This window comes from Coregonus lavaretus (genome assembly GCF_964263955.1).
Source record: "Coregonus lavaretus genome assembly, chromosome: 7".
Lineage (NCBI taxonomy): Eukaryota > Metazoa > Chordata > Actinopteri > Salmoniformes > Salmonidae > Coregonus > Coregonus lavaretus.
Genome location: NC_139994.1, coordinates 45,486,518 through 45,558,606, shown reverse-complemented (window position 1 = coordinate 45,558,606; position 72,089 = coordinate 45,486,518). Strand labels below are relative to the sequence as shown.

General features: G+C 41.9%; 2 protein-coding genes across 2 annotated transcripts; one reads left to right on the top strand and one right to left on the bottom strand.

The window, feature by feature from the left end:
* Positions 1–18,659: 18,659 nt before the first annotated feature.
* LOC311132930 (NACHT, LRR and PYD domains-containing protein 1 homolog) lies at positions 18,660–36,272 on the top strand. The gene is made up of 8 exons (XM_084166318.1): positions 18,660–18,989; positions 32,870–32,907; positions 33,053–33,117; positions 33,251–33,471; positions 33,598–33,857; positions 34,255–34,380; positions 34,536–34,668; positions 34,972–36,272. The coding sequence occupies exons 1-8, from the start codon at positions 18,968–18,970 to the stop codon at positions 35,262–35,264; spliced, it is 1,158 nt and encodes a 385-aa protein (XP_084022444.1). The 5' UTR covers positions 18,660–18,967; the 3' UTR covers positions 35,265–36,272.
* A 7,334-nt stretch (positions 36,273–43,606) lies between these two features.
* Positions 43,607–70,754, bottom strand: LOC311132929 (E3 ubiquitin/ISG15 ligase TRIM25-like). Its single transcript, XM_084166317.1, has 9 exons — positions 70,581–70,754; positions 67,629–67,973; positions 58,094–58,294; positions 57,171–57,389; positions 56,315–56,410; positions 55,759–55,992; positions 53,451–53,473; positions 49,383–49,528; positions 43,607–47,715 (listed from the first exon to the last, which is right to left on the bottom strand). Exons 2-9 carry the CDS (start codon positions 67,884–67,886, stop codon positions 47,504–47,506), a joined length of 1,389 nt encoding a protein of 462 aa, XP_084022443.1. The 5' UTR covers positions 67,887–67,973; positions 70,581–70,754; the 3' UTR covers positions 43,607–47,503.
* Between the last annotated feature and the right edge of the window lie 1,335 nt (positions 70,755–72,089).

Below are 72,089 nucleotides of genomic sequence, written 5' to 3'. Positions count from 1 at the left end.
ACATGAAGTTAATTTCTTTGCCACATTTTTTGCAGTATTACTTTAGCGGCTTATTGCAAAAATGATGCATGTTTTGGAATATTTTTATTCCGTACAGGCTTCCTTCTTTTCACTCTGTCATTTAGTTTATTATTGTGGAGTAACTATTGTTGTTGATCCATCCTTAGTTTTCGACCTATCACAGCCATTCAACTCTGTAACTGTTTTAAAGTCACCATTGGCCTCATGGTGAAATCCCTGAGCAGTTTCCTTCTTCTCCAGAAACGGCGTTAGGAAGGACACCTGTATCTTTGTAGTGACTGGGTGTATTGGTACACCATCCAAAGTATACATGGCCGAGGCTCAATCAAGCTTGTCGTCTTGACTACTTTCTTATGTAATTCTCGCTGGCACCAAAAGTTTAAAACGCCGTCCACAGGGTATGGCATGGCGTTGCAAAATGGAGTGATAGCCTTCCTTCTTCAAGATCCCTTTTACCCTGTACAAATCTCCCATTTTACCACCACCAAAGCACCCCCAGACCATCACATTGCCTCCACCATGCTTGACAGATGGCATCAAGCACTCCTCCAGCATCTTTTCATTTGGTCTGCGTCTCACAAATGTTATTTTTTGTGATCCGAACACCTCAAACTTTGATTCGTCTGTCCATAACACTTTTTTCCAATCTTCCTCTGTCCAGTGTCTGTGTTCTTTTGACGTTGAGACTGGTGTTTTGCGGGTACTATTTAATGAAGCTGCCAGTTGAAGACCTGTGAGGCGTCTGTTTCTCAAACTAGACACTAATGTATTTGTCCTCTTGCTCAGTTGTGCACCGGGGCCTCCCACTCCTCTTTCTATTCTGGTTAGAGCTATTTTGCGCTGTTCTGTGAAGGGAGTAGTACACAGTGTTGTACGAGATCTTCAGTTTCTTGGCAATTTCTCGCATGGAATCGCATTTCTCAGAACAAGAATAGACTGACGAGTTTCAGAAGAATGTTATTTGTTTCTGGCCATTTTGAGCCTGTAATCTAACCCACAATTGCTGATGCTCCAGATACTCAACTAGTCTCAAGAAGGCCAGTTTTATTGCTTCTTTAATCAGCACAACAGTTTTCAGCTGTGCTAACATAATTGCAAAAGGGTTTTCTAATGATCAATTAGCCTTTTAAAATGATAAACTTGGATTAGTAAACACAACGTGCCATTGGAACACAGGACTGATGGTTGCTGATAATGGGCCTCTGTACGCCTATGTAGATATTCCATAAAAAATCTGCCGTTTCCAGCTATAATAGCCATTTACAACATTAACAATGTCTACACTGTATTTCTGATCAATTTGATGTTATTTTAATGGACAAAAAAATTGCTTTTCTTTCAAAAACAAGGAGATTTCTAAGTGATCCCAAACTTTTGAACGGTAGTGTAAATCTGACTGGTTCTCTAGAAGATTAGTAACAATGGCTCACCCCGTGTTTCAGAGTGGCCTTTTCCCCTTTATTCAAATTACAACCTCTCACTTTCAATTATTTGAAAATGAAATTCTCTCCAAAATATTGCTATTTTTAAAACAAGCCGTAGGAAGTTGGTTGCAATTTTTTGTTTAATCCACCACAAAAGACAGAACAAATATTACAACAAATGTTATGGTTAAACTCAAATATACCAATTGATAGAAAAATTATAATTGGAATTTTTTTTTAAAAACTTCATAATCTTTGAAAATGATATCATAAATAGGAGTGGTGATTATGTCACACATGCAGTTTGCATTAAAGACCAACATTGGTTAAAGAAAATTGTGATAAATAACAAAGTGTACAAGTTTCATTTAAGGACAAAAAAATGGACAGCTGCCATACAGATTGCAAAATAGTTGGGAATAGATTTTTGATGTACCAATTCCATGGCATATGGTTTATGAATTGATACACAAAGCGACGCCGGATTCAAAACATGAGTTTTTCAATTAAAATTATTATACAAAATTCTTGCAACCAATAGAATGTTATATATATTATATACACTGCTCAAAAAAATAAAGGGAACACTTAAACAACACAATGTAACTCCAAGTCAATCACACTTCTGTGAAATCAAACTGTCCACTTAGGAAGCAACACTGATTGACAATAAATGTCACATGCTGTTGTGCAAATGGAATAGACAACAGGTGGAAATTATAGGCAATTAGCAAGACACCCCCAATAAAGGACTGGTTTTGCAGGTGGTGACCACAGACCACATCTCAATGCTTCCTGGCTGATGTTTTGGTCACTTTTGAATGCTGGCGGTGCTTTCACTCTAGTGGTAGCATGAGACGGAGTCTACAACCCACACAAGTGGCTCAGGTAGTGCAGCTCATCCAGGATGGCACATCAATGCGAGCTGTGGCAAGAAGGTTTGCTGTGTCTGTCAGCGTAGTGTCCAGAGCATGGAGGCGCTACCAGGAGACAGGCCAGTACATCAGGAAACGTGGAGGAGGCCGTAGGAGGGCAATAACCCAGCAGCAGTACTGCTACCTCCGCCTTTGTGCAAGGAGGAGCAGGAGGAGCACTGCCAGAGCCCTGCAAAATGACCTCCAGCAGGCCACAAATATGCATGTGTCTGCTCAAACGGTCAGAAACAGACTCCATGAGGGTGGTATGAGGGCCCGACGTCCACAGGTGAGGGTTGTGCTTACAGCCCAACACCGTGCAGGATGTTTGGCATTTGCCAGAGAACACCAAGATTGGAAAATTCGCCACTGGCGCCCTGTGCTCTTCACAAATGAAAGCAGGTTCACACTGAGCACATGTGACAGACGTGACAGAGTCTGGAGACGCCGTGGAGAACGTTCTGCTGCCTGCAACATCCTCCAGCATGACCGGTTTGGCGGTGGGTCAGTCATGGTGTGGGGTGGCATTTCTTTGGGGGGCCGCACAGCCCTCCATGTGCTCGCCAGAGGTAGCCTGACTGCCATTAGGTACCGAGATGAGATCCTCAGACCCCTTGTGAGACCATATGCTGGTGCGGTTGGCCCTGGGTTCCTCCTAATGCAAGACAATGCTAGACCTCATGTAGCTGGAGTGTGTCAGCAGTTCCTGCAAGAGGAAGGCATTGATGCTATGGACTGGCCTGCCCGTTCCCCAGACCTGAATCCAATTGAGCACATCTGGGACATCATGTCTCGCTCCATCCACCAACGCCACGCTGCACCACAGACTGTCCAGGAGTTGGCGGATGCTTTAGTCCAGGTCTGGGAGGAGATCCCTCAGGAGACCATCCGCCACCTCATCAGGAGCATGCCCAGGCGTTGTAGGGAGGTCATACAGGCACGTGGAGGCCACACACACTACTGAGCCTCATTTTGACTTGTTTTAAGGACATTACATCAAAGTTGGATCAGCCTGTAGTGTGGTTTTCCACTTTAATTTTGAGGGTGACTCCAAATCCAGACCTCCATGGGTTGATACATTTGATTTCCATTGATAATTTTTGTGTGATTTTGTTGTCAGCACATTCAACTATGTAAAGAAAAAAGTATTTAATAAGATTATTTCATTCATTCAGATCTAGGATGCACTTAAACGACACAATGTAACTCCAAGTCAATAACACTTCTGTGAAATCAAACTGTCCACTTAGGAAGCAACACTGATTGACAATACATTTCACATGCTGCAAATGGAAAAGACAACAGGTGGAAATTATAGGCAGCACATTCAACTATGTAAAGAAAAAAGTATTTAATAAGATTATTTCATTCATTCAGATCTAGGATGTGTTGTTTAAGTGTTCCCTTTATTTTTTTGAGCAGTGTATATAGGCAGTACCAGTCAAAAGTTTGGACACCCTTACTCTTTCCAGGGTTTTTCTTTATTTTTACTATTTTCTACATTGTAGAAAAGTAGTGAAGACATCAGAACTATGAAATAACACATATAGAAACATGTAGTAACCGAAAAATTGTTAAACAAATAAAAATATATTTTATATTTGAGATTCTTCAAAGTAGCCACCCTTTGCCTTGATGACAGCTTTGCAAACTCTTGGCATTCTCTCAACCAGCTTCATGAGTACTCACCTGGAATGCATTTCAATTAACAGGTGTGTCTTCTTAAAAGTTAATTTGTGGAATTTATTTATTTCCTTCTTAATGCGTTTGAGCCAATCAGTTATGTTGTGACAAGGTAGGGTTGGTATACAGAAGATAGCCCTATTTGGTAAAAGACCAAGTCCATTTTATGGCAAGAACAGCTCAAATAAGCAAAGAGAAATGACAGTCCATCATTACTTTAAGACGTGAAGGTCAGTTAATCCGGAAACTTTCAAGAACTTTGAAAGTTTCTTCAAGTGCAGTTGCAAAAACCATCAAGCGCTATGATGAAACTGGCTCTAATGAGGACCGCCACAGGAAAGGAAGACCCAGAGTTACCTCTGCTGCTGAGGATAAGTTCATTAGAGTTACTAGCCTCAGAAATTGCAGCCCAAATAAATGTTTCACAGAGTTCAAGTAACAGACACATCTCAACATCAACTATTCAGAGGAGACTGCGTGAATCAGGCCTTCATGGTCGAATTGCTGCAAAGAAAACACTACTAGTGGACACCAATAAGAAGAAGAGACTTGCTTGGGCCAAGAAACACGAGCAATGGCCAGTAGACCAGTGGAAATCTGTCCTTTGGTCTGATGAGTCCAAATTAGAGATTTTTGGTTCCAACCACTGTGTCTTTGTGAGACGCAGAGTAGGTGAACGGATGATCTCCGCATGTGTGGTTCCCACCGTAAAGCATGGAGGTGGTGTGATGGAGTACTGCATCAGATGACCTGGCCTCCACAATCACCCAACCTCAAGCCAATTGAGATGATTTGGGATGAGTTGGACCGCAGAGTGAAAGAAAAGCAGCCAACAAGTGCTCAGCATATGTGGGAACTCCTTCAAGACTGTTGGAAAAGCATTCCAGGTGAAGCTGGTTGACAGAATGCCAAGAGTGTGCAAAGCTGTCATCAAGGCAAAGGGTGGCTACTTTGAAGAATCTCAAATACTAAATACATTTTGATTTGTTTAACACTTATTTGGTTACTACATGATTCCATATGTGTTATTTCATAGTTTTGATGTCTTCACTATTATTATACAATGTAGAAAATATAAAAAATATATAGAAAAACCCTTGAATGAGTAGGTGTGTCCAAACTTTTGACTGGTACTGTATATATATAGTGGATACATCCATCCCAGCCCTGCAGATTTTGCTGCGAAGAGACAGAATCATTAGATCATTTGTTTTGATACAGAGCATTCGGAAAGTATTCAGCCCCCTTGACTTTTTCCATGTTTTGTTATGTTACAGCCTTATTCTAAAATGGATAAAATTGTTTTTTCCCCCTCAACAATCTACACACAATACCTCACAATGACGAAGCAAAAACAGGTTTTCAGTAATGTTGCCAAATTTATAAAATAAAAAAACTGAAATATAACATTTACATAAGTATTCAGACCCTTTCCTCAGTACTTTGTTGAAGCACCTTTGGCAGCGATTACAGCCTCGAGTCTTCTTGGGTATGACGCTAAAAGCTTGGCACACCTGTATTTGGGGAGTTTCTTTCTTCCATTCTTCTCTGCAGATCCTCTCAAGCTCTGTCAGGTTGGATGGGGAACATCGCTGCACAGCTATTTTCAGGTCTCTCCAGATGTGCTCGATCGGGTTCAATTCCGGGCTCTGGCTGGGCCACTCAAGGACATTCAGAGACTTGTCCCGAAGCCACTCCTGCGTTGTCTTGGCTGTGTGCTTAGGGTCGTTGTCCTGTTGTAAGGTGAACCTTCGCCCCAGTCTGAGGTCCTGAGCACTCTGGAGCAGGTTTTCATCAAGGATCTCTCTATACTTTGCTCCGTTCATCTTTCCCTCGATTCTGACTAGTCTCCCAGTACCTGCCGCTGAAAAACATCCCCACAGCATGATGCTGCCACCACCATGCTTCACCGTAGGGATGGTGCCATGTTTCCTCTAGACGTGCACTGGTATTCAGGCCAAAGAGTTCAATCTTGGTTTCATCAGACCAGAGAATCTTGTTTCTCATGGTCTGAGAGTCTTTAGGTACCTTTTGGCAAACTCCAAGCGGGCTGTCATGTGCCTTTTACTGAGGAGTGGCTTACATCTGGCTACTCTACCATAAAGGCCTGATTGGTTTATGTGAGGACAGACGCTGGGAGAAGCAAGTACAGGGAGTGAACATTTAATGGAAAAAACAGACAGGAACAAAACACTGACAGCGTCTGGACAGGGGAAACGAAACAACATCAATGCTGACACGGGGATCAAACAGAGGAACAGACAGATATAGGGGAGGTAATTAACAAAGGGAAGGAGTCCAGGTGAGTCCAATGAGCGCTGATGCGTGTAACGATGGTGACAGGTGTGTGTAATGATGGGCAGCCTGGCGCCCTCGAGCGCCAGGGAGGGGGAGGGGGAGCAGGAGCAGGCGTGACAGGTGGAGTGCTGCAGAGATGGTTGTCCTTCTGGAAGGTTCTCCCATCTCCACAGAGGAACTCTGGAGCTCTATCAGAGTGACCATCGGGTTCTTGGTCACCTCCCTGACCAAGGCCCTTCTCCCCAGATTGCTCAGTTTGGCTGGGCGGCCAGCTCTGGGGAGAGTGTTGGTGGTTCCAAACATCATTCATTTAAGAATGATGGAGGCCACTGTGTTCTTGGGGACCTTCAATGCTGCCGAAATGTTTTGGTACCCTTCCCCAGATCTGTGCCTCGACACAATCCTGTCTCAGAGCTCTAAGGACAATTCATTTGACCTCATGGCTTGGTTTTTGCTCTGACATGCACTGTAAACTGTGGGACCTTATATAGACAAGTGTGTGCCTTTCCAAATCATGTCCAATCAAGTTGTAGAAACATTTCAAGGATTATCAGTGGAAACAGGATGCACCTGAGCTAAATTTCGAGTCTCATGGCAATATTTACGTAAATAAGGTATTTCTGTATTCGCTTTGTCATTATGGGGTATTGTGTGTAGATTGATGAGGAAAAAAAGTAATTTAATCCATTTTAGAATGAGGTTGTAACGTAACAAAATGTGGAAAAAGTCAAGGGGTCTGAATACTTTCCGAATGCACTGTACACCACTAGATCTGTGAGCCTTAAAATAGATATTGCCACAGACTTATTGTCAAGAATGCATTTCTGCACTTTGTGTAACGCTGCCCAGAATTCAGTAAATAATTGTCCAATTATCACTACCAACGTAACATCAACAGTGCTTTAGGACACTTGACATGGAGTATATATTAATTATTTGGGGATTTGAACTTGCAACCTCATGGTTGGGAGTGCGTTGATGTTTCTGCAGTGCCACCAAGTTCATACTATTAACATACTCTCAAAAAATAAGTGAATGGTTAGGGTACACTACAGTGTTGTTACCTGGGGTACACAAAGGTCAAAGGTACACTTCACAGGTACACATATGAACTCACATATTACAATTTGGTACCTTGTAAGTATAATGGGACATTTTTCTACCCAATATTTTGAATATAAGGTACGATCATCACTGCGCTTTGATAGGTGGGAGCAATGTACTGGTGGGGCTCATTAGCATATTTGTGAGCATGGTCAAATATATATATTTTTGTGCCAACCATCAGTGAAAGTGTTGTAGCAGTTTAAGTGTTTGATGGTTATGCCAATGCAAGTAGAGCACCTCCTTTGACACTGTCTGTTCTGCAAACTTGAGAGTGTGTAAGTAATTAGCTGCACTCTGAAGAGTTTATTGTGCATTTTCCAAAAACTTAATGGCATCTTGTTGCTGTGAATTTGTCATTACTTAACTGGAAACTACTGGTCAAAAAGTCAATATGAAAGTCACAATAACTTTCTGGCAAAATGTTGCCAGTAACCTACAGAACACTTGCTGCCACTAGCAATCTTGCCAGTAACCTACTGTGCCTTCACTGACTCTTCTGTTGACAACATACACATCACTTGCGGATTGGCTGTATACTGTAAGAGCGGCAGCATATCAGAAGATTGCAGTTGTGGCTTATTCAAGGCGTGGCTTTCAGCTAGCTCTTTTTGGCCTCCCATAAGAGGGAATGTCATCCCAGTTAATTTGATCTGTTCATAAACATTTAGCTTGAACACTTTCAGTTCTGCAGCCTTGTTAAAGGCTGACAAAAGTGTATATGATGCCAATACACTTTCCTACCAGACCATCAGGTCAGTGAGTGTGATGGATCAGCTACATTAAGTTACTGTGAATTTTACAATAACCCACGTATAACTAGTAGACAGTAAGTTTTTGAAAATTAAACATTAACTTCCTTTGAACCAGCTGCCATTAAGCTACTGGAAAAGACACAGTAACCTAAACAGTGCAGCTCTTGATTGTCACAAGTTCCTACTAGGGCTGACCCCATTTAGTCGACTGGTCGATTGTTTGGTCGATAGACTGTTGGTCGACCAAGATTTATTTAGTGGAGCAGTAGCAAAAAAACGAACAAAAAAATATTGGTGTACAAGACACCTGTCTGATTCGTGCCTGTCTGAGTGGACTGATCCATTGTGGAGGCCGTGGGGATGGCACAGTCAGTGCCATCAGGCTAAGGGTGTTTTCACATATAGTCCACTTTAAAAGAGCAAAAGAACTCAGTTCTCTTTGTATTCACACTGCCCTTGCCTTTGAATGAGGACTCTTTTGCCAGTTCACTTCACCTATTTTGTGGACCGAGTCCTCTTTGCATTCACATTGCTATGTTTAGAAAGGAACCAAGATATTTTTTGCAACACACACTCTGGGTATTTTACAAAGTGCAGGACAAGCCATTCAATCAGAATGTGTTATCAGACAGCTAGATATACACTACCGTTCAAAAGTTTGGGGTCACTTAGAAATGTCCTTGTTTTCGAAAGAAAAGCAATTTTTTTGTCCATTAAAATAACAACAACTTGATCAGAAATACAGTGTAGACATTGTTAATGTTGTAAATGGCTATTGTAGCTGGAAATGGCTGATTTTTTATGGAATATCTACATAGGCGTACACAGGCCCATTATCAGCAACCATCAGTCCTGTGTTCCAATGGCACGTTGTGTTTGCTAATCCAAGTTAATCATTTTAAAAGGCTAATTGATCATTAGACAACACGTGAAGTGTTCCTAAAACACATGGTTTCACATTTGAAAATCCACATCATCACATGTGAAATGTTCCAAAAACACATGGTTTCACATGATTTCAAATATGCAAAACGTGGAAATGTTATATATGTGAAATCATGTGATTTTTCCACGTGAAATCAAGTGGTTTTTCCGTAAGGGTTATGTTGAGCTTAGAATATCATAAACTAAATTAGCCTAGTTCATATTGTTGTTATAGTTATCCTGCATCCAAACTTTACAGTTTATTAGGTACACCCATCTAGTACCCTAATTGCCTCCAGAACAGCCTGAATTCTTCGGTGCTTTCTACAAGGTGTCGGAAACGTTCCACAGGGGTGTTGGTCCATGCTGACGCTATGGCATCACGCAGTTGCTGCAGATTGGATGGCGGTACATTCATACTGTGAACAGCCCTTTCCATCTCATCCCATCATCTCAGATGATCTATTGGGTTGAGGTCTGGGGACTGCACATGCTACTCAAGTAAACTGAACTCGCTGTCATGTTCCAGGTGATATTTTTCCACTTCTCAATTGTCCAATGTTGGTGATCGCGTGCCCAACGGAGCAGCTTCTTCTTGTTTTTAGCTGATAGGAGTGGAACCCAGTGGGGTCGTCTGTTGCAATAGCCCATCCGTGACAAGGATCAACAAGTTGTACATTCCGAGATGCTGTTCTGCACACCACTTTTGTACTGCGCCGTTATTTGTCTGTTTGTAGCCCGCCTGTTAGCTTGCACAATTTTTGCCATTCTCCTTCGACCTCTCTCATCAATGAGTTATTTTCGCCCACAGGACTGCTGCTGACTGGATGTTTTTTGTTTGTCGCACCATTCTCAGTAAACCGTAGCCGTTTCAGAGATATTGGATCTGGCGCCCCTGGCACCGACGATCATACCACGCTCAAAGTCGCTTAGGTCACTCGTTTTGCAGATTCTAACATTCAATCGAACAGTAACGGAATGCATCGATGCCTGTCGCCCTGCTTTATATAGCAAGCCACGGCCACGTGACTCACTGTCTGTAGGAGCTATCCATTTTTCTGAATGGAGTGATGTACCTAATAAACTGTCCGGGGAGTGTATATACAGTTGAAGTCGGAAGTTTACATACACTTAGGTGGTTTTTCAACCACTCCACACATTTCTTGTTAACAAACTATAGTTTTGTCAAGTCGGTTAGGACATTTACTTTGTTCATGACAAAAGTAATTTTTCCAACAATTGTTTACAGACAGATTATTTCACTTATAATTCACTGTATCACAATTCCAGTGGGTCAGAAGATTACATACACTAAGTTGACTGTGCCTTTAAACAGCTTGGAAAATTCCAGAAAATGATGTCATGGCTTTAGAAGGTTCTGATAGGCTAATTGACATCCTTTGAGTCAATTGAAGAAAAAAAAAAATAGGAAAAAATGTATGCACTCACTAAAACTGTAAGTCACTCTGGATAAGAGCGTCTGCTAAATGACTCAAATGTAAAATGTAAATGTAATTGGAGGTGTACCTGTGGATTTATTTCAAGGCCTACCTTCAAACTCAGTGTCTCTTTGCTTGACATTGGGGCAAAGGACCTTGTGAAGATGCTGGAGGAAACAGGTACAAAAGTATCTATATCCACAGTAAGTCCTATATTGACATAACCTGAAAGGCCGCTCAGCAAGGAAGAAGCCACTGCTCCAAAACCGCCATAAAAAAGCCAGACTACGATTTGCAACTGCACATGGGGACAAAGATTGTAATTTTTTGAGAAATGTCCTCCGGTCTGATGAAACAAAAATAGAACTGTTTGGCCATAATGACCATCATTATGTTTGGAGGAAAAAGGGGGTTGCTTGCAAGCCGGAGAACACCATCCCAACCGTGAAGCACGGGGGTGGCAGCATCATGCTGTGGGGGTGCTTTGCTGCAGGAGGGACTGGTGCACTTCACAAAATAGATGGCATCATGAGGAAGGACAATTATGTGGATATATTGAAGCAACATCTCAAGACATTAGTCAGGAAGTTAAAGCTTGGTCGCAAATGGGTCTTCCAAATGGACAATGACCCCAAGCATACTTCCAAAGTTGTGGCAAAATGGCTTAAGGACAACAAAGTCAAGGTATTGGAATGGCCATCACAAAGCCCTGACCTCAATCCTATAGAAAATTTGTGGGCAGAACTGAAAAAGTGTGTGCGAGCAAGGAGGCCTACAAACCTGACTCAGTTACACCAGCTCTGTCAGGAGGAATGGGCCAAAATTCACCCAACTTATTGTGGGAAGCTTGTGGAAGGCTACCCGAAACGTTTGACCCAAGTTAAACAATTTAAAGGCAATGCTACCAAATACTAATTGAGTGTATGTAAACTTCTGACCCACTGGGAATGTGATGAAATAAATAAAAGCTGAAATAAATAATTCTCTCTACTATTATTCTGACATTTCACATTCTTAAAATAAAGTGGTGATTTTTACTAGGATTAAATGTCAGGAATTGTGAAAAAACTGAGTTGAAATGTATGTTTAGTTAATACAATTATTGAATTTGTGACTTCGATTTAATGACATGAAAAAGTACTTAGGCTTGTGCCTTGTCCCATTTTTACCTCAGCCTGGCACTTTGTGGCCCTGATCCAGAGAGTGTGCCAGGTGAAGCCCATCTTGGAGGAACTTCTGGCAAAGAGAGTTGTCATTGACGGGGGCTACAGTGCTGGCCGAAAGCCCCAGACAGGACCAGATGAGGGAGCTCGACATGGGACCTCTGAATGCAAGCGGCACCAGAGGCAAATACATTTTCTTTGAGATCCTGGAGAAACTGGAGCCATTCCAACATTATAATCTCCCCCTTTTCGTCATTTTGATTCTCAAAAGTGAAGACGAGAAAATATTTCTAAATGAATCACTGCATATCTTATCTGTCTGTTTTAAATGTGGTTGGAAAGTGTTTATGATCCTGTTTCAATAGGACATCATGGACTGAGACTGACTTTATTGAGCAAAAATATAATAAGTGTCCAAATTCCAAAATAGTCAGTCAGCCTGTGATACACATCTCCGTGATAACAAACCGTTAGATAAATGCAGGTCAAAGATCAGGTTTCCTCTGATTAGCCAAGGAAAGGTCTCAATCTTACCCACATGACTAAAGATGTCTAAAGATTACTTTTCAACATTGCCTGCTCCTGAGCATTCTTACTACTTAGAAAAACGTAATATTGTAGGACTTCCCTCATGCACCTTTTCATGATGGTGCTAGCAGACACTGTGAGTGAGTGAGTGAGTGCGTGCTAGCTAGCTACCGACCGGAACATTGAGCTAGCCAAGACCAACAAAACCAACAAACTGACTATACAGCTACAAGTAGTGAGTGGAGTTTCAAATAGACTATACTAAACAAGTTAAATGCCTTACCTGTGATTAAATGTTTTCCACACATACTGTAGCTGCGTGTAGCCTACTTGGACACCAGGTCCCAACATTTACCACTCTCAAACGCTGAATAGCCTGAAGCCACAGGGCTCTTCTCGCAGGCTCTATTTCCCTACGTGGGAGCATTGCGAACCGTAGGTCGGGATTTTTGACCTGGATACATGTGCATTGAACAACATTGCAGCTATTTGGCATGTTTTGTTATTTTTGCATAACTGAAAATCAACAACGAAGTTGGCTCTTCTACAATGGGCGTCAATGGGAAATAATGTTTGTTTTCCCCAATTTTGGGGCGTGTTCGAGTGACATTCCTGATAAACAATGCGGATGTCGGTTTAATGGTAAACTACCTTAGATGTTAAGTCCCCCATATGGGGTACTTGAACGGTTCTGGACCGGTTCCGACTGACCTTTTGATGTACAAAGCGCTCTGTGAACACTGTAGGGTCCCGTGCCTTATAATACCAAAAACCCAAGCTGTCTGCTCACTGTTTCCACTTGCTAAGCGGAGCTGACTTGAAGGGTCAGGTTTCAGACTCCACATTTGCATAGGGCGTGACGTGCCACATTTTCTGGCCTATCCAGACAAATAATCGATTATCTCGTCCTCTGAGCGAGTGAGCGCAGCTTGGGAGACGGCAAATGACCTGTGACAGTCTACCGAGTTCAGCCATTGTGGTTTCTTCTCACTGTGATATTCTCCGATGGATTTAGAGCTCTCCACATGAAGAAATATTAAATCATCAGTGTTGGGGAGTGGTGAACTACATGTAGTTCAACTAGTAATTCAACTACATTTTGCCGTAGCTTGGTGGTAGTTGAACTAAATTCAAATCTTGGTAGTGTTCTGTATAGTTAATTACTTTTTTTTGCCATGTAGCGGTGTAGCTAACTACTGGAACTATAAAATAGAACAAGGGTGAAGTAGGCAAGAATTTCCGTTCATTTTCAGCATCAGACCTCCAAAATGTTAACTTAAAACATCTTTTGTGTTAAATAGGTAAATTACACATTATGTTAACATCTGACTCCAGAGTGATCTGTTCTTACAATTTGTAGTCTATGACAATTCAGATTGAAATATGATAATTTATCACAAAGTAGTTTCAAAGTAACTTTAGTTAAATAAACTATAATTTTCTTAAGGGTAGCTTTAGTGTAGCTTAACTTCTGTCAGTGTGAAGTAATTGGTAGCTTGCTAAGCTACATTTTCACAGTAGCTTCCCCAACACTGTAAATCATTTCTTACAATTGAAAGAAGACCACATTCTCTTGGTCACAGACGGACAAAATAACTTTGTGCTTAAAGCTGAAGTTGTATTGAAGTTGCAACGAGTCTGCATACATTTGAATAGTGTCTCTGCGCAGCTCAGTGGACATTTAGGAGAAGATTCTCTGTCGCTAGTCATATGAAATAGTGGCACAGTGGATGTATTGGGGGCATACATACATGCACTGTACCTATGGATTGTGCAGCCATGAAATGTGTAGTGGAGGTATACACCGTATCAAATAATAAGGCTAATGGAACAGATCAGAGTGTTTAGCTTAAAATGTTGAAAAACTATTGTAGGTGCAGCAATGTGAACACGGCGATAGACCTACAGTGCCTTGCAAAAGTATTCATCCCCCTTGGCTTTTTCCTATTTTGTTGCATTACAACCTGTAATTTAAATTGATTTTTATTTGGATTTAATGTAATGGACATACACAAAATAGTCCAAATTGGTGAAGTGAAATTTAAAAAAAATTACTTGTTTCAGAAAACTCAAACAAATTAATAATGGAAAAGTGGTGCGTGCATACAGTGAGGGAAAAAAGTATTTGATCCCCTGCTGATTTTGTGCGTTTGCCCACTGACAAAGTAATGATCAGTCTCTAATTTTAATGGTAGGTTTATTTGAACAGTGAGAGACAGAATAACAACAAAAAAATCCAGAAAAACGCATGTCAAAAATGTTATAAATTGATTTGCATTTTAATGAGGGAAATAAGTATTTGACCCCTCTGCAAAACATGACTTAGTACTTGGTGGCAAAACCCTTGTTGGCAATCACAGAGGTCAGACGTTTCTTGTAGTTGGCCACCAGGTTTGCACACATCTCAGGAAGGATTTTGTCCCACTCCTCTTTGCAGATCTTCTCCAAGTCATTAAGGTTTCGAGGCTGACGTTTGGCAACTCGAACCTTCAGCTCCCTCCACAGATTTTCTATGGGATTAAGGTCTAGAGACTGGCTAGGCCACTCCAGGACCTTAATGTGCTTCTTCTTGAGCCACTCTTTTGTTGACTTGGCCGTGTGTTTTGGGACATTGTCATGCTGGAATACCCATCCACGACCCATTTTCAATGCCCTGGCTGAGGGAAGGAGGTTCTCACCCAAGATTTGATGGTACATGGCCCCATCCATTGTTCCTTTGATGCGGTGAAGTTGTCCTGTCCCCTTAGCAGAAAAACACCCCCAAAGCATAATGTTTCCACCTCCATGTTTGACGGTGGGGATGGTGTTCTTGGGGTCATAGGCAGCATTCCTCCTCCTCCAAACACGGCAAGTTGAGTTGATGCCAAAGAGCTCCATTTTGGTCTCATCTGACCACAACACTTTCACCCAGTTCTCCTCTGAATCATTCAGATGTTCATTGGCAAACTTCAGACGGGCATGTATATGTGCTTTCTTGTGCAGGGGGACATTGCGGGCGCTGCAGGATTTCAGTCCTTCACGGCGTAGTGTGTTACCGATTGTTGTCTTGGGGACTATGGTCCCAGCTGCCTTGAGATCATTGACAAGATCCTCCCGTGTAGTTCTGGGCTGATTCCTCACCGTTCTCATGATCATTGCAACTCCACGAGGTGAGATCTTGCATGGAGCCCCAGGCCGAGGAGATTGACAGGTCTTTTGTGTTTCTTCCATTTGTGAATAATCTCACCAAGCTGCTTGGCGATGGTCTTGTAGCCCATTCCAGCCTTGTGTAGGTCTACAATCTTGTCCCTGACATCCTTGGATGGCTCTTTGGTCTTGGCCATGGTGGAGAGTTTGGAATCTGATTGATTATAATAATTAATAATAATAATAATTGGTCATTTAGCAGACGCTCTTATCCAGAGCGACTTACAGGAGCAAATAGGGTTAAGTGCCTTGCTCAAGGGCACATCGACAGATTTTTCACCTAGTCGGCTCGGGGATTAGAACCAGCGACCTTTCGGTTACTGGCACAACGCTCTTACCCACTAAGCCACCTGCCGCCCATGATTGATTGCTTCTGTGGACAGGTGTCTTTTATACAGGTAACAAACTGAGATTAGGAGCATTCCCTTTAAGAGTGTGCTCCTAATCTCAGCTTGTTACCTGTATAAAAGACACCTGGGAGCCAGAAATCTTTCTGATTGAGAGGGGGTAAAATACTTATTTCCCTCATTAAAATGAAAATCAATTTATAACATTTTTGACATGCGTTTTTCTGGAATTTTTTGTTGTTATTCTGTCTCTCACTGTTCAAATAAACCTACCAAATTATAGACTGATCATTTCTTTGTCAGTGGGCAAACGTACAAAATCAGCAGGGGATCAAATAGTTTTTTCTCTCACTGTATGTATTCACCCCCTTTGCTATGAAGCCCCTAAATAAGATCTGGTGCAACCAATTACCGTCAGAAGTCACATAAGTAGTTAAATAAAGTCCACCTGTGTGCAATCTAAGTGTCACATGTTCTGTCACATGATCTCAGTATATATACACCTGTTCTGGAAGGCCCCAGAGTCTACAACAACACTAAGCAAGGGGCACCACCAAGCAAGCGAAACCATGAAGACCAAGGAGCTCTCCAAACAGGTCAGGGACAAAGTTGTGGAGAAGTACAGATCAGGGTTGGATTTTAAAAAATGATCTGAAACTTTGAACATCCCACGGAGCACCATTAAATCCATTATTAAAAAATTGAAAGAATATGGCACCACAACAAACCAAGAGAGGGCTGCCCACCAAAACTCACAGACCAGGCAAGGAGGGCATTAATCAGAGAGGCAACAAAGAGACCAAAGATAACCCTGAAGAGCTGCAAAGCTCCACAGCGGAGATTGGAGTATCTGTCCATAGGACCACTTTAAGCCATACACTCCACAGAGCTGGGCTTTACGGAAGAGTGGCCAGAAAAAAAACATTTCTTAAAGAAAAAAATAAGCAAACATATTTGGTGTTTGCCAAAAGCCATCTTTTTGGCCATCAAGGAAAACGCTATGTCTGGCGCAAACCCAACACCTCTCATCACCCCAAGAACACCATCCCCACAGTGAAGCATGGTGGTGGCAGCATCATGCTGTGGGGATGTTTTTCATCGGCAGGGACTGGGAAACTGGTCAGAATTGAAGGAATGATGGATGGCGCTAAATACAGGGAAATTCTTGAGAGAAACCTGTTTCAGTCTTCCAGAGATTTGAGACTGGGACAGAGGTTCACCTTCCAGCAGGACAATGACCCTAAGCATACTGCTAAAGCAACACTCGAGTGGTTTAATGGGAAACATTTAAATGTCTTGGAATGGCCTAGTCAAAGCCCAGACCTCAATCCAATTGAGAATATGTGGTATGACTTAAAGATTTCTGTACACCAGCGGAACCTATCCAACTTGAAGGAGCTGGATCAGTTTTGCCTTGAAGAATGAGCAAAAATCCCAGTGGCTAGATGTGCCAAGCTTATAGAGCCATACCCCAAGAGACTTGCAGCTGTAATTGCTGCAAAAGGTGGCTCTACAAAGTATTGACTTTGGGGGGGTGAATAGTTATGCACTCTCAAGTTTTCTGTTTTTTTGTCTTATTTCTTGTTTGTTTCACAAGAAAAAATATTTTGCATCTTCAAAGTGGTAGGCATGTTGTCTAAATCAAATGATACACACCCCCCAAAAATCAATTTTAATTCCAGGTTGTAAGGCAACAAAATAGGAAAAATGCCAAGGGGGGTGAATACTTTAGCAAGCCACTGTATGAGCGAACGTTCCAAAATGCAATTTGCGGGAAACACAGTTCCAAAATGGGCACCGCACATGCGAGCTGTTTCATGGACAGAGATGGAAATATCTGTTAGAAATGTAGAAAAAGGGGAGATCTATAGTTTCAACAACTATCATGGGTTGCTAATATGACTAAGATAATGCCTTTGGATGCTAGATAATGAAATAAAGTTGAAAGAAAACCAGTAGAACAGGAGAATGCATATGAGGAAGTATTTTTTAAATAATTGCCTCCACATTTCTATGGTGGGATTTTGGCTATAGGCTACATTGAAGCAAGGTAAGACATGCCTCAATAATTTGAAGTAAAACGTCCAAACAATTAAGGAACAGGAAAAATATAGCGATTCTAATGATAGGCCTAACCGTCTTCTGGTCGATGGAAAGGCATTTCCAAAAACCTTCTCAATTAAATGTTAACTAGCTACATAGTAGCCTATGCCTACCTGGCAGAATGATATCATGATATCATATTTGCATCAATCCTGTGGCCATTTGTTTTAAAATCTCCATCTCAGGTCCTACAGAAAGACCACTAACCAAACAACAGTGCTAGGTGCCTGCACACTTGAATTAAAGGCGAACTACCCAAAAAATCTCCTGATGTGGTTTAAGAACATCTCATTTTGTTATTTTTCTATTAAAAGTGTGATTCTTAAAAAAAAGTGTGATTTAAACTGAAATAAATCTGAAACCTGTGCATTTCTGACTCAGTTGACAGCTTCATTTATATGTTTCAATAGTAGATCTACTATTAGCCTACTTGAACAGTACAGCTTGGGTTGGCCTGAGACCAATTTGTGATTTATAATTTTGGGTCATTCAGAGTGTATGTCACTGTTTCTCTTCCGTTCACCAGGCGGGCCGTTTGGCAAAATTAGAGTATACCCACTTCTCCAGACACCACTAGTCTTATACAGTACATTTAGTTATTGCTTGCTTTATTGTCTTTTGTTTAATTTATATAACAACATTGTAGCATTATCTAGTCCTAATGACGTGATTCCACTATTTGTACCGGTTTGCATCAGTTTCAATGCGGAACTTTTATCTTGAAGGCCAACCGCTGATTCCACTACTGTCGCTAATCGCTATTGTGGCTCAGTTCACATAGCTAGGTCGTTCCAGCCTTCTCCCTTGGTCGTGAGGCATGTACTTTCTCACATCCCCGAAAGAGTCTTCTATTTATATTTCTCTTCTCTTCTTTTTCTGAGAGAGGGTTATTTGTTGTTGTATATGCATTTAGTGGATGTTAGAGGGAGAAAATAACACAGGTTGAGATAGGTCAAAATAAGGCAGTATTTGGAGAAAGAGGAAGTAAACTAGCACTCGGCGTACTGTTGTGAATTACAGTTGAACCGGACAGAAGCAGGAAACTGATATCATCCATTTAAACCGTAACTGGCTGAAAATGGCCACGTCAAAACACCAAGGTGAGTGTTATACCGATACCCTTCTGTGAGGTAGGCCTACTCTTCCCATTTCATTGCAGGCCGACTATATGTGCTATAAAAAAGTGTTCGCATAAAATAACAGGTCTCTACCAGGCACAGCCAGAAGAGCCTATGTTTCTTCATAGGTTCCTGCCTTCGTAGCCAAGTACTGTAGTTTTAGACTGGGTAGTCTTATCTGTAAAGCACTTTATGCCAACTGCTGATGTAAAACGGCTATTTAAAGTACATTTTATTTATTATTTGTATTAAAGCAAGTAAAGAACTTCCTGAAACAAGTAAAGAACTTCCTGAGACAAGTACAAACATTCATTTCCACAAAGATGAATAACTTCCCAGAAGTAAGTGTATGTAAAGCTATGTGAAGATAAGTCAAATCACATTTTATTGGTCACATATACATGTTTAGCAGATGTTAAATTCGGGTGTACTGAAATGCTTGTGCTCCTAGCTCCAACAGTGCAGTAATACACAACAATACACACAAATCTAAAAAGTAAAATAATTGAATAAAGAAATCGCTATACACATATATACACACACATGTATACAGTACCAGTCATATATATATATATATATATATAGTACCAGTCAAAAGTTTGGACACACCTACTTATTCAAGGGTTTTTCTTTATTTTTACTATTTTCTACATTGTAGAATAATAGTGAAGACATCAAAACTATGAAATAACATATATGGAATCATGTAGTAACCAATAAAGTGTTAATCAAATCAAAAATATATTTTATATTTGAGATTCTTCAAATAGCCACCCTTTGCCTTGATGACAGCTTTGCACACTCTTGGCATTCTCTCAACCAGCTTCATGAGGAATGCTTTTCCAACAGTCTTGAAGGAGTTTCCACATATGCTGAGCACTTGTTGGCTGCTTTTCCTTCACTCTGCGGTCCAACTCATCCCAAACCATCTCAATTGTGTTGAGGTCGGGTGATTGTGGAGGCCAGGTCATCTGATGCAGCACTCCATCACTCTCCTTGGTCAAATAGCCCTTACATAGCCTGGAGGTGTGTTTTGGGTCATTGTCCTGTTGAAAAACAAATTATAGTTCCACTAAGCGCAAACCAGATGGGATGGCGTATCGCTGCAGAATGCTGTGGTAGCCATGCTGGTTAAGTGTGCCTTGAATTCTAAATAAATCACAAACAGTGTTACAGCAAAGCACCCCCACACCATCACACCTCCTCCTCCATGCTTCACAGTGGGAACCACACATGCAGAGATCATCCGTTCACCTACTCTGCGTCTCACAAAGACACGGATGTTGGAACTAAAAATCTCAAATTTGGACTCATCAGACCAAAGGACAGATTTCCACTGGTCTAATGTCCATTGCTCGTGTTTCGTGGCCCAAGCAAGTCTCTTCTTCTTATTGGTGTCCTTTAGGGGTGGTTTCTTTGCAGCAATTCGACCATGAAGGCCTGATTCACGCAGTCTCCTCTGAACAGTTGATGTTGAGATGTGTCTGTTACTTAAACTCTGTGAAGCATTATTTTGGGCTGCAATTTCTGAGGCTGGTAACTCTAATGAACGTGTCCTCTGCAGCAGTGGTAACTCTGGGTCTTCCTTTCCTGTGGTGGTCCTCATAAGAGTCAGTTTCATCATAGTGCATGATGGTTTTTGCGACTGCACTTGAAGAAACTTTCAAAGTTATTGAAATGTTCCGTATTGACTGACCTTCATGTCTTAAAGTAATGATGTACTGTCGTTTCTCTTTGCTTATTTGAACTGTTCTTGCCATAATATGGACTTGGTCTTTTACCAAATAGGGCTATCTTCCGTATACCACCCCTACCTAGTCACAACATAACTGATTGGATACAGATGAGTCGACCTACAGTTTTATTACGCGATTGCAGGAGAAGAGCCAGATCGTATTAGGCATTGCAAGTGAAGGAACGAGACGGCGATTGCTACGAGAACTGGGTTTTTGGCTTACCAGAGGCTGTGGAAATATGCAGTGTAGCTGAGGTTACTGAGAAACGCATGAGGACGATAGATGGAATACAAGTGGATACAGTGAATGCAGCAGAGAGACAGCAGAGGTACAAACCACAGGAGAGCACACCCATGAGAGGTCGGGTGACATTACATAACAAAAACTGTACATACTGTGGTAACAATCACAAGCTGGGTGGAGAGCAATGCCCAGCTTATGGCAAAACATGCAGGTCCTGTGGTGTTGCAAATCATTTTGCCAAGGTGTGTCAGGCAGGGGACAGATCAGGCAGAGTAAAGAAAGTGCATGTTGTGGAGGATAATATATATATACAGAGAGAGGGAGGCTCTGACAATGAGGAACTGGTCTACACCACGGAATTGATCAGCACAGCTCACTCTCAGGGACAGAAATGGTTGGTGCAGCTAAGATTGAATAATAAAAGACAAGAATGCCAGCTCAACACCGGGGCAACATGCAAGAGAGTGAAAGAGAGAATATCACCAAATACCCCACTACAGGCAAGCAACACACTACTGAAGCTATACTCGGGAGAGTTAATGAGATCAATGGGGCGATATCACACAGACTGTGTCATTAAGGGAGTTAAGCACAAGCTAGTGTTTGAAGTTGTGGAGATGGACCAAAATCCATTACTCTCTGGTTCTACGTGTGAGCGCTTAGGACTCATGACTGTCAAAATACCAGCGGAGCTAAACAAAGTGGAGCAGTGCCTCAAAGGACCTTTAACCAAAGAACAGCTGCTGAGTGCAGTTATGACGTTTTCAACGATCCAGTGGAGTCTGTGCCAGGAGATGTCCACTTCGTACTGGACCCAAGTTGCACCACTGTACAATGTGCACCACAGAATGTGCCTGTAGCCTTGAAGGCACAAGTGAAAGCCCAACTGGAGAAATATGAACGTGATGGACATATTACCCCAGTGACTGAGCCGACACCCTGGATAAGCTACATAGTTGTAGTTGCCAAGCCAGAAAACATCAGATCATGTATGGACCCCAAACCCTTTAATCTAGCACTGAAAAGGTCTCACTACCTTATGCCAACATTAGAGGATGTGTTGTACAAACTGCCTAAGGCACGCGTATTTGCGCTGGTGGATGTTCGAGATGCCTTTCTCCAGTGTAAACTTGATGAGGACAGCAGCAGGATAATGATGTTCTGGACGCCATGGGGGAGGATGAGATGGCTGAAACTTCCCTTTGGGGTGTCCGTGGTCCCTGAGATTTATCAACGTAAGCAACATGAACAGCTGGGGGACCTCAGAGCCATCGATGCCGTGACTCCAATGAAGAGGCGGAGCGTGACCACAACAACAATCTGCACGCACTGATGGAGCGGTGCAGGGAGGTGAGACTCCGGCTCAGTGTGCAAAAGCTGTAGTTCAAGCTGAAAGCAGTTCAGTTTCATGGACACATACTATCCTCCGAGGGACTGAGAATAGACCCAGAGAAGACCAGGGCTAAACTGGACATGCGGACACCCACTGATGCCAAGTTTAATTGGATTTGTGACATACCTGGCCAAGTTCCTGCCCAAGCTGTCTGAGGTGTGTGATCCACTTCGCCGGCTCCTGGACAAAAACAGTGTGTGGCACTGGCTGCCTAAACATGAACAAGCTGTACAGGAAATAAAGCTCCTGGTGTCTGTCACGCCTGTTCTGAGGTACTACGACGTCTTGAAACCGGTCACTGTGCAAAGTGACGCAAGCAAGAATGGATTAGGGTGCTGCCTAATGCAACACGGACAGCCCGTGGCGTTTGCTTCGCGATCATGGACGCCAACAGAGCAAAACTACGCTCAAATAGAAAAGGAATGTTTGAGTATTGTATTTGCTTGCCAGAGATTTCATCAATATCTGTATGGCAGAGTTAATTACAGCTGAGACGGATCATAAGCCAATCGCAATCTTCAAGAAGCAGCTCCTCTGTGCCCCTAAGCGTCTCCAAGGTATGTTAATGCAGCTGCAAAACTACAACTTGGGTGTCCTCTACAAGCTTGGGCCGGAAATGTACATCAGCGACGCTCTGAGCAGAGCAACAACACAAGGCAGGGGGACAGATGCACCACACACACAGCACACTGTGTGCAACGTAAAAAGTTAGCAGGCTGCATTCACACACATTGACCAGGCACAGCATCTCAATGTTACAAACCACAGGTTCCGTCAGATTTTACAGTACACTGAGGTCAAGTCAGTTGTTCTCTCAGGATGGCCAGCTGTGAAAGAGGACACCTCTGAGTGTAAGAGATTATTGGTCCTTTCGTGATGAAATCAACGTGCAAAACGGGGCACTGAGGGCGGAAATGCTAGCCGCATACATGCTAGCCACATTGGCGGGAAGGCACGCTATAGACAAGCAAGGGGCACACATTTCTGGCCGAACATGAGAGGGAAAATCAAGGACTATATATCAAATCAAATTTTATTTGTCACATGCGCCGAAAACAACAGGTGTAGACCTTACAGTGAAATGCTTACTTACAAGCCCTTAACCAACAATGCAGTTTTAAGAAAGAATACCCAAAAAATAAAAATACAATATAAAATAATACAAAATAAAAGTAACAAATAATTAAAGAGCAGCAGTAAAAATAACAATAGCGAGGCTATATACAGGGGGTACAGGTACCGAGTCAATGTGCGGGGGCACCGGTTAGTCGAGGTAATTGGGGTAATATGTACATGTAGGTAGAGTTATTAAAGTGACTATGCATAGATAATAAACAGAGAGTAGCAGCAGCGTAAAAGAGGGGTGGAGGGAAATACAAATAGTCTGGGTAGCCATTTGATTATATGTTCAGGAGTCTTATGGCTTGGGGGTAGAAGCTGTTTAGAAGCCTCTTGGACCTAGACTTGGCGCTCCGGTACCGCTTGCCGTGCGGTAGCAGAGAGAACAGTCTATGACTAGGGTGGCTGGAGTCTTTGACAATTTTTAGGGCCTTCCTCTATACCAGGCGGTGTCAGAGGAAGGCCCTAAAAATTGTCAAAGACTCCAGCCACCCTAGTCATAGACTGTTCTCTCTGCTACCGCACGGCAAGCGGTACCGGATGGCAGGAAGCTTGGCCCCAGTGATGTACTGGGCCGTACGCACTACCCTCTGTAGTGCCTTGTGGTCGGAGGCCGAGCAGTTGCCATACCAGGCAGTGATGCAACCAGTCAGGATGCTCTCGATGGTGCAGCTGTAGAACCTTTTGAGGATCTGAGGACCCATGCCAAATCTTTTCAGTCTCCTTAGGGGGAATAGGTTTTGTCGTACCCTCTTCACGACTGTCTTGGTTTGCTTGGACCATGTTAGTTTGTTGGTGATGTGGACACCAAGGAACTTGAAGCTCTCAACCTGCTCCACTACAGCCCCGTAGATGAGAATGGGGGCGTGCTCGGTACTCTTCTTTTTCCTGTAGTCCACAATCATCTCCTTTGTCTTGATCACGTTGAGGGAGAGGTTGTTGTCCTGGCACCACACGGCCAGGTCTCTGACCACCTCCCTATAGGCTGTCTCGTCGTCGTTGGTGATCAGGCCTACCACTGTTTTGCCATTGGCAAACTTAATGATGATGTTGGAGTCGTGCCTGGCCATGCAGTCATGAGTGAACAGGGAGTACAGGAGGGGACTGAGCATGCACCCCTGAGGGGCCCCCGTGTTGAGGATCAGCGTGGCGGATGTGTTGTTACCTACCCTTACCACATGGGGGCGGCCCGTCAGGAAGTCCAGGATACAGTTGCAGAGGGAGGTGTTTAGTCCCAAGGTCCTTAGCTTAGTGATGAGCTTTGAGGGCACTTTGGTGTTGAACGCTGAGCAGTAGTCAATGAATAGCATTCTCACATAGGTGTTCCTATTGTCCAGGTGTGAAAGGGCAGTGTGTAGGGCAATAGAGATTGCATCATCTGTGGATCTGTTGGGGCTATATGCAAATTGGAGTGGGTCTAGGGTTTCTGGGATAATGGTGTTGATGTGAGCCATGACCAGCCTTTCAAAGCACTTCATGGCTACAGACGTGAGTGCTATGGGTCAGTAGTCATTTAGGCAGGTTACCTTAGTGTTCTTGGGCACAGGGACTATGGTTGTCTGCTTTAAACATGTTGGTATTACAGACTCAGACAGGGAGAGGTTGAAAATGTCAGTGAAGACACTTGCCAGTTGGTCAGCGCATGCTCAGAGTCCTTGTAATCCGTCTGGTCTTACTCACATCGGCAATGGAGAGCGTGATCACACAGTCATCCAGAACAGCTGGTACTCTCATGCATGTTTCAGTGTTACTTGCCTCGAAGCGAGCATAGAAGTAATTTAGCTGGTCTCGTAGGCTCGTGTCACTGGGCAGCTCACGGCTGTGCTTCCCTTTGTAGTCTGTAATAGTTTGCAAGCCCTGCCACATCCGACGAGCGTCGGAGCCGGTGTAGTACGATTCGATCTTAGTCCTGTATTGACGCTTTGCCTGTTTGATGGTTCGTCGGAGGGCATAGCGAGATTTCTTATAAGCTTCCGGGTTAGAGTCCCGCTCCTTGAAAGCGGCAGCTCTACCCTTTAGCTCAGTGCAGATGTTGCCTGTAATCCATGACTTCTGGTTGGGGTATGTACGTACAGTCACTGTGGGGACAACGTCATTGATGCACTTATTGATGAAGCCAGTGACTGATGTGGTGTACTCCTCAATGCCATCGGAAGAATCCCGGAACATATTCCAGTCTGTACTAGCAAAACAGTCCTGTAGCTTAGCATCTGCTTCATCTGACCACTTTTTTATTGACCGAGTCACTGGTGCTTCCTGCTTTAGTTTTTGCCTGTAAGCAGGAATCATGAGGATATAATTATGGTCAGATTTTCCAAATGGAGGGCGAGGGAGAGCTTTGTATGCGTCTCTGTGTGTGGAGTAAAGGTGGTCTATAGTTTTTTCCCTCTGGTTGCACATTTAACATGCTGGTAGAAATTAGGTAAAACGGATTTAAGTTTCCCTGCATTAAAGTCCCCGGCCACTAGGAGCGCCGCCTCTGGATGAGCTTTTTCCTGTTTGCTTATGGCCGTATACAGTTCATTGAGTGTGGTCTTAGTGCCAGCAACGGTTTGTGGTGGTAAATAGACAGTTACGAAAAATATAGATAAACTCTCTTGGTAGATAGTGTGGACTACAGTTTATCATGAGATATTCTACCTCAGGCGAGCAAAACTTTGAGACTTCCTTACATATCGTGCACCAGCTGTTGTTTACAAATATACATAGACCGCCACCTCTTATCTTACCAGAGGCTGCCGTTCTTTCCTGCCGATACAGTGTATAACCCGCCAGCTGTATGTTATTCATGTCATCGTTCGGCCACGACTCGGTGAAACATAAGATATTACAGTTTTTTATGTCCCGTTGGTAGGATGTTCGTGCCTGTAGTTTGTCCATTTTATTATCAAGCGATTGTAAATTGGCCAATAGTATCGATGGCAAAGGCAGATTAGCCACTCATCGCCGGCTCCTTACCAAGCACCCCGATCTCCTTCCGCTATATCTTATTTTCTTTCTACTGCGAATGACGGGGATGAGGGCTCTGTCGGGTGTCTGGAGCAAATCCCTCTCGTCCGACTCATAAAATAAAAATTATTCCTCCAATTCAAGGTGAGTAATCGCTGTTCTGATGTCCAGAAGCTCTTTTCGGTCATAAGAGATGGTAGCAGCAACATTATGTACAAAATAAGTTTAAAACAATGCGAAAAAACACACAAAATAGCACGGTTGGTTAAGAGTCCATAAAACGGCAGCCATCCCCTCCGGCGCCATTCCAACTGCTCAGCCTGTAATGAATATGCACGAGCAAAGCAAAATGAATCAATGATGTCACATGACATCCCAGAGCGCCCATGGCAAACAGTGAGCATGGACCTTTTTGCCTATGCAGGGAAGGACTTCCTGATCATGGTTGATCATTACTCAGATTACTGGGAGGTGGAGCCACTACCAGACGTATCAGCTGACACGGTCATCACACGCTGCAAAGTCCAGTGGGAAACCAGACTGTGTAATCACAGACAATGGGGGGTGCTATGATTCAGCCAGATTCATACAATTTGCAGAGGAGTGGGGATGCACTCATATCACCTTGTCCCCTCACCATCCACAAGCCAATGGAAAGGCACAGTCAGCTGTCAAGATGGTGAAAGGCTTATGCAAAAGGGCCAAGCTAGACGGTACGGACTTGGTCAGCTAAACTGCAGTGGCACAACACGCCCACTGAGGGGATGGACAGTAGCCCCGCACAGCGTCTCGTGTCACGCAGACTCAAGTCATCGCTGCCGGCGGCACCAAGCCTGCTGCAGCCCTCTGTGGTTGTGGGTGTCACTGAGAAACTCAGAAAATGAGGATTGCCTAATCACACTATGAGGTGGCCACCAGAGACCTCCCTGACTTGAACGTTGGAGATCAGAATGCGACCATTACCAGGTGACCGGACAGGACGGTGGCGGCTCGGTTCCTGTCTGAAGAGGGTCGCTCCCCGGTCGTTTCTTGTGGACGTCGATGGCACACTCTACAGACTCAACAGAGTGGACCCTCGAGTGGCAGAACAGGCCGCACAAGGATGAAACTCATTCAACGCCACAGCATGAGAAATTGGAGCGTGGTCAGCCAGACCCAGACAGGGCAGTGGTAACTGGAAAGTCTGGAAATGAGGCTGAGAAGTTGAAGGACTGTGGGGAGGGGCATATGGGTGAGTCACATAACACACAGGCATATGTGCCAAAAGCACACCTGCACCACAAATAGACACTGAAATACCCGCTGTGCATCTGCGTAGTGGCCGTCTGTCATGACCACCCAAATACTAAATCTATAAGTGACAGGTTTCACTGACCTAAAGCCGATGGGTTATGGACGAGAGACTTTGGGGCGGACACACAGTTTTACTATTGTAGAAGTATCAAGTTGTATTGCATTGTGTAAAAAAAAAAAAAAAAAAAGGCAAGAACAATTATATTTTCAGTTCATCATTGTAGGCAACGATGTTGGGTCTATTTGTTAACTGTTGTGGTTCAAAACGTAAACATTGAAAGGAAAATAGATGTTATATGTAAGGCTTGGATGCCACCTGCTGGTATGGTGCTAAACTGTTAGGTTATAGACCGGATGCAAATTGTTCTACGCACAGGATATGGAAGTTCTTAGACGCTGGCTAAGGCACTGTTGGCTTCTTCAATAAAACTACATGAAACGAGCAACAATAGCTCAGCCGCGAAGTGGTAGGCCACACAAGCTCACAGAATGGGACCGCCGAGTGCTGAAGTGCTCAGCAGCGCCCAGAAGAGTGGAGGCTGTTATAGCGGCAAAGGGGGGACCAACTCCATATTAATGCCCATGATTTTGGAATGAGATGTTTGACAAGCAGGTGTCCACATACTTTTGGTCATGTAGTGTATCCTGCTCATCGAACATCTCATTCCAAAATCATGGCCATTAATATGGAGTTGGTCACCCTTTGCTGCTGTAACAGCCTCCACTGTTTTGGGAAGGCTTTCCACTAGATGTTAGAACATTGCTGCGGGGACTTGCTTCCATTCAGCCACGAGCATTAGTGAGGTCGGGCACTAATGGTGGGCGATTAGGCCTGGCTCGCAGTCTGCGTTCCAATTCATCCCAAAGTTGTTAGATTGGGTTGAGGTCAGGGCTTTGTGCAGGACAGTCAAGTTCTTCCACACCGATCTCGACAAACCATTTCTGTATGGACCTTGCTTTATGCACAGGGGCTTTGTCATGCTGAAACAGGAAAGGGCCTTCAACAAACTGTTGCCACAAAGTTGGAAGCACAGAATGTCATTGAACGCTGTAGCGTTAAGATTTCACTTCACTGGAACTAAGGGTCCTAGCCCGAACCATGAAAAACAACCCTCAGACCATTATTCCTCCTTCACCAAACTTTACAGTTGGCACTATGAATTCGGCCAGGTAGCGTTCTCCTGGCATCCGCCAAACCCAGATTCGTCCGTCAGACTGCCAGATGGTCAAGCGTGATTCTTCACTCCAGAGAACACGCGTTCACTGCTCCAGAGTGCAAACCTGTCATCAAGGCAAAGGGTGGCTACTTTGAAGAATCTAAAATCTAAAATGTATTTTTATTTGTTTAACACTTTTTTTTATTTATTTTATATATATATATATATATATATATATATATATATATATATATATATACAGTGCCAGTCAAAGGTTTGGACACACCTACTCATTCCAGGGTTTTTCTTTATTTTTTACTATTTTCTACATTGTAGAATAATAGTGAAGACATCAAAACTATGAAATAACACATATGGAATCATGTAGTAACCAAAAAAGTGTTAAACAAATAAAAATATATTTCATATTTTAGATTCTTCAAAGTAGCCACGTGTTATTTCATAGTTTTGATGTCTTCACTATTATTCTACAATGTAGAAAATAGTAAAAATAAAGAAAAACCCTGGAATGAGTAGGTGTGTCCAAACTTTTGACTGGTACTGTGTGTGTGTATATATATATATATATATATATATATATCAAAATATATTTTATATTTGAGATTCTTCAAATAGCCACCCTTTGCCTTGATGACAGCTTTGCACACTCTTGGCATTCTCTCAAACAGCTTCACCTGGAATGCTTTTCCAACAGTCTTGAAGGAGTTCCCACATATGCTGAGCACTTGTTGGCTGCTTTTCCTTCACTCTGCCGTCCGACTCATCCCAAACCATCTCAATTGGGTTGAGGTCGGGTGATTGTGGAGGCCAGGTCATCTAATGCAGCACTCCATCACTCTCTTTCTTGGTAAAATAGCCCTTACACAGCCTGGAGGTGTGTTGGGTCATTGTCCTGTTGAAAAACAAATGATAGTCCCACTAAGCCCAAACCAGATGGGATGGCGTATCGCTGCAGAATGCTGTGGTAGCCATGCTGGTTAAGTGTGCCTTGAATTCTAAATAAATCACAGACAGTATCACCAGCAAAAATCTCCAATTTGGACTCCAGACCAAAGGACACATTTCCACCGGTCTAATGTCAATTTCTCGTGTTTCTTGGCCCAAGCAGGTCTCTTCTTCTTATTGGTGTCCTTTAGTAGTGGTTTATTTGCAGCAATTCGACCATGAAGGCCTGATTCACACAGTCTCCTCTGAACAGTTGATGTTGAGATGTGTCTGTGACTTGAACTCTGAAGCATTTATTTGGGCTGCAATTTCTGAGGCTGGTAACTCTAATGAACTTATTCTCTGCAGCAGAGGTAAATCTGGGTCTTCCATTCCTGTGGCGGGCCTCATGAGAGCCCGTTTCATCATAGTGCTTGATGGTTTTTGCGACTGCACATGAAAAAACTTTAAAAGTTCTTGAAAGTTTCCGTATTGACTGACCTTCATGTCTTAAAGTAATGATGGACTGTCGTTTCTCTTTGCTTATTTGAGCTGTTCTTGCCATAATATGGACTTGGTCTTTTACCAAATAGGGCTATCTTCTGTATACCCCCCTTACCTTGTCACAACACAACTGATTGGCTCCAATGCATTAAGAAGGAAAGAAATTCCACAAATTAACTTTTAACAAGGCACAACTGTTAATTGAAATGCATTCCAGGTGACGACCTCATGAATCTGGTTGAGAGAATGCCAAGAGTGTGCAAAGCTGTCATCAAGGCAAAGGGTGGCTATTTGAAGAATCTCAAATATAAAATATATTTTGATTTGTTTAACACTTTTTTTGGTTACTACATGATTCCATAGTTTTGATGTCTTCTATTATTCTACAATGTAAAAATAAAGAAAAACTCTCAAATGAGTTTGTGTATCCATACTTTTGACTGATAGTGTATGTATATGTAATACGTAGGATATAATAGTATATGTACAGCAATAGTTAAATAGGATAGGCCTTGACTAGAATACATTATATACATGTAAAGTGGGTAAAACAGTATGTAAACATTATTAAAGTGAACAGTGCATTCGGAAAGTATTCAGACTCCTTGACTTTTTCCACATTTTGTTACGTTACAGCCTTATTCTAAAATTGATTTTTTTTAAATTATCCCCTCATCAATCTACACATAAAAAATTGAAATATTACATTTACATAAGTATTCAGACCCTTTACTCAGTACTTTGTTGAAGCACCTTTGGCAGCGATTACAGCCTCGAGTCTTCTTGGGTATGATGCTACAAGCTTGGCACACCTGTATTTGGGGAGTTTCTCCCATTCTTCTCCTCAGATCCTCTCAAGCTCTGTCAGGTTGGATGGCGTGCGTCGCTGCACAGCTATTTTCAGGTCTCTCCAGAGATGTTCGATCGAGTTCAAGTCCGGGCTCTGGCTGGGCCACTCAAGGATATTCAGAGACTTGTCCCGAAGCCACTCCTGGCTGTGTGCTTAGGGTCGTTGTCCTGTTGGAAGGTGAACCTTCACCCCAGTCTAAGGTCCTGAGCGCTCTGGAGCAGGTTTTCATCAAGGATCTCTCTATACTTTGCTCTGTTCATCTTTCCTTCAAACTTTACTAGTCTCCCAGTCCCTGACGCTGAAAAACATCCCCACAGCATGATGCTGCCACCATCATGCTTCACCGTAGGGATGGTGCCAGATTTCTTCCAAACGTGAAGCTTGGCATTCAGGCCAAAGAGTTCAATCTTGGTTTCATCAGACCAGAGAATCTTGTTTCTCATGGTCTGAGAGTCCTTTAGGTGCCTTTTGGCAGACTCCAAGCGGGCTGTCATGTGCCTTTTACTGAGGAGTGTGTTCTGTCTGGCCACTCTACCATAAAGGCCTGATTTGGTGGAGTGCTGCAGAGAAGGTGTCCTTCTGGAAGGTTCTCCCATCTCCACAGAGGAACTCTCGAGCTCTGTCAGAGTGACCATCGGGTTCTTGGTCACCTCCCTTACCAAGGCCCTTCTCCCCCGATTGCTCAGTTTTGCCAGGCAGCCAGCTCTAGGAAGTCTTGGTGGTTCCAAACTTCTTCCATTTAAGAATGATGGAGGCCACTGTGTTCTTGGGGACTTTCAATGCTGCAGAAATGTTTTTGTACCCTTCCCCAGATCTGGGCCTTGACACAATCCTGTCTCGAAGCTCTACGGACAATTCCTTCAACCTCATGGCTTGGTTTTTGCTCTGACACGCACTGTCAATGTGGGACTTTATATAGACAGGTGTATGCCTTTCCAAATCATGTCCAGTCAATTGAATTTACCACAGGTGGACTCCCAAGTTTTAGAAACATCTCAACAATGATCAGTGGAAACAGGATGCACCTGAGCTCAATTTCGAGTCTCATAGCAAAGGGTCTGAATACTTATGTAAATAAGGTATTTGTTTTTTATTTGTTATACATTTCCTAAATTTTCTAAAAACCTGTTTTTGCTTTGTCATTATGGGGTATTGTGTGTAGATTGATGAGAATAAGGCTGTAACGTAACAAAGTGGAAAAGGTAAAGGGGTCTGAATACTTACGAATGCACTGTATATAGGGCAGCAGCCTCTAAGGTGCAGGGTTGAGTAACCGGGTGGTAGCTGGCTAGTGACAGTGACTAAAGTTCAGGGCAGGGTACTGTACTGGGTGGAGGCTGGCTTGTGGTGACTATTTGACAGTCTGATGGCTTTGAGATAGAAGCTGTTTTAGCAGCTTAAGATGGCAGTCCCACGGTTTCAGCTTTGATGCACCTGTACTGACCACCCGCTACCATCCAGAAGGCGAGTACAGGCCATGGCTCGGGTGGCTGAGGTCCTTGAGGAAAATAAATAAAGCTAATCAAATGATAATGTACTTAAATATCTGGATGGTTGATTTTTTTTGTTTATTCATTATTCATGGATGGGTTCATTCCTAGAATCACTTGCTTACTGGATAGATACATTGCCTGGTGAATTCAATCCTTATTTATTATGTGACTTGACTTCAGATACTCTGACGGAATGCTTGAGTTGCAGCCATCTTAAGGTGAGAGGACAAAATGTTGATATTATTATGACAAATCTACTTATTCTACACTCACGGCTCATAACTGTTGTTGCAATAATTGCCAAATATTTTAGAAAGATTAATCTGAAGGTTTTACCATATTTGGTTGCTCAATCTTGAACAGACCGCAGAAATTTGGATTGAGCGTGAGCCCTTAGTGTCTACAGAAAATGAGATTTCAATCTACAGGTAAACACCTTGGACTTACTTTCCCCTACCTCAATCATTAGCACCTGTCACGAACAAATCCTGATAAACTGAATTACTGAATCCTCTGTTCATTTAATGTTTTGGTTACCTAATTTGCATTCCCTTCTTCCAGACTTGAATCTATTGCAGGGCGTTATGAGTGCAGAGTATCAGGGCTGCGCTGGGTATGTGAGAGCAAAGTCACACTTCAGTACCACTTCAGCTCTTGGGACCCTCACAGGGCAGTGCTACAAAGCATGGGGTACAGGCAAGGAGGCCCCCTACTGGACATCAAAATCATTGAAGGAAAACTGGAAGAAGTGCATCTGCCACATTTTGCCTGTTTTGGTGAATGTATGGATGTCAGCTATACTGAACAAGACATTGTTTTATTGACCTGGGAATTCTCAATACATTTTAAAATAAATGTTTTAATCAAACTGATATTAATGCAAATGTTCTGGTTTGTGTCCATTTTAGGGGTTGGAGATCGTTATGATCCCTCCATAAAGCAGAAAGTGAGAGTTCTTCATGTAGCAGACCGAGGCGTGTCCATAGAACAAGTGGATAAGGTCACCCGCTTCCACGTCAAGATTCTCCATCCATCTTTCTCTCTGAGGGGTGTTATCCTGCAGGCATTAGGGTGTTCCGTGCACTGTGACTTGCAGATTTATCGGGCCAGGACAGCACACCTCACGCTACGTGCTTATCTGATGCCATGTGATCCTGCATTAACACAGGTTATTAAGGCTAACTCTGTTCCTCTTCCTCATTGTTACTTCCATATAAAGTATTTATTCAACCAGGATGGTCCTCTCAGCAACAATTGCCAGTGATTCAAAAAAACATCAAAACACTCCAAATCAGATCAGACAAACATAAAACAATCAGACACCCTGATCAAGGCATTAGCCAAGACGTGTTGGTGTATTTGAATGACTTAGCCCACACATTTAAAGGCTTTTTAACGTTCAAACCCACACGTGCCTGGACTTTGATTTTTTATGACACTTGGCACCCATTTGTAGTGATAGTTTTTCCTTTTTCTTGTCTAACCTAAAACAATGTTGAGAACAAATGGTCATTGGAAGTATACAGTACAATACACAGTGATGGATGTGTTTGCTTGTTCTACAGGCAGTGGAGAAACAGGAGAAGTGTCATGGATCCACAAGGATCCTAAAACCAAGACCAGAGAAGTCACAATGGTTGACTAGTGATTTTTACCTCACGACATCGTGTCCTTCTGATGTTAACCCTCGTGTACGGTTTGAACTTGTATAGAACATTAATTAAATCCAAAACATTGCACATGCCCAGAACCCCCCACCCCCCCAAATAATCACTAATTTCAGCGAACTTCAAGAAACTGTATGTTCCATGTTTGTTAGACTAACACTATCTATCTATTGTCTCAGAGATTGGAGCTCGCACATGTTGACCCACCATACTTCTTTGAGGTGTTTATAAGAGACGCAGATTTTGACTTCAGTCTGAACCTAAGCTGTAAAAGTCGTAAACAAACCATATGGAACCATGAAATACGAGAAGGTCAGAAAAGATCCATTGACTTAGTAATCATAAATGTCAAATATAGTTTAAGGCCGGGATTCCTCAGGCGAGTTGCACGCTGCACTACAGACAATGCACCTTTTAAAGGCATATTCCTTTACATTCATGGAGATCGCATTCATGGTAAACACTGCCGATATCAGCTCAATCGTAAACTACCTTTAAAAGTAAAGTGTAATGCACTTGTCAATACTGCGCCTTTGATTGAATCCCGTCCTAGAAATGTGTTTAATGTCATGTCATAAGAAAAGGCAAAGTAATTGTATCAGTTTCCTTTTATAGCTGAATACACGGGTCCCATCTTGACCTCAGACCAGCACTTTGTGGACCTCCACCAGACAGCCCTTATTGACAGAGTGAGTCAGGTCGATCCCATCTTGGACAGACTCCTGAAGAGTGGAGTCATCACTGCTGATGGCTACAGTGACGTGATAGCTGAAAATAACAACCAGAAGAAGATGAGGGAGCTCTTTGATGGGCCCTTAAAAGGATGTGGCCCCGAAGGTAAAGATCGGTTCTTAGAGATCCTGACAGAGATGGAGCCAAACCTAATCAATCACCTGAAGCGGGAATGAGGAGCTGGGTTGGTGAATGGGGGGCATTTGAAGTTTATTTTAGGGGAAAGGGCATGAATGATGGCAGTTACGCTTTGTATTTATTTGTGTTTACTAGAAAAAACAAACATAAAAGGAGCATAGGCTCATTCCTTTTATTTCCACATGTAATTATACAGGGGCACAACTTTAGTTTTAGAAGTGTGTGTGTGGGGGGGGGGGGTTGGCTATCTAAAGCTAATTTGCTGCATTTCTACACAATCTAATATGACCCTTTTGGGGTTATTTTGGGGTCACTTATTGTAAAGATGAATATAATGTTTCTAAACACTTCTATGTTAATGTGGATGCTTCCATATTTACAGATAATCCTGAATTAATCGTGAATAATGATAAGTGAGAAAGTTACAAACGCACAAATATCATACCCCTCCCAAAAATGCTAACCTCCCCTGTTATTGTAATGGTGAAAGGTTAGCATGTCTTGGGTATGATATTTGTGCGTTGTAAATTTCTGAACTATATTTTAAGACAATGAAATACTCTGCCAACAAAAAAGCTGTTAGAATTATAAATGTGTGTATTAAGGTCCTTGTGTAATGTGATATTGTACCCCCTAGCCCAAATGTCCTTTGTATATTCTTTATATATACACACTTGTGTTCCCCATGTACTTTTTGAATTGATTTGTTGTTAATAGAAAAAATGAGAAAAGAAAAATGGATAGTTAGTATGGCAAAAGTTCCCTGATGTCGTACTACATTTTTTATTTTTTTATTTAACACTAACATGTAAAAAACAGAACAGCCAGAGGGATTACACAAAGAAATAAGGAAGAGAGAAAATTATAATACAAATCCACATTATATCAAATCAAATAGACATGTAACAAATACATTTGGTTTTGTATACGTTTTAATGATGCTAAATAGTTTTCCAAGTCTCATTTTTAAAAAGGGGGGCTTTTTCTTCATAAATGTAGATTTGTGTATGAAACATTTTCCTAATAAAATAGAGATTTATGACATACTGAAGTTCAATTGTGGAATTAGTGTAGTCAAACTTAGATATTTCAATGGTTGTATGCATTTTGTTGCCAAGATATAGTTGTACATCAGTCCAGAACACCTCACTATGTAAACAATTACAAAATATGTGTTCAATAGATTGTTTCTAGTTCACAAAATCTGCATTCACTAGTAACATCAGGTATATATTTAAAAATCAGGCTATTACATGGGTAGAATCTATGGATAATCTTAAAGGAGCTCTCCTTTACTTTATTGGTCACCATAAATGTGTGTGGAGTGAGCCAAGCACTGCGCCAGTTTATATCAAACAATGAAGCCCAATAAAATAGTAGAAGGAATAGAATTCCTGTAGAAAACATCCCTTAAACGATTATTGAATTACTTATCTAGTAAACCTATGCCATTCACTTGGATATCGCTTACAATAGATGTTCCAAAATATGCATTATTCTGGAGTAAAGATTTTATCCCACTAGGTATAGCTTTTATAACGGTGTCATATTCCTTGCTTGAAACCTCAAAGTTGTATCTTTCCATAAATTCTCTCAGTGTAAATAGATTCCCACTAATACTAACTAATTGGCTGACAAGGACAATGTTTTTCAAGAACCAGTTACAGTAAAATAACATCTTGTTTCTATGTAATATCGACCCATTATTCCATATAAAACATTTATGAGGTGAAAAGTTGTTTATACAGCAACGCCCAGCACATTAAAGCCTGCTTGTGAAAAGCTGCCAATTTCACAGGAAGTTTACCAACAATATAGGGACATTGTAGTAAAAAATTAAGCCCTCAAGCTTCTGAAATACAAAATGAGGTATAATATTCCAGAAACCATGAGGATTTTTAAAGTACCTTTTAACCCAGTTGACTTTTGATATCTGATTAAAGAGAGTGAAGTCTAAGACATTTAGACCGCCATCACAAACCCTGTTGGTGATAACATCTAATTTTATCTTCAGTTACTGGATTCGAATTAAGATCATTCACAGCCTTAAGATTTTTGGTGATCTTTACACCGAGGTATGTTACAATCTGCTGGATTGACAGCTCCTTTCAGAACAAACATCTCACATTTGGAAAGATTTACATTTAGTCATTTAGCAGACGCTCTTATCCAGAGCGACTTACAGGAGCAATTAGGTTTAAGTGCCTTGCTCAAGGGCACATCGACAGATGTTTCATCTAGTCAGCTCGGGGATTAGAACCAGCGACATTTCGGTTACTGGCACAATGCTCTTAACCACTAAGCTACCTGCTGTCCCTGCTTCACAATATCCAATGCTAATCTAGTTTGTGACATTTTTCAAAAAAAGTGAAGTGTCATCCGCATGTCGTACTACTACATTCGCCAAAATACGAAGTATACAAGCAGTGGACATTATTTCCGTGCTTTTAGGGCCCATAATGCAATTCTTCAGAAAATGAGCGCGGCTTCACAACGTTTTCAGATTAGAAGAAAATGGCAGAAGATATGCAGCCGAAGACCAGCGAGAGCGGATACAAAGTAATTGCTTTAACTAATTATGACAAATGTTCAGCAATGTAATGATTTTTCAAATAAGTTACCTTACACGTTATGTTGGCTGACAATTTGTTAGCTAAACTATCCTTACGAACCGCATATCATTACAGAAGTATGTACCGGTATGTTAGCTAGCAACCTAACGTTACTACATCAAACTTGCCAGTATATTAACTATATGCTATCTAACTAACTACCCAACGTTTATTGACTTGATTATTCCCGTCATTCTTAGTTTAGCTAAGTGGTATAGTCGTTGTGCGTTCTCAATGGACATTCGGGTGCTTTCGTAAATTCGCTCTGCCTATCTACTCCAATTTCAGAGCACTCTCGTCAGTGTACCAGAGCGCTGCGCTCAACCGTTTAAAATGGCCGGTGTCAGTAAACGTCGGCAAAAAAGTGTTATTAAATTGTTGCCAGCAGCACAGTTAGTCACCAACGCTCTAGATAACATGAAAACGGCCTAACCAGCTCTGCTAAGGAGAGTAAAATGGTCAGTGTGGTGTTCTCTCATGTGTGTCCGGAAGTAGATAACAAGCTAGCCAACGTTAGCCTAGCCAGTTAGCTTGACTGCCGTTGTGAGGCCAGAACGCTCGGGTCAACCCTACTCCTCGGCCAGAGCGTCCAGTGTGCGCTCTGAACGCTCCGAGAGCGAAACGCTCTGGCACTCCAGATTGAATTTAAGAACACACCGGAAGTTGTAAAATGTCTATCTATTTGTTATGCTAACAATCTAGCAAGAGGTTGCATAGCAACAGCGTCAACTTCCGGTAGACAGGCGAAGCTCTAATATGCTCAACTGAAAGGATACCGTTCGTTTACAGTGTACTAAAAATGAACTAATAGACAAGTTTACGCGCTGTATCCCGGGTGGCGCCATAACTCTACACAAATGCATTTCATTTCCGCCGGAAGTTGTTTGCACAACGTCTGCGGGTGTAAACACAGCGATGTCGACGCTAGCTTGGGAACACGGTTCTACTACTTTGACAGCGAGCACAGCTAGAAAGGTGCCCATTCGCTCAACCACGGCGCCTGACAAGTTTTTGTCAGAACAATTACACCCATCCTTCCGTGGCAATGCCGCAACCCGTCAAGGAGCGGAGGGGGAGGAACTTGCAAGGGACTATTTGGAAACTCTGGGCAACAGCATTGAAACCAAAGGCTTAGTGGTGTGCGAAAAGGAACCGTGGCTTGCAGCATCTCCCGATGGAGTGATAAACAACGACATTCTGTTGGAGATCAAATCACCTGTGATGGGAAACAAGTCACTTGCAGAATTTTTGGCAACAAAGAACTGCGAAATCACAACTGTGGCAAACGGAGATAGGGTAGATTACCATATTGCCTGCTATGGTCCAAAAGGCTACTACATGCAGGTACAAATTGGGATGCACTGCACAGGGCTTCAGCACTCCCAAGTTGGTGATCTGGAACAAAACTGAGCACCTAGAAATCGAAGTACCCTACGACCAAGGCTTTGTCCAGGGGCATATCATAAGGCTGCGCACATTCTACTTTGCCCACATGCTCCCGAAAATTGTTGATGATTTTGTTGAGGGAAGGTTACAGTTCTGCAGTAAATATCTCAGCATTTTAAAACCAAAATAAACTGCCTTATTTAGGTCATGCCCACAGGAGCCAACAGATGTCCATTGTTTACATGATCTCTTTATGCTGTGCAATATATCAGTGTGCCTACTGTTTGAGTGAAAATAAAGTTTGATGTAATTTCAATCCTTAGAGTGCTACAATTTATTTTAACACAGTTCATAATTCATAGTAAGCTCATACTGTACATAAATAACACTGGATTAATTAATTGTTTTGAGGAAACTAAACAAATGGCTTCAACAAGAAAGATTGCGTGTTTAATCTTAACAGGTATTAAAAAGTAAAATACAAAAGCAGCCCACACAATTACATCACTATGAAAATATTCATATATAATATTAAAAAATATAATGCACGCAGTATTTGTTGTGTTTATCTGTATTTAATGAACAACATGGCTGGGTGTTGGTAGACAGGGACACAGGGCAAGATTCTAAACCTCACTGATCAGTGGACTCGTCAGGTTAACTAGGCCAGCACAGATGGTTAAGATGTTGTCCAGTTTCGGTGCCATGCTGATGGGAACATTCTGGGATAAAATCTTAAACACCTTCAGTCTCTGGATTGCTCTTTCCACATGTATGCGGACATTGGCTACTCGCCTGGTGCGTGTCGTCTCCTCATTGGTCAACTGATTGCGCCTGTAGGTGAAAGCAGGGATGTTCAAACTGACCCTTCTCTCATCAAGCAAGTCTCGAATGGTGAACCCACGGTCCGCCATGACCTCATCACCAGCCCTCAGATAGTCTAGGAACCCACTGTCCATGGTGATAAACTTATCGCTGCTTCTGCCAGCATAGGCATCAGATATAAACATGATTAGCCCATTAGGGGCCACAGCGACGAGATATTTCAGTGTTGCGTGATTTATACTGGCTGAAAGTGTCACTCCTTGAGTCGTGGTTTGTGGCTCTCTGCATGGCACTTTCGGCACAGTCAATGATGCAGGTGGTTCGAGGGTAGTTCCTCTGAAACGACAAGGGCATGGTGGCACGAATGGTCTCTCTTGGAAGCCAGGGGATCAGGACTTTGAACTGTTCACCCATCACGTCAATCCAGTGACTAATCACAATGCTTGCCATGGATGTAGACACATTGAAGCGGTGAGCAATATCTCCTAATATTAGGTTTAGTTTCATCAACGTCATAAGTATTTGGTCAACAACAGGAAGGTTAATTGATGGCTTACTGAAAGGCAACAACACCGTCACCAGGGTGAAGAATTGAACCATAAGCACTCCTGTATACAGCCGGGACCTAGCATCATCAATGACCGTGGTGCTGGTCACAGTAGGACCCATTTCTGCCTCGCACTGTGTGGCCTTGTCTACTTTAACAGACTGTGTTGTTGAACAGTAAATGTGATCAATATGTGACGGATCCTCCCATTGGGTCTGGGCATCTCGAAATTTTGGTGTAGCAGGCTCGGCCTCACAGACAGGCTGACAGGTTTCTGGAGCATCTAAAAAGGGGAAGAGAAAACATGGATGGAGCAGAATTAATGCAGGCATAGAGTCCTCTCACTACAAACATCACAATGGAAAAATGTGTACTACAACATTGCACTCACACAATCATCATCACAACAGCCTGCCACCTTGCATTGTATTTATGATGTAGACTAAGGCACACGCAGGCAGGCACACACACACACACACACACACACAATTAATGATGTAGCTATCGTGGGCATTGTTTGTCCCATCTCCAAAACAATCAACTGCCTTAGCAAAATACCGGTAGCAATGTTAATGTATGACAACTTCTTCATAATTAACAGTATTGTCAGCTTCATAGCTAAAGTTGCTGAACTTACCCTCAGATTCAAGTCTGCGTTTCTTTATCTGGGGGGAGGCAGTGGTCCGCTGGGTGAGTTGACGCCTCTTTGGCTGGGGAGGGCGATTGTATCCCAACCACAACTCTGGGAAAGGATTATCCTTGGTAGGTTTTTGGTCAACAAAGTGATAGGAACAAACAAAAACGTTGAGGGGTGGTTTCTTTAGATTCAATGCCTTCAGCCAGGTCCTTGATTCCGAGTCGGTATCAGGCTTGCGAAAAAATGTAAACAATGGAGCGCAATCTCTTCGTAGCTGGTTTGTGGTCGTAGCACTCTCTATCTAACCACTTGTTCAGGTGCTTTCTCGAGTTTTTGCAACCAACTACCGCACACGTCGTTCCCGAACCACTTTTCTTCATGTTGTAATTGTAATTTTTATATCCTCTTTGTCACTGCGATATCAGTGCTTTGTCGGCACAACGGAGCTAGCTAGCAAAACAAACCCAGCCCGGCAGAACGGAAGTGGATTGCATCGACGGGAGGAGTTCAGGAAGTAGAGCGGAAACGGCACAAAAACTTGTCTATAGTATGGGTATTCGAACACAGCTATGATTACAATATTCAAACATCAATAGGTCTTCAACCACGTGACTTAGCAACCTCATAATTCAATAGCGCTTTGATCACATGACCTAGTCACCTCAAACCAACTTTGTATTGTTGAAAGGGGAGGGACACACATTGCACAACCTTTAGTTGTTCCAAAAAGCACTTTCAAATATTTATATAAAATCGTGCAAGTATAGAATTTCAATAGCTCTTCAACCAAAATGATTGTTTATCTATATATATATATTTTAATCACTTACAAATTAGTAGCTCCTTGACCATGTGACCTAGACACATAAAAAAACGTTGGAATGGTCACAGGTTAGGTTAATACACAACATGGCCAAAGGTATGTGGACACTGCTTGTCAAACATCTCATTCCAAAATCATGGCCATTAATATGGAGTTGGTCCCCCATTTGCTGCTATAACAGCCTCCAATCTTCTGGGAAGGCTTTCCACTAGATGTTGGAACATTGCTGCGTGGAAACGGGATGTTTCCCTGCGTTTCCACTGCAATGCCAAGCGTCGGCTTGAGTGGTGTAACGCTCGCCACCATTGGACTCTGGAGCAGTGGAAACGCGTTCTCTGGAGTGATGAATCATGCTTCACCATCTGGCAGTCCGACGGATGAATCTGGGTTTGGCGGATGCCAGGAGAACGCTACCTGCCCCAATACATAGTGCCAACGGTAAAGTTTGGTGGAGGAGGAATAATGGTCTGGGTCTGTTTTTCATGGTTCGGGCTAGGCCCCTTAGTTCCAGTGAAGGGAAATCTTAATACTACAGCATTAAAATGACATTCTAGACGATTCTGTGCTTCCAACTTTGGGGAAGGCCCTTTCCTGTTTCAGCATGACAATGCCCCCGTGCACAAAGCAAGGTCCATACAGAAATGGTTTGTCAAGATCGGTGTGGAATAACTTGACTGACTCAACCCCATCGAGCACCTTTGGGATGAATTGTAACGCCGACTGTGAGCCAGGCATAATCACCCAACATCAGTGCCCGACCTCACTAATGCTCATGGCTGAATGGAAGCAAGTCCCCGCAGCAATATTCCAACATCATTCACCAACTCCAATGTAATGCCCATGATTTTGGACTGAGATGTTTGACAAGCAGGTGTCCACATACTTTTGGTCATGCAGTGTATATCTATCTATAAGTTACTGTAACTGCTACATGATCAGACATTTCATGTAGCAAGTAGCCTAGCTGCATATGTCTTAGTCATGAATGCATTATAAAATGTTTTACCTAAAGTCATATTCTATACTGAACAAAAATATAAACACAACATGTAAAGTGTTGGTCCCATGTTTCATGAGCTGAATAAAATATCCCAGACATTTTTCCATATGCACAAAAAGCTTATTTCTCTCAAATTGTGCGCACAAATTTGTTTACATCCCTGTTAGTGAGCATGTATCCTTTGCCAAGATAACCCATCCACCTGACAGGTGTGGCATACCTAGAAGCTGATTAAAAAGCATGATCATTACACAGGTGCACCTTGTACTGGGGACAATAAAAGGTCACTAAAATGTGCAGTTTTGTCACACAGTGTGCAATTGGCATGCTGACTGCAGGAATGTCCACCAGAGCTGTTGCCAGAGAATCAAATGTTAATTTCTCTACCATAAGCCATCTCCAATGTCATTTTAGAGAATTTGGAATGCCAATGTCCAAATGGCCTCAACCACGTGTAACTTCGCCAGCCCAGGACCTCCACATCCGGCTTTTTCACCTGCGGGATCGTCACCATTGGTGGTCTGAAAGAAGCCAATGAAATGTTGTAATAACAGCACATTTAATTTATTTATCTTTATAACATTCATGCGGAGTTGATTGGCTGGATAGAATGACAATTAATTTGCTCAAAATCAACCATATGAAAATCCCTGAAAAATATACTAATTTTGTCAAATGATATTTACAAAAATCCAAGGTCAACTTTCGTAACAATGTGAAGAAAAAACAGATCCCTTGCAAGACACAAAAGCCATGTTATACCACCATGTTATTTGCAGAACTGTGCAAATAGATAGCCATACAAAGCATGTCTAAAATAGCACAAGTTATCTATTGCTACAGTCAGTAGAAGTAGACCTGCAAATGTTTCTCCGAACTGCAAGTCATTAAACATGGGTCGTATTCATTAGTACGCACCAATTCAAAATGTTTTGTAACGGGAAAGGAGAACGAGGGCTTCTTATTGGACAGGTTCTGGTACATCCTTCCCAGTTTTCTTCTGTTTGGTGCCTAATGAATAGGACCGTGGGTGTGCAAATGATTACAAACATACGCGTTATACTGTGCATTATCAAACAGATTGATAAACATTATCTCAACTTATTTGACAAATTGCGAACAACTTTGAACACACCCACGCTTCACACACTCATCCACCCGTCTCTCAAGTCTCCTTTGGTTTCTTTCTATAATCCGTCTTTGGAATAAATTCACATCAATCAGAATTCAGTCCAGACATGCACTCACATGTGTCTGGTTACACATACAACACCTAAATGCTAGCCTGGTCCCAGATCTGTTGTTGTCATCTTGCCAACCCCTATGGTTATAAATATTGGAGTTGGCATAACAGCACAAAAATATATTGGAAGAGGCTACCTAAATGCACTAAATTAGTTGTGAACCATTGTGTTTTGAAATTAATCATAAAGATTGAACAATTTCTACCTGGAAATATCTGCAGGTCAGTGCAATACCTTTCAATTATTAATATTATGTAATATAAATTATCCAGTGCATTCAAATAATAAACACAGTATAACAATGCACCATGCCTTCAACCAGAGAATAAAAAAATAAAATGTCGCTTCCCTGAATATTCGGAAAGTATTCAGACCCCTTGACTTTTTCCACTTTGTTACATTACAGCGTTATTTTTTGTCCATCAATCTGCACTACCCCATAATGACAGTGAAAACAGGTTTTTCATTTTTTTTGCAAATGTATTACAAATAAAAAAACAGATGCCTTATTTACATAAGTATTCAGACCCTTTGCTATGAGACTCGAAATTGAGCTCAGGTGCATCCTGTTTCCATTGATCATCATTGAGATGTTTCTAAAACTTGGAGTCCACCTGTGGTAAATTCAATTGATTGGACATGATTTGGAAAGGTGCCACAGTTGATGCATGTCAGAGCAAAAACCAAGCCATGAGGTCTAAGGAATTGGAACTCAGTTGCCTCCATCATTCTTAAATGGAAGAAGTTTGGAACCACCAAGACTCTTCCTCGAACTGGCCGCCCGGCCAAACTAAGCAATCGGGGGAGAAGGGCCTTGGTCAGGGAGGTGACCAAGAACCCGATGGTCACTGACAGAGCTCCAGAGTTCCTCTGTGGAGATGGGAGAACCTTCCAGAAGGACAACCATCTTTGCAGCACTCCACCAATCAGGCCTTTATGGTAGAATGGCCAGACGGAAGCCACTCCTCAGTAAAAGGCACATGACAGCCCACTTGGAGTTTGCCAAAAGGCACATAAAGGACTCTCAGACCATGAGAAACAAGATTCTCTGGTCTGATGAAACCAAGATTGAACTATTTGGCCTGAATGCCAAGCCTGGAGGAAACCTGACACCATCCCTACGGTGAAGCATGGTGGTGGCAGCATCATCATGCTGTGGGGATGTTTTTCAGCAGCAGGGATTGGGAGACTAGTCAGGATCGAGGGAAAGATGACCGAAACAAAGTACAGAGAGATGCTTGATGAAAACCTGCTCCAGAGCGCTCAGGACCTTAGACTGGGGCGAATGTTCACCTTCCAACAGGACAACGACCCTAAGCACACAGCCAAGACAACGCAGGAGTGGCTTCGGGACAAGTCTCTGAATGTCTTTGAATGGCCCAGCCAGAGCCTGGACTTGAACCCGAACAAACATCTCTGGAGAGACCTGAAAATAGCTGTGCAGCGACGCACCCCATCCAACCTGACAGAGCTTGAGAGGATCTGCAGAGAAGAATGGGAGAAACTTACAAAGCAAAAGGTGCTTCAACAAAATACTGAGTAAATGGTTTGAATACTTATGTAAATGTGATATTTCAGTTATCATTATTTATTTTTGCAAAAATGTCTAGAAACCTGTTTTTGCTTTGTAATTATGGGGTATTGTGTGTAGATTGATGAGGGGAAAATATTTAATCAATTTTAGAATAAGGCTGTAACGTAACAAAATGTGGAAAAAGTCAAGGGGTCTGAACACTTTCCGAATGCATTGTATACTAGACCAGGGCCTGTATTCATAAAGCATCTCAGAGTAGGAGTTCTGATCTAAGAACAGGTTCCCCCTGTCCATATAATCTTATTATGATCTAAAATGCAAAACTCATACACCGAGATGTTTTATGACTATGGCCCCAGATCTGGGTCTAAAGACCATTTGAAATAATTTCAAATACTGTACTTGATTGAGTTTGCCTAGCTTAATGGAACCAATAGAGTAGATCTAAAACTGCAAACCCCACCCATCTGGCACAACAGTCAGGTTAGGAACAAGTGCTTTGGTCAAAAAAACAAAACAGTTTGAGGTTAGAACTAGAAACCCAGTGTTTAGTTATACAGTATAATCTTGAACTACAAAAATGAACTTAATCCCAAATGGCACCCTATTGCCTAAATCAGGGCTATTCAACCGGCCCGTTTATTCATTTAGACTGGCCCTATGATAAATTGTGAAAAAAATCTGACATTCAGTGCCAAAACGACAAGCACTATGGTTTCTAGCACCTAAATTATGTGGCATGTTGATTCTTCTTTCTTTATATGAATTTGGCTCAAGCGTTTGAACGGTTTAAGCTACAAAATATTTTGACCCCATTTCTGAAATCTACGAACAAGTAGGTGCCTTCTGTTTCCCTCTCTAATGCCCACAAGGACTCGTTAGAAGGGATTGTGACAAAACGCACCAAATGACTGAGGGAAATAAATTCAAAGCATTCTTCCTTCAGACTGGAATTTGGCATTACCTGACTTGACATATCTTTGTGTTATTTATTGAGATACTTCGTTATCAGATTTTAAAATGACCTTATTACTTTTAAGAATGTCCTCTGTAGCTCAATTGGTAGAGCATGGCGCTTGTAACGCCAGGGTAGTGGGTTCGATCCCCGGGACCACCCATACGTAAGAATGGATGCGCACATGACTAAGTCGCTTTGGATAAAAGCGTCTGCTAAATGGCATATTATTATTATAATATTATAAGAAGCTTTTAAATGGTGAGCGAACATTGCGCCTTTTCCTTTTCAATGATGATCAAATTTTTGGGTTGCACCTCTACTCACACAATTAATTTTAGCAACATTTAAGAAAGCTACTTTATTGGTGTGTATGCTTTGTTTTTTTTATACAGTTCTTTCGAAGAATAAGCATGTGGAAAATGTCCGCCCCCCTGCAATTAACCTTTTTTACATCTGGCCCTCATAAGAATATAGTTGAATAGCCCAGGCCTAAATAGGAAATAGGGTGCTACTTGGGACGCACACATAAACATCTCCCCTTCTAAACATTGATGTATAGATGTAGAATGTATGATATTTGAAAGGTTTCCCAAAATGGTTTGGCAAATCCTAAATTCAAAGTTAAACTTTTACATCAATGCTTGACTATTTGAGAGAAAGTTTGACTTAAATGGAAGAATGGATTTGAGGATTCACCCCATAGTCATTTCCTCAGTTGGAATGAATCTCCTCTTCACCTTCCGAACTGTGGAGTTCGTCTGCTGACTCGTTCTGGTCGTGTATACCCTCCTCTTCCTCGCTCCTCATCCCCTCCTCAGCTTCCTCTTGTTCATCTCCATCACTGCCATCCTCGTCATCATCATCCTCCTCTTCCTCCTCCTCCTCCTCTCCTCCGGTGTCCTCCTCCTCCCTGACTGAAGGACCTGGTAGAAGACAAAACCATTCAAACTAGAATCTGCATTTGGTGAAGCAGAGCCACTGTTCGCCCCCAGTGCTTTTGTTTTTATTTTGTTGATGAAACGGAAGAGCGGCGTCCGGCAGCGTTGTTAATGAAATTTCGCAGTACATATTCTGCTGTTCTATCGCATGTGCAATGATATCCCCCCAAAGTTACTTCTTGTTTCAAGTAACTTTGTTGTAATATCCCAAACGGATTTGGCAGTTTCACCAAATACATATTCTAGCTTTAAGAGAAGAACAATACTTTGTCACTGGGAAACAAATGTGTGTGTGCGCGCGTGCTAGTGTTGCACGGTATACCAGTACCACGTAATATCACAGTAACAAAATGTCATGATACCAACATTTTTAAAAACCGATGTACCGTTTCATATGATAATACCAACTTTTTCAGCCCTACCAATCTAAAGAACCCGCTGGCGCCGGTTATAAAATGTTTATAAAGTCAGCTGTTTAGTTGAATGTTTGACGGGCAGGGATGGAGACCCTGATCAGTCTTCTGTTACATTTGTACATTTGATACATTGGAGCAGCGCGCAAAGCGAGCGAAGTTAATACATTGTATATCATTTAATCCTGCACAGGCCAGTCAGAGTATAGGCTTTGCAAGTTCGCTGTCACGCAGCAGTGCCAGAGAGGAAACAGCTTCGCGACAGGCATGCTTTCAGCTTTACAGCAAAGAAAACGGCGGAAAAAATATGACTCATAACCTGGAGCTACCTTTTTTTTCTTCCTGCACAATTTTGCACGCATATGATATAATTTCACAAACCATGTCGCGGGCCATTTTAAACTAATCCCGGCCTGCTAATTATTGGTTTCATAACAAACAATGTTGTTCAGTCATGTTACCTAGCTAGCTAAAAACCAGTTAACTTGACAGTAGTTCTAAGCACAGGAAGGAAAAGGGTCTTCTACTTATGAGATGTGCTTCAAAAAAGGTAGGATTCATATAGGCCAAACTATATAAAACATCTATCACTTTCTGGTGCTCCTTACATTCTGTTTGGTGCCTAACGTTTTAAAAGTTGAGAGCAGTGTGTGTATGTTTGTGGGCGAGAGAGTGGTGTGTGTGTGTTTATGAGAGAGGGAGACAGAGTGTGTGAGGGAGGGGGAGTGTGTCTGTGTCCATTCCTCCAGCCAAATCACAGGTAGGCCTTTGCAAATATCAGCAAATTAGCCATTCAATGCAGTATTCTATTATATACAGTGAACAGTGTGAAGTTACATTCAATATGTGTTGCGTTGAGTAGAAGTGTGAATATCAGTGACAGGTGTTTTGTGTAGCACATGCGCAGAACGTTTAGAAAACAGGAACAAGTGTCCGGGGGACGGGGCGAACAGGACGCTAGGCCACTGAATTGCTCCCCCGTGGTATCGCGATACTACTCGGTATCGTGATACTTGGCCTGGTATCATATAGTTAGTAAAATGTTGGTATTGTGACAACACTAGTGCATGACCACAAATTCAAAATGTATTCAAATTATTCCAAACTTCCAACACCCTGGTTCCTTTATCTCGCACACACACACAGCTCTTTCTTTCCTCTCACACACACACACACACACGCACAAAGTTCCCTCTCCTTTGTCTCTCTCACTCACACACACACACGTCTTTTACTCACAGATATCGTCGATGAGTTGAGAGACGCAGGAGCGTATATTAGTGAGGAAGTCCTCCTGCTTAACCTCCAGGGCCTCGGCCAGGCCTTCAGTGTCCACACCAACATACTCTGGGTAGAAGAGGGGCTTCTTCAACTGCCTGCAGAAACTGGGACACACGCATTACAAATTGGATGTCACCCATAGACAGGTGGAGAGAGGATGAGTCAGACACGCACTGCAAATGGCATTTCACCCATAGACAGGAGACACACAAACACAAGATGTTACACCCCACACAGACAGACATTTCAGGTATACAGTGCCTTCAGAAATTATTTATACCCCTCCACTTATTCCATATTTAGTTGTGTTACAGCCTGAATTTAAAGTTCATTAAATTAATTTCTTACCCATCTACACACAATACCCAATAATTACTAAGTGAAAAACAGTTTTTATACATTTGTACACATTTATTGAAAATGAAATACAGAAATATCATTTACATAAGTATTCACACCCCTGAGTCAATACTTTGTAGAAGCACCTTTGGCAGAGATTACATCTGTGAGTCTAAGAGCTTTCCACACCTGGATTGTGTAACATTTGCCCATTATTCTTTTCAAAATTCTTCAAGCTCTGTCAAATTGGTTGTTGATCATTGCTAGACAACCATTTTCAGGTCTTGCCATATATTTTCAATTAGATTTAAGTAAAAACTGTAACTTGGCCTTTCGGGAACATTCAGTGTCTTCTTGGTAAGCAACTCCAGTGTAGATTTGGCTTTGTGTTTTAAGTTATTGTCCTGCTGAAAGGTGAATTAATCTCCCAATGTCTGGTGGAAAGCAGACTGAAACAGGTTTTCCTCTAGGATTTTGCCTGTGCTTAGCTCCATTCCGTTTCTTTTTAATCCTGAAAAACTCCCCAGTCCTTAACGATTACAACCATTCCCATAACATGATGCAGCCACCACTATGCTTGAAAATATGGAGAGTGGTACTCAGTAATGTGTTGTATTGGATTTGCCCCAAACATAACGCTTTGTATTCAGGACAAAAAGTGAATTGCTTTGCCACATTTTTTGCAGTATTACTTTAGTGCCTTGTTGCAAACAGGATGCATGTTTTGGAATATTTTTATTCTGTACAGGCTTCCTTCTTTTCCCTCTGTCAATTAGGTTAGTATTGTGGAGTAAGTACATGGTTCTTGATCCATCCTCAGTTTTCTCCTATCACAGCCATGAAACTGTTTTAAAGTCACCATTGGCCTCATGGTGAAATCCCTGAGCGGTTTCCTTTTTATTTATTTAATTTAATTTAACTTAACCTTTATTTAACTTGGCAAGTCAGTTAAGAACAAATTCTTATTTACAATGACGGCCTACCCCGGCCAACGCTGGGCCAATTGTGCGCCCCCCTATGGGACTCCCAATCATGGCCGGATTGTGATACAGCCTGGAATCGAACCAGGGTCTGTAGTGACACCTCTAGCACTGAGATGCAGTGCCTTAAACCACTGCGCCACTCCTTTCTCTCCGGCAACTGAGTTAGGAAGGACGTCTATCTTTGTAGTGAATAGGTGTATTCATACCCTATACACCATCCAAAGTCTAATTAAACTCTACGGGATTGGTGTCCCATATATGGGACGGTTGAGCTAACGTGCGCTAATGTGATTAGCATGACTGTAAGTAACAGCAAACTTTCTAGGACATAGACATGTCGTATATGGGCAGAAATCTTAAATTCTTGTTAATCTAACTGCACAGTACAATTTACAGTAGCTATTACAGTGAAAAAATACCATGCTATTGTTTGAGGAGAGTGCACAACAACAAAAAACTTATCACGGCAACTGGTTTGATACATTCACCTCTGAAGGTAAATAATGTACTTACATTCAGTAATCTTGCTCTGATTTGTCATCCTAAGTGTCTCAGAAATAACATTTAGCATAGTTTTGTTTGATAAAATCCATTGTTATATTCAAATGTAGGAACTGGGTTCTACAGTTTGAACCCCTGCTGTCTCTGGCTCCACACCCACCCTGCCCGGCCATCTAAATGTGTGAAAGTTAGTGTATAAGCTAATGATCCATCATGTATGACATTCCTGGGAGTGTGTAAACTTACATTTTGTATTACCATATCATGTTGTATGTTCTCTATAGTTATGTACTTGAAAATGTATCAATTGACCAATTCGGCACATTTGGGCAGACTTGATACAAAATAGTCTAGTATTGCAATGGTTCACTGGATCAATTTGAAACTTTTCACACACACTGCTGCTTTCTAGTGGGCAAAATCTAAATTGCACCTAAACTGCAATATTATATTGTGGCCTTTCTCTTGCATTTCAAAGATGAAGGAACAAAAAAGAAAATAGAAAACTGATGTTTTTTTGTTTGTATTATCTTTTACCAGATCTAATGTGTTATATTCTCCTACATCCATTTCACATTTCCACAAACTTCAAAGTGTTTCCTTTCAAATGGTATCAATAATATGCATATCCTTGCTGGTCCTGAGCTACAGGCAGTTAGATTTGGGTATGTCATTTTAGGCCAAAATTGAAAAAAAGGGTCCGATCCTTAAGAGGTTAATAACTTCACCATGATCAAAGGGATATTCAATGTCTGTTTGTTTTTTTACCCATCTACCAATAGGTGCCCTTCTTTGTGAGGCATTGGAAAACCTCCCTGGTCTTTGTGGTTGAATCTGTGTTTGAAATTCACTGATCAACTGAGGGACCTTACAGATACAGTGCCCTCCGTAATTATTGGGACAGTGACAACATTTGTTGTTTTGGCTCTGTACTCCAGCACATGTATTTTCATCCATATCGGGTGAATTGTTAAGAAATTACAGCACTTTTTGTACATAGTCCCCCCCCATTTTTGGGGACAAAAGTATTGGGACAAATTCATTTATGTGTATTAAAGTAGTCAAAAGTTTAGTATTTGGTCCCATATTTCTAGCACCCAATGATAACATCAAGCTTGTGACTCTACACATTTGTTGGATGCATTTGCTGTGTCACACCCTGACGTACGGGACTCTAGTATGTTGAGTCAGGGTGTGGAGTTCTACGTTGTATTTTCTATGTTCTCTTTCTAGGTTGTGTATTTCTATGTTTTGCCGGGTGTGATTCCCAATCAGAGGCAGCTGTCGCTCGTTGTCTCTGATTGGGGATCATAGCCTGTTGTCACTCATTAGTTGTGGGTTCTTGTTCCGTGTAGAGGCTTGTATTGTGTTTAGCCTGAGGACTTCACGTTACGTTGTTTTGTTCGTGTGTTTATTTTGTTAAATAAACATGTATGCATTTCACGCTGCGCCTTGGTCTGACCCGTCCTTCAATGATCGTGACATGCTGCTTGTTTGGTTGTGTTTCAGATTATTTTGTGCCTAATAGAAATTAATTATAAATAATAGTGTCATTTTAGAGTCACTTTAATTGTAAATAAGAATATAATGTTTCTAAACACTTCAACATTAATGTGGATGCTACCATGATTATGGATAGTCCTGAATGAATCGTAGATAATGAGTTCGAAAATTTAAGATGCACAAATATTATACCCCCAAGACATGCTAACCTTTCACCATTACATTAACAGGGAAGGTTAGCATTTTTATGGGGTATGATATTTGTGCATCTATAACTTTTTCACATTCAGGACTGTTCATTACTATCTGTAATTTCTAAATGTTGTAAATGTAATATTTCCGTTTTTTATTTTTAATACATTTGCTCAAATGTCTAAACCTGTTTTCGCTTTGTCATTATGGGGTATAGTGTGAAGATTAATGAGGAATTTCTATTTATTTAATCCATTTTAGAATAAGGCTGTAATGTTAGGCTTGCCATAAAGAGGCTGAATACTTATTGACACAAGACATTTCAGATTGTCATTAATTTGTAAAAATGTCTAAAAACATAATTCCACATTATGGGGCATTGTGTGTAGGCCAGTGACACACAATCTCAAGTTAATCTATTTTAAATTCAGGCTGTAACAACAAAATGTGGATAAAGTCATGGGGTGTAAATACTTTGAAGGCACTGTAACCTACAACAATAACTTACTTTTTGCTTGATGACTTGTACGCCTAAACAGCAAATCAGAGAAAAATAATAACATTTATTAGTTACAGAAAACAGAACGAAAAATAAACAACTATTTTGGGACAGCAGGAGATTTTCCTGACCATGTGACTTTTTGTTGTGGTCAGCGAACAGCATCAACCACTTATTATGTATTATCCTTGATGATTTTAAATGCATATCCACTTGTCCATGTACAGTTGCGGCCAAATATATTGGTACCTTTGCACTTGTCCTAAATAACTTCCCATTTCTTCTCAAATAAGTTGAAGAATAAAATTGATCTCCACACCCTTGTCATTGGACTATTTTTATTTAGAAAATAAAGACAAATGGCACGGACAAAATTATTGGCACCCCTGAACTAGTACTTGGTTGCACAGACTTTGGCCAAGATAACTGCCAACAAATGCTTCATGTAGCCATATATGAGCTTGCTGCACCTTTCTACTGGTAATTTGGCCAACTCTTCAGCAGCAAACTGCTCTAATTCTTCAATGTTTGAGGGGTGCCCTCCACCAACTGCTGTTTTCAGATCTCGCCTTAGGTTTTGGATGTGATTCAGAACTAGACTCATTGCTGACCACTCCAGAACTGCTTCTTGAACCATTCCAGGGTGCTTTTGATATGTGTTTGTGGTTGTTGTCCTACTGGAAGATCCACAACCTGTAACAGACACGCAGTTTTTGGACTCTGGGTTGAACATTGCACTCCAAAGCCCCTTGATAATCTGTTGATTTCATGATGTCTTGCACACATTCAAGGCCTCCAGCGCCAGAAGAAGCAAAGCAACCCCACAGCATTATCGAACCTCCACCATGTTTGATTGTGGGGAGGGAGTTATTTTCTTTGAATAGATGCGGTAAAGAGGTCAATGGAACGCAGACCATGGGAGATAGAAGGATGCCAGATTGGCGCACATTCAACAAATCGGATGTAACAAAGTGGATATTCGTCGAATCCGTCATGATTGGCCAACAATGTGTTTTCGCTGCATAACATTTAGAAGATCTCCCTTTTCAGGTTTAGAAGAAGTGACTGCTAAATGCTAACTCACATTCATATAAGCTGGTAGCATAGAAAAATCGGTGGTGGTAGTCAGTCGTTTTTAACTGTAATGCAGTTGATTAGTGATGACATGAACATGTATTGGGGTCAACATCCATACAAGCATTAAACTCTGATTCTTACCTTAACAGTGTGAAATACACAAACAATAGCCTAAATGGAGGCAAATCTTCCTGGGGGACAATGAGGAGATTCGGGATCTTTCCCCCACGCGTTTCCATGGCATTTCCATTGTTTTGGTCGAGTTCCATTGACCTCTTTACCGCATCTATGCTTCATCTGGTCATTGGTAAACATAGGAAAAACCCACTGCTGAAGGAGACAAAAAGCCTGATTGAACTTGTCATAAGCCTAAAATCATGGGAAAATGTTCTGTGGACCAATGAAACAAAATTAAGAGCTCATTGGCAATATAAATCAGCACTGTGTTTACTGACGACCAAATGACGCATTCGATGAAAAGAACACTCGCCCTACAATCAAAAACGAGGAGGTTTGATAATGCTGTGGAGGTTGCTTTGCTGCCTCTGGTACTGGGGGCCTTAAACATGCGCAAAGCATCATGAAATCAGCAGATTATCAGGCGTTTTGGAGTCCAATGTTCAACCCAGTGTCCAAAAATTGGGTCTCCATTGAAGGTTGTGGGTCTTCCAGGAGGACAACGACCCCAAACACACATCAAAAAGCACCCAGGAATGGTTCAAGAGATGCTGGCCAGCGAAGAGTCCAGATCTGAATCACATCCAAAACCTATGGCGAGATCTGAAAACAGCAGTTGGTGGAGGGTACCCCTCAAACATTGAAGAATTAGAGCAGTTTGCTGCTAAAAAGTGGGCCAAATTGCCAGTAGGATGGTGCAGCATACTCATTGATGGCTACAAGAAGCATTTATCTGCAGTTATCTTGGCCAAAGTACTAGCTCCGGGGTGACAATAACTGTGTCCATGTCATGTCTTTATTTTCTAAATTAAAATTGTAAACTTAAGTCTACAAAAATAAAATTGGTTCTGCAACGTTGAAAATCCAACAACAACGTGTGGTGACCTAAAGTGTTTGAAATGTCAACTTATTTGAGAAGAAATAGGGAATTATTTAAGAAAAGTGCAAAGATGCCAATATATTTGGCCGCAACTGTATATCCATTGTATGGCTGAATATATATAATTTTTTATTTCATTTTTGTCAAATGAAAACAAATCAAATGGAAAAACCACACACTGACCTCTAGGAAGCGGAAGGGGTCGTTCTCCTGGGCGAGGTTCTGGATCCTGCTGTGGACATCCTGCAGACGAGCGTGGTCCTGGGCCACCTTGACTATGTTCCGCTGGATGTTGGGGCCACACTCGCCCCCTTGAGAGCGGGTAGAGTCCCTTAAGGCAGTGAGGAAGCCCTGCAGGTGGACCTGTAACACCTCCCCCACTGCAGTGATCCGCTGGTCCGATTCCTCCAGGAACTTCTGCACAGAGAGAGGGAGAGGGTTGAGAGATGGGGGCAGAAGTGTGCGTTTAACCAGAGAAAACCAACTAACCAGTGTCCAAAGTTTCTCCTCATCTGACACTAAAGTAAAACGCATTAAAATGGAGTAAACACGCAATGAAAATATACAGCTCTGTGAACAAACAAATACATGACATCTTACATTATGATAAGAGTCCGGGTTTGTACTCAGAAAGTGTCACAGAATATGAGCACTGATCTAGGATCAGGTCCCCCACTGTCCATATAATCATATTAATTCAGTCTACAAGAAAAAACATATCCTGGATCAGCACTCTCACCTTGTTAATTCGTTCCTCCACTTTCTGCTCCTGGAGAGTTTTTTCTGCTTTGCTCAACTTCCTGTCCACCTTCTGTAGCTGGGTCTCCAGAATGCCCTGAGGGACCAGAGGGGGAGTTTAGGGGGAGAAGAGAGAGTGGGTTAGGGGGAAGCGAGAGAGAGAGGGTTAGGGGGAAGAGCGAGAGAGAGAGACGGGGGGAGAACCAGTGTTAACTACATTCACTATGACAACAAGACTACAGTAAGGGTAAATGGTGAACTGAACTGGAAATGTCTCCCTTTCTCTCATTGGTTCAGACAAGTAACTTCTGGAAATGGGTTGAACAATTCATTCAAACAGTGAGATCACATGTTTTGTTTGAGTCCTAAATGACACCCTACTCCCTTTATAGTTTACTACTTTTGACCAGAGCCCTATGGGATAGCTTTCTTCCCACTATAGGGAATAGGATGCCATTTGGGACTTGCCCATTGTCTCATTCGCTCACCCACGTCAGACTAGTGACAACAATACAATGACATTCACCTGCGTTCTAGACTCAATGACCATTCTGTGGCGGCCTAGTCTAGAGCACAGAGGTGTGGTCTTTGTATGTGTGTGTGTGGTTCACTAAGGAGTGTGTGTGTTTACCTTCTGTTTGATTGAAAGTGATAGGGGGTACATACTTCTTGCTTGTGAGTGTGTTCTAACAGAGCTTTAACCTTCAGATCTTTCCTGGTGTTCTTTGGTTTTTGGAGTGCTACATTTAGGCATGTACATCACCCTCCTGACTAGTAGACCAACCAACAGAGACTTCTTAACGCTACCCCTCTTCCTACAATCATTGTATTATAGGTTACAACTCTAGAGCCTTTACCTTCAGACCCTTCATGGTGTTCTTCAGGGTCTTGATGGTGTGTCCAGCGTGGCCCCCCTCTATGGTACAGGCGTTGCAGACACACACCCTGTCGTCCATGCAGTAGTAGCGGTACATCTCATCATGTTCAGGACACTTCCTCTTCCTCAGGTCTCCCAGGGGCTCGGTCAGGGGGTGCTCCCTAAACGCAGGCAGCTCCAGGTGGGGCTTCACATGCTCCTGACACATGGACAAAATTAAGAAAAAATAAGTCATGCTCATCTTGAAAATAAAAAACCAAGTTTACAATTTCTTAGAAAAATAAGGTGATATGCACATCCAACACTTGAGAATGGGCGTTTTCAAGTCGTTCACCATTGTTGGTCACCTCCTTTCAAAGTGTGTTGCATTATGGGCATAACATTTTTTTTACATATCATGTGATCAAAGGCCATGCAGTTTTTTTATGAAGTTGCCTTCAAGTCACTGTAGTTTGCTTCTCACCAACCACACCGTGCAGCCATCACCTGCATTGTGGAAGGCACTATTTGTCAATCAGTCATTAGGGGAGTTTTATATGACCAATGTGAACATGGCCAAAGACATGACTGAAACAGGAACCAACTTTTCCATGATTCTAAAGCTACAGGGGATACAAATGAAAGTCATACTTGAGACCTCTCTAACCAATTAATTGTACACAGGCTATGTTTTCAGTTTGTGAGTGTGTGATATGGGGGTATAGAAAAGTTTTAGACATTTATAAAGAAAAACGTTCATAAACAATCGCAGCTATGTTGACAGTGCCATGTTGATCTGAGCCTTGCTGTTAGGAAACCACTAGTGTCCCACTTTAGACTGTCGCAGATGCACCTCCCCCGACTTCACTTGAATTATGGGTGCTGAATAGCAATATTCCATGTATAGGCCTCCTATATCTTTACCTGACACATGGACACCTCGCATTTCAGACACGTCTTCACCGCTAACACCACCGCTCCTCCAGCCCCAGCCCCGGGAGCTCCAGGTTCCCCTTTCCCCGCCTCGCTAGTGTCCCCTGGAGGGCAGTAGTCACAGGGCACAGACACAGGGGTCTTGGCTGTTGCCGGGCGGCCAGCGTCTGGTTGTTGTCTTGACGACGCTGCCTGGACATCAAAGTGACAGCACAGAGAAAGGACAAGGAATAGAGTAAGCTGTGTTTTCTGGTAGACCTATAGGCTATGAATCAGTAGAGTAGGCTATTGTAGAGATGAATACTCCTAAGACTAAAAGGTCATCTTTACAGTGACAGGCCTATAAAATAGCAATAATTAATCAAATGAATGGCATTAGGTAATCACGATTAATCAACATTTTAGAATTTGCTCAAATTTGGACCTAAATCAATAATTTTTGATTTAAAAAGCAGTGCATTGAAGCAGTAGCACAGTCATTCCTGTGCCATCCAAATTTGTGCATAGCCTAGTCAGTGGTCAAGTTATCCGGTTGGCTAGCTATCAAACCAAATAAATTGTGGCTTGCGAGTTGTTTAAAACGGCCCGCAACTTCTACATGATTTTGGCTAGAGGGGCACAGTCTTCCGCGATGTAGTTGAAGGCGCAAGCATTGACTGTAGCAGTGTTGTGTTGTGTTCTGCGCTTAACCCACTACAGTCGATGCGGTGAAAGGTGACAGAGCTAGAGCGGTGTTTGTCATCCCGAAAATCGGTCTTCTCACAACATTGTCTGTAGCGTTCGAACAGTTTGGGCTACACACTATTATGACCCCTCGGTGGAAAGGTGATACTCTCACGAACACGTATATATCAGTTCTGTTTTGCTCTAGGACACCCACAGGCCTCACAAGACTAGTCTGAAGGTCCCCCGGTACCAGTTGAAAAAATAAATTGACTTATACAGTACCAGTCAAAGGTTTGGACACACCTACTCATTCAAGGGTTTTTCTTTATTTTTACTATTTTCTACATTGTAGAATAATAGTGACGACATCAAAACTATGAAATAACACATATGGAATCATGTAATAACCAAAAAACAAATCAAAATATCTTTATTTTAGATTCTTCAAAGTAGCCACCATTTGCCTTTGACAGCTTTGCACACTCTTGGCATTCTCAACCAGCTTCATGAGGTAGTCACCTGGAATGCATTTCAATTAACAGGTGCATCGGTATGCTTTAGGACCATGCGGACATCTCAGAGCGGTCAGTTAGGCTGTTTCAGCCGACTGGATTTAGGATCCACAGGGACACCACAGAACGTGCGAACAGAGGCAGCTGTTGCCTGTGTGTGTTGTGCTTTTTCTCCGAGTTGTAAAAGCAAGCAGAGCAGAAACTGGCTACTCTTTATTTGACTGATATCGCTGGCAAGGAAATGCTGTTTGACTTAACAGAAAAATAAGTATTTATTCCCAGTGCTGAGTTAGTGTAACTGACATGTAACGTTAGCTAATGCATTACCTGTTTCATCCCCTCTCGACTGAAGTAAATGAACTAGCTAGTAGCTACCACAGCCAGTTCAGCTCTAGCCTCTAGCTATCTGTCAGGTAGCAGTATCTAACAGCTTGTGTGTATGGAAATGTTTTGTAGCCTTTGTTCTGTCCCGTTTCAACAGAAGTAAATTAACTTGGCTAGTTTTCACTAACTTTAGTTATTATTTTTTGCTTCAATCACACTACACCTGAATCAAATGATGAAACCAGCAGCCAAACAATTGAAGAACGATATTCTGACATTTTTTGAGAGCACAATGTGAGTTTTTATTAGTCAGTATAGCAATGTAACGTTATTGATCTGTCAGTTTCCCTAGCTTATTCCCTACTTTTTACACTAACATGGTATTAACAGCTCTACATGCTTCACTGTCATGGTGCACAGTCAGTACACAACACTATGCTCATCATGTCTTAGCAGGATCAGATGGTGACAGGTGTCCCAGAGAAGGTCTCCGGCGCTCAGGTGAATTTTGCAGTATATTATAACAGTCAGTGAATGGATACAAAGTTCCAATCTTGAGTTGATGGGTAGGCTACAGTCTACGATCTGGGAATAATGGTCATTTCAATTATTGAACCATTATATTATCCAAGAATCAATGTATAAATGTACACCAAGGTCATTCTTTGTCATGCCTCATCTGAGCAGGATCAGATGTTGACAGGAGTCTCTCAGCAGGGTCAGGCAACCAGGGAAGACCAGTCTGTGACAGCGCTGAGGTAGTCTTTTGCCGATGCAACACTTCTGTCTGTGCATCAAAAACTGGACAAGCCAGAAGCTTCAAATTCAAAATAGTTTCAAACACAGTCTGACAAACCTCTAAAGTTGATTTCCAAACTTTCCAAAGTTGATTTTACGATGACACAGAACATGTAAAACAAAAATGTGAGTAAGACCTGGGAGACACTATTGATGATGAATGGATACAGATATGTTTGAATGCCCAGTCACGTTCATATGTGACCGACCGGCTAGATTCGGTCTTATGTAGCAAAATTTGAAATTGTGTTTTTTTACATTGGATAAAAGTAGAGACTCAGAGCTAGAAAATTGTATATCATACACTACAGTTGATGAACAATGGGAGAGTAATTCTGCTTTGAAAGTTGATAAACTTGTAACCTCACTTTTGAGAAAATGGCCATTGAATGTTTTGGTACACCTACTGGAGAGCTCTTCTTTGTCTACACCCATTCAGCATCATTCACACCCTCTTAAGCTTTAGCCCCACCCAGCTCTTTAAGGATTCACATGTGAGGCCATGTACTAAACAACCAAAGATTTCAAGACTAAAGGCTGGTTTATATTACGGGTGTGTTCGTTAATTCAATCTGGAGTGCAAGAGTGTGCTCAAGAGTGCACTCTGGGCGCGCGTAAATTCAGAGCGTTGTCAGATTGTCCGTTCGTAAATTCAGAGTGTTTCGCTCTGAGAGTTCAGAGCACACACTGGACGCTCTGGCCAAAGAGTAGGGTTGATTTGAGCGTTCTGACCTAACAGCAGCAGTCAAGCACCCAAGCTAACTGGCTAACATTTGCTAGCTACTTCCAGACACAAATAAGGGAACAGCTCACTCTGACCATTTTACTAACCCGAGCAGAGCTGGTTAGGCTGTTCTTATATTATCCAGAGCATTGGTGACTGCAACTGTGCTGCTGGCAACAATTTAATTACGCTTTTTTGCCAACGTTTACTGACACCGGCCATATTCAACGGGTGTTGAGCGTTCGTAAATTAATCAGTTATTCTGCGCTCTGAAATCGGAGTAGATAGCCAGAGCGAATTTACCAGCTACGTCTATCGACAGCTGTCACAGTGACATCATGAACATTCTATTGAAATGGTTACTTGCATAGTGGAGTCTTGTTTAGACACGTAGCTAGCTAGCTATCTAAATAATGAACCATAATCCCAACTCATAACGTTACTACCCTGCATGAATCTGCAGGTACAGTGGCTTGCGAAAGTATTCACCCCCCTTGGCAACTTTCCTATTTTGTTGCCTTACAACCTGGAATTAAAACGTAATTGTAATGTTTTACACAACATGCCTACCACTTTGAAGATGAATAATATTTTTTATTGTGAAATTAACAAGAAATAAGACAAAAAAACAGGAAAACTGCAAAACTGCTCCAGCTCCTTCAAGTTGGATGGGTTCCGCTGGTGTACAGCAATCTTTAAGTCATACCACAGATTCTCAATTGGATTGAGGTCTGGGCTTTGACTAGGCCATTCCAAGACATTTAAATGTTTCCCTTTAAACCACTCGAGTGCTGCTTTAGCAGTATGCTTAGGGTCAATGTCCTGCTGGAAGGTGAACCTCCGCCCCAGTCTCAAATCTCTGGAAGACTGAAACAGGACTCCCTCAAGAATTTCCCTGTATTTAGCGCCAGCCATCATTCCTTCAATTCTGACCAATGACCCAGTCCCTGCCGATGAAAAACATCCCCACAGCATGATGAAAAACATCCCCACAGCATGGTGTTCTTGGGGTGATGAGAGGTGTTGGGTTTGCCCCAGACATGGCATTTTCCTTGATGGCCAAAAAGCTCAATTTTAGTCTCATCTGACCAGAGTACCTTCTTCCATATGTTTGGGGAGTCTCCCACATGCCTTTCGGCGAACACCAAACGTGTTTGCTTATTTTTTTTCTTTAAGCAATGGCTTTTTTTCTGGCCACTCTTCCGTAAAGCCCAGCTCTGTGGAGTGTCCTGTGGATAGATACTCCAATCTCCGCTGTGGAGCTTTGCAGCTCCTTCAGGGTTATCTTTGGTCTCTTTGTTGCCTATCTGATTAATGCCCTCCTTGCCTGGTCCATGAGTTTTGGTGGGCGGCCCTCTCTTGGCAGGTTTATTGTGGTGCCATATTCTTTCAATTTTTTTATAATGGATTTAATGGTGCTCCGTGGGATGTTCAAAGTTTCAGATATTTTTTTATAACCCAACCCTGATCTGTACTTCTCCACAACTTTGTCCCTGACCTGTTTGGAGAGCTCCTTGGTCTTCATGGTGCCACTTGCTTGGTGGTGCCCCTTGCTTAGTGATGTTGCAGACTCTGGGGCCTTTCAGAACAGGTGCATATATACTGAGATCATGTGACAGATCATGTGACACTGATTGTACACAGGTGGACTTTAACTAATTATGTGACCTCTGAAGGTAATTGGTTGCACCAGATCTTATTTAGGGGCTTCATAGCAAAGGGGGTGAATACATATGCACGCACCACTTTTCCGTTATTTATTTTTTAGAATATTTTGAAACAAGTTATTTTTTTAATTTCACTTCATCAATTTGACTATTTTGTGTATGTCCATTACATGAAATCCAAATAAAAATCTATTAAAATTACAGGCTGTAATGCAACAAAATAGGAAAAACACAAAGGCTGTAGCTAACCAACCAGGTTCAATGTTAGCTAGCTAACATTAGGCTATAACTAGCAAAGCAAATGGCTCTGAGATACGAATAATATTACTATACAGATCATACATGTAACGTTAGCTAGCGAGCCAGCCAGCTAACATTAGCTAGCTAGCTAACAGTACACTTTAACATGAAATGAAAAAATTCTGACAAAAGTAGAAACGTGTAATATCTGAAAATGTAGCTAGCTAGACTATCTTACCCGTATACATGGATGGACGCTTCGCCCTCTTTGTCACGGATGCCATGGTTACCATAAGTTTGAAGATGTAATCCGGAGACAGGTGTTTTATACAACAGCCTTCTGTGTGTTCTCTTTTCGACTGTCTGCATATTTGCAATCAAACGCCAGAATTTTCTCCATCTCCTTAGCTATCATACTCTAATTCCACCGTGCATTCCACTGATTTCAAAACTCGGTCCTCCAGAAGGTGGAGAGCAACACCTTTGCAGTTCTACTACGTGATATCTTTCAAAAAAGCACATACTGACCAGCTCATGTTATAGACAGAAGCGTGCTACATGGCAGACCAATCCGAACTCATCTCTCGGTATGTCCAGCCCACTCATTGTCTCAGCCAATCATGGCCAGGGGGAAGGTTCCTGTCTTTTTCTGTGGCTAAACCCACTAGGCTCGTAATTTAACAATTGTATTCATATTTACAGATGACATACAAGTTTGTTATTAAGGCACATGAAAGTTCACATTCCAGAAGGCATTTCTGCCAAAAAAAACGCATTTTGTGTGTGAAGTAGTGACGCACGACATACGCCTAGTTTCCTGAAATGAGTCACATTTAATCTCAGACATAAATTACTGCAGTTTAAGACCATTCATAGAACATACTATATGCCAGTGAACTTGAATATATTACACTCAGAAATGTAATTCCTCTGCTAGAGGTGTAAAACACAAGGGGACATATTTGCTTATGTTATGCTCTTGTGAAGGCTGGCTGAATTTTGGCAAAGAGTATGTTCTTTTATCTCAGCATGTCTACAGATTCTCCCTTCTCCCTGTTTTTGTTTGTTTGTAAATGTTGATACTGAAGACTTATCAGAAGAAACTGTGTAGCCAAGCATTTATTGCGGCTAAGAATTGCATTGCCATTAATTGGAAGGTTGGTTGTCCTCGCACAATGTCACAATGGATGGCAGAAATGTCATTATCACTAGACTTGATTTATTACAAGATTAAGGGTATACTGTGCAACTTTCATAAATGCAGGATACCTTATATAATTAGAATACTGTATGACAAATGGAGTCTGCATTGAAAACATGCCCACGTCAGTGAAGATACCTATTTAGACAATCCCTAGCTGCTGGGCGGCTCAGTCCTGGCACTGGGGGTCTGCCATACTGTTGGTTGTCACTCTGGCCTTGGACTAACACACCTGAAACCAATCATTAATGTTTCACTAAGATCCTAAAGCTGAGTGGGGTGTGTTGGGTTGGGGCGCTGCAGGGCAGTGGACCCCTAGGGGCAGGACGGGGCGATCCAGCTATATTGTGTACAAGTAAAAAGAGCTCTACAATACTGTCATGACTTGCCCTCATGGGCTGAGGATCAAAGATCCCGGCTAGGCAAAGGTTTGAACACCCCGTCTCCTGGGGGCCAGTTTTATGACCGGTCATAAATTCCTTGCAGAAACGTTATTTTCCGTGCCATGCAGTATTGGGAGAGGGAATTTGATTTTAGCATTCTAGATGAGATGATTGAGAACAAATCAATATGGAAAACAGTCAGTGGCCGCGCCCAGATGAGCCCAAACATGATGGAATGCCCCTTTTACCGAGGGCATAAAAAGCCTTGAAAAACAAATTAACATTAGACCAAGCAGATTACGCTGTAAACCGGATGATGCAAATGGTTGAATTTCTACCAGACCAGGAAGCGTGAAGCTGAAGCTACACGGCTTAAAATGGTTAGACCAGAAAGCCCCACGGCTTAAAATGGTTGACACGCTACAGACCAGCATACGTGAAGCGTGAGCTAAACGTTACAAAATGGTTAAACTCTACAGACCAGCTGACATGCAGCACGAGCTGAATATGGCAAAATTGTGAAACTCTACACGAGGTGAAGAAAAAGACAGCGCACTAGACCTTAGCATTACCAGTCTGCAGCTGGCATGTATAGTCGTCTAGAGAACTTTCACTAAAGACACGAGTTGGGAAGGACAATCCCTCTCAGACAACCATTGGTCCATCTGCAGTAACTATTCTAACAGATCAACTCTACGAACTACAGGGTATGCATTCTAACCACCACTACGACTTGAAACTCTACCAAGGACATTGGGATCTCTGGTGGGAAAACCATAGTCCTACATCATCAACTCACCTAGAGGACAGCTACACGTAAATACATGTTGCATTTCTAACCCGAATGAGCGGCTGCTAAATATTTGTATTTCCGTGAGCGGAGTTTCCAAAGTATCAACGATAGTTTGAATCGTTGTCTCTCCCTTATTATTATTATTATTATTATTATTAAGCCATTTAGCAGACGCTTTTATCCAAAGCAACTTACAGTCATGTGCGCATACGGACCAGTTCTCCCTTCCAAGCATTCATGCTATTGTTAGTCCAGTCCACTAGGGACCTGTTTTCATTGTATTACTTTAGTAATCAACAACATGTGTGTGTGTGTGTGTGTGTGTGTGTGTTTGTATTGTGCTATTATTTAGTTAGTTAGTAAATAAATAATTAAGCCAATTTGTGTATTGCTGATTCATCAATATGGTTAGGGTTCTTGCAGGTTCAAGGATTATGCGATGTTCAGATTGAGACTGATAAGAGGTAATTATTTAATAAGTGACAGTTATTGATATATAACATACATATACATATATATATATATACATATATATATATATATATATACACACACACACACACACACACACACATACATACATACATATATATGTATATAAGAGTTTAATTCAGGAGATGGTAACTTGTTAAACAACTTCTTCCGTGGTGCCCCAAATTCCTAATGAGTTAATTGTTACATGATGAATTTAATCGAGTGACAATTAAACATAGTTAGTTGATTCGATAAATAACAGTCATACATTAAATTAAGTCACGTCACGACAGTACTATTAGGCCTGTGATATGAATTACAGTGCCCTCCGTAATTATTGGGACATTAAGCATTTTTTTATTTTGGCTCTATACTCCAAAGGTTTGGATTTGAAATCAAACAATGAAGTTAAAGTGCAGACTGTCAGCTTTCATTTGAGGGTATTTTCATCCATATTGGGTGAACAGTTTAGAAATTACAGCACTTATTGTACATAGTCCCCCCATTTTAGGGGTGCAAAAGTATTGGGACAAAATCACTTGTGTGTATTAAAGTAGTAAAAAGTTAAGTATTTGGTCCCACATTCATAGCACGCAATGACTACGTCAAGCTTGTGACTCTACAAATTTGTTGGATTCATTTGCTGTTTGTTTTGGTTGTGTTTCAGATTATTTTGTGCCCAATAGAAATGAATGGTAAATAATGTATTGTGTCATTTTGGAATCACTTTTATTGTAAATACTTCTACATTAATGTTGATGCTACCGTGATTAGGGATAATCCTGAATGAATCGTGAATAATGCTGAGTGAGAAAGTTAGAAGCACAAATATCATACCCCCAAGCAATGCTAACCTCTCACCATTACAATAACAGGGGAAGTTAGCATTTTTGGGGGGGTATGATATTTGTGCGTCTATAACTTTCTCACTCATCATTATTCACGACTCATTCAGGATTATCCGTAAGCATGGTAGCATCCACATTAATGTAGAAGTGTTTAGAAACATATTCTATTCTTATTTACAATAAAAGTAACCCCAAAATAACCCACAATATAGTAATATTAGATAGTGTAGAAATGCAGGAAATTAGCTTTAGGATGGCCAAAAATAAATCTGAGGGAGGACCCCCTGACCCCCCGCCAGGTTATGTCCCCCCCACTTCTAAAACCAAAGTTGCGCCCCTGGTTCCATGTAGTGAATCTGTTATTCAATAGGTTTGTATGGGCTAATAGCAGTAAGGACCCCAAAAAAATTTATCAAAACAATTTTTTTGCAGATTTCAAGGGGTCTTAAAATTCAAAATCAAACACCAAAATGATCCTTGGTATGATCTTCTTAAAACAATTCCATATAGTTTAGTAGAACCCCCCCCCCGGCTTAGACAGGGCTTAGGCTCTTGTGGGTTAAAAGGGTCAATGCGGAAACACATGCGCTTAAGCGGTGAAGAAATGGAGACGTAATTAACAACGGCAAAAATTACACCGATAAACGTCAGGCATTAACACGTTAACTTTGACAGCCCTACTATAAACTGATATCAACTTTACTTTTCTGCTTTTACCACAACTTCTGTGACCAAGCGCCGTATGTATCAAGCGTCTCAGAGTAGGTGTGCTGATCCAAGATCAGCTGCCCCCTGTCCAATAATCTGATTCATTATGATTGAAAAAAGGCAAAACTGATCCTAGATCAGCACTACTACTCTGAGACACTGTGAAAATTGTCCCAGACCACACATACCTGTCCCCGGAAGCGGTAGTCGTCGGCGATGTTGGCCAGCTTGAAGTTCTTCTGCGAGGTTGCGGAGCAGCGGTGGCTCTCGCGACACTCGGGGCAACGGAAGCGACCTCGCTCTGCCTGGCGTTTGAGGCGGCGGACGCAGAGGAGGCAGAAGTTGTGGCCGCAGGGCAGCAGGTGGGGGTCCCGGAACAGGTCCAAGCACACGGGACAGGTGAGCTCGTCTTCTAGAACAGTGGACTGATCCATGGAGGTAGCCATGATGGGAATGGAAAAGGGGGAAAGGAAGGGAGCTGAGCTGATGTGAGAGGGGGAAGAGCCGATGTATTTGTAGTTTGGTCGCAGTAGCTGTAGAGTAGTAGAAACAGAAAATAATTTAGTAAGATGTTAAGAGATGTCGTAAAATTAAACATTGATAGGAGTTTATATCCCTCTAATAGAAACATGGTTATTGGAGTATTCAAAGTGATCAGCTAAGAAGTAACACATTTGGCAGTTTTACACAAAACTGGATTCAAACTTTTAACTTCCCATTTCCTATCAACACTGTTGATGTTGGTTGAAAAGTGTAAGCGATGATTCACCCAGCTCTGAACTTGCTGACAAAACCTAAAGTTGAAAGGTAATTTGTGGTCGTAGTTGCATGTCCGCTGGGGTGTTTCATTAGGTCGATTCTGTTGCGAAACGTTTTGCAACTGAAACGGTTTACTCCAAACGGAAAACCTTTTCCAAGGAAATCCAGAGTTACTATTGTACAAATTAATGTTGGTCCTTCCCAGTTTCGTCCCGTTTGCTTCCGTTTGTCATAAACGGTAAACAGTTTCATTGCAAGACGTAACGAACAGGGATGGATATTAAGCTAGCCCCCTAGCCCATGGCTACTTTTCAGACAGGACTAGTACAGTAGGAAATTTGCACAACTAGCCCATCAGCTAGTGAAAATGTGTGTATTTGGACCCGGCCTAGTAAAAATGGTGGTCTACTAGCCCAGCTGGCCAGTGCCCAAAATTCTTAATTCCATCCCAGGTAATGAATAGCTACATCCCTGATAGGCCAATTTGAATTCCGATAGTAGCCTCATAACTCACCATAACATACAGTGCATTCTGAAAGTATTCAGACTCCTTAACTTTTCCCACATTTTGTTACGTTACAGCCTTGTTCTAAAATTGATTAAATAAAAAAAATCCTCAGCAATCTACACACAATACCCCATAATGACAAAAATAAAACAGGTTTAGACATTTCTGCTAATTTATTAAAATAAAAAGTATTCAGACCCTTTGCTATGAGACTCGAAATTGAGCATCCTGTTTCCATTGATCATCCTTGAGATGTTTCTACAACTTGATTGGAGTCCACCTGTGGTAAATTCAATTGATTGGACATGATTTGGAAAGGCACACATCTGTCCATATAATGTCCCTCAGTTGACAGTGCATGTCAGAGCAAAAACCAAGCCATGAGGTCTAAGGCATTGTCCGTAGAGCTCCGAGACAGGATTGTGTCTAGGCACAGATCTGGGAAAGGGTACCAAAAAATGTCTGCAGCATTGAAGGTCCCCAAGAACACAGTGGCTTCCATCATTCTTAAATGGAAGAAGTTTGGAACCACCAAGACTCTTCCTAGAGCTGGCCGCACGGCCTAACTGAGCAATCGGGGGAGAAGGGCCTTGGTCAGGGAGGTGACCAATAACCTGATGGTCACTCTGACAGAGCTCCAGAGTTCCTCTAGAGACAGAAGAACCTTCCAGAAGGTAAACCATCTCTGCAGCACTCCACCAATCAGGCCTTTATGGTAGTGGCCAGACGGAAGCTACTCCTCAGTAAAAGGCACATGACAGCCAGCTTGGAGTTTGCCAAAAGGCACCTAAATGACTCTCGGACCACGAGAAACAAGATTCTCTGGTCTGATGAAACTAAGATTGAACTCTTTGGCCTGAATACCAAGCGTCACGTCTGGAGGAAACCTGGCGCCCTCCCTACGGTGAAGCAAGGTGGTAGCAGCATCATGCTGTGGGGATGTTTTTCCAACGGCAGGGACTGGGAGACTAGTCAGGATCAAGGGAAAGATGAACGGAGCAAAGTACAGCGAGATCCTTGATGGAAACCTGCTCCAGAGCGCTCAGGACCTCAGACTGAAACTGGGGTGAAGGTTCACCCTCCAACAGGACAACGACCCTAAGCACACAGCCAAGGAGTGGCTTCGGGACAAGTCTCTGAATGTCCTTGAGTGGCCCAGCTAGAGCCCGACTTGAACCCGATCGAACATCTCTGGAGACCTGAAAATAGCTGTGCAGCGATGCTCCCCATCCAACCTGACAGAGCTTGAAGATCTGCAGAGAAGAATGGGAGAAACTCCACAGATACAGGTGTGCCACGCTTGTAGCATCATACCCAAGAAGACTCGAGGCAGTAATCGCTGCCTAAGGTGCTTCAAAGTACTGAGTAAAGGGTCTGAATACTTATGTAAATATATTTGTGTTTTATTTTTAATAAATTAGCTAAAATTTCTAAACCTTTTTTTGCATGGTCAAAATGTGGGGGGAAAATACAATTTAATCAATTTTAGAGTAATGCTTTAAAGTAACAATGCGGAAAAGGTCAAGAGGTCTTGAGTACTTCCGGAATGCACTTTAACGTTACATGACACTTTTTCATTAGATGCACTGTAGCTAGCTACCTCTTTCAACGTCAACGATACTGGAGACATCTAGCTACGTCTTGTATGCCAATGCAATGCCTGAAAACAAAAGCAGTTGGGTTCAAACCTATTTATATTATAAATAGATTACACTGACCTACATGGACTGTTCCAGTTTAGAGAGCCAACGTTAGCTATCTAGCTAAAGTTAATTAATTAGCTAGCTATCATAGGTTACACAATAGTAGCGCGAGCGCACCTTGTGGCGCTAGGCGTTGGCAACAATTACAAACATTGCCGCATATACCTTACCTCTATCACAGAAGACACCGTATTTCACAACTTCTTTAGCCTCTCTCATTCCTTGCCACACCGGAATATCCAGTGAACACGTTTCAGGCATTTACAATCGTTTGACCATTCTAACCAGGAACAGAACTTGAGCTCGCTCAATCGGTGACGCTAGGGGCAAACTGATCGTGTTACGTCAATAGAATGCGCGTGTGGAACTTTGTTGTATTATTATTAAACTGTAACATACAAAATACAGAACAGACAGAGGGATTACATATAGAAGAAATTACAAATAAAAAATTAATAAAAATCCACATATCAAATCCAGACAGGTAGCAAATACAGTTTGAGACATTTTGTTTTGCATACATTTTAATGATTCTAAATAATATTCCAAATCAGTAAAACATATTTTTAAAGGGCCCGTTTCTTAATACATTTTGATTTGTGTATGAAAAATGTTCCTAATAAAATTAAGAGATTAATGACATACTGACGTTCAATTGTAGAATCAGTGTCGTACAATAATGTTAAACTTGCATATTTCAATGGTTGTATGCATTTTGTTGCCAAGATATAGCTTAAAATCAGTGCAGAACACCTCACTATGCAAGCAACTACAAAATAATAAGTGTTCAATAGATTTAGTTTCTAGTTAACAAAAACTGCATTCACTGCTTAACATCAGGTATACATTTAGAAATCAAGCTATTACACGGGTAGAATCTATGGATAATATTAAAGGAGACCTTTACTTTGTTCGTCACCATAAATTTGTGTGGCGTGAGCCATGCATGGCGCCAGTTCACATCAAACGCGCGTGGAACTTCTTCCAGCCACAAAGTCAAAATTGGCTGTCGTAAAAATTGTGGTCTTAATTTAAGGTTAGGGTTAGTCATAAGGTTAGCACTGTGGTTAGGAGTAGGTTCAAAATCAGACTTTATGAAGATAAATTGTAGAAATGTGCAGAGTTTAGCCATAATTATTACTTGGTGTCTGTGTTATTAACTAGTGATGTCCCAGCTGTAGTGGGACACCATGGGCGCGTTCCAGCAAACTAATTGTCAAGTCAGCCACCAACTTTCAGTGTGTTGCATAATGGGGATAATAATTGTCCAGCTTGCGCCAACATGTCCACTGCATGAACTTTAGAAAAATAATGTGCTGAAAGGTCCTGAAGTTTTGACTGCAGTCGACTCATAGAGAGAGACAGTCGGGGTGTATGTGTGTCTGTGTTCTCAATTTGTACCAGGCAGACACATGTTATATTATCCACATTGATAGCAAACGTCCTCCCCATGTGCTTTATCATACTAGCAGGCAGCAGCAATCTAAATTATCAGACCATGCGGGAAAAGTGATCGGGTGAAATTATGAAGTGAGTGGACAGAGAAATATACAGCCCGCCCTTCTCTTTACAGACAGGCAAACTAGCCAGTTTAGTTATTTAGACAGCGTAGAACCTTGCACATGACTGATTGAAATGAGAAAGATGCGTGCTGGTAGCCGAAAAAAATACGGATTATT

Excerpts from the sequence above, each read along its gene's own strand:
- LOC311132930 (XM_084166318.1), top strand. The coding sequence starts at position 18,968 with ATGGCCACGTCAAAACACCAAG. Across the intron at positions 33,858-34,254 it reads GTGATCCTGCATTAACACAG|GCAGTGGAGAAACAGGAGAA; the intron begins GTTATTAAGGCT and ends CTTGTTCTACAG. Across the intron at positions 34,381-34,535 it reads CTTCTGATGTTAACCCTCGT|AGATTGGAGCTCGCACATGT; the intron begins GTACGGTTTGAA and ends CTATTGTCTCAG.
- LOC311132929 (XM_084166317.1), bottom strand. The coding sequence starts at position 67,886 with ATGGCTACCTCCATGGATCAGTCCACTGTTCTAGAAGACGAGCTCACC. Across the intron at positions 58,295-67,628 it reads ACTACCGCTTCCGGGGACAG|GCAGCGTCGTCAAGACAACA; the intron begins GTATGTGTGGTC and ends TTTGATGTCCAG. Across the intron at positions 56,411-57,170 it reads ACACCATGAAGGGTCTGAAG|GGCATTCTGGAGACCCAGCT; the intron begins GTAAAGGCTCTA and ends CTGGTCCCTCAG.